General features: G+C 32.6%; 6 protein-coding genes across 7 annotated transcripts; 2 read left to right on the plus strand and 4 right to left on the minus strand.

Moving 5' to 3' along the window:
* The first annotated feature begins 3,533 nt into the window (after positions 1 to 3,533).
* LOC137825488 (gamma-interferon-responsive lysosomal thiol protein) lies at positions 3,534 to 5,822 on the plus strand. Of its 2 annotated transcripts, XM_068631156.2 has the most exons (5): positions 3,534 to 3,897; positions 4,545 to 4,610; positions 4,725 to 4,865; positions 5,115 to 5,195; positions 5,498 to 5,822. In XM_068631156.2, exons 1-5 carry the CDS (start codon positions 3,589 to 3,591, stop codon positions 5,606 to 5,608), a joined length of 708 nt encoding a protein of 235 aa, XP_068487257.1. In that variant the 5' UTR covers positions 3,534 to 3,588; the 3' UTR covers positions 5,609 to 5,822. The 2 variants fall into 2 exon arrangements, with proteins under 2 accessions (XP_068487257.1, XP_090150456.1); XM_090294330.1 differs by lacking the exon at positions 4,545 to 4,610.
* A 2,970-nt stretch (positions 5,823 to 8,792) lies between these two features.
* On the minus strand, positions 8,793 to 10,459 carry LOC137826849 (kinetochore protein SPC24 homolog). The gene is made up of 5 exons (XM_068632997.2): positions 10,156 to 10,459; positions 9,606 to 9,748; positions 9,422 to 9,522; positions 9,177 to 9,250; positions 8,793 to 9,049 (listed from the first exon to the last, which is right to left on the minus strand). Exons 1-5 carry the CDS (start codon positions 10,331 to 10,333, stop codon positions 8,943 to 8,945), a joined length of 603 nt encoding a protein of 200 aa, XP_068489098.2. The 5' UTR covers positions 10,334 to 10,459; the 3' UTR covers positions 8,793 to 8,942.
* A 2,280-nt stretch (positions 10,460 to 12,739) lies between these two features.
* LOC137826753 (protein NODULATION SIGNALING PATHWAY 2) lies at positions 12,740 to 14,666 on the minus strand. Its single transcript, XM_068632891.2, has one exon. The coding sequence runs from the start codon at positions 14,591 to 14,593 to the stop codon at positions 12,881 to 12,883; it is 1,713 nt and encodes a 570-aa protein (XP_068488992.1). The 5' UTR covers positions 14,594 to 14,666; the 3' UTR covers positions 12,740 to 12,880.
* A 26,714-nt stretch (positions 14,667 to 41,380) lies between these two features.
* On the plus strand, positions 41,381 to 43,580 carry LOC137826758 (lectin-domain containing receptor kinase VI.4). The gene has a single exon (XM_068632894.2). It carries the CDS (start codon positions 41,422 to 41,424, stop codon positions 43,441 to 43,443), a length of 2,022 nt encoding a protein of 673 aa, XP_068488995.1. The 5' UTR covers positions 41,381 to 41,421; the 3' UTR covers positions 43,444 to 43,580.
* A 4,368-nt stretch (positions 43,581 to 47,948) lies between these two features.
* LOC150025398 (uncharacterized) lies at positions 47,949 to 49,118 on the minus strand. The gene has a single exon (XM_090293930.1). It carries the CDS (start codon positions 48,970 to 48,972, stop codon positions 48,151 to 48,153), a length of 822 nt encoding a protein of 273 aa, XP_090150056.1. The 5' UTR covers positions 48,973 to 49,118; the 3' UTR covers positions 47,949 to 48,150.
* Positions 49,119 to 49,457: 339 nt separating this feature from the next.
* Positions 49,458 to 60,429, minus strand: LOC137823447 (ethylene-overproduction protein 1). The gene is made up of 4 exons (XM_068628586.1): positions 57,804 to 60,429; positions 55,953 to 56,244; positions 55,551 to 55,860; positions 49,458 to 50,391 (listed from the first exon to the last, which is right to left on the minus strand). The coding sequence occupies exons 1-4, from the start codon at positions 59,840 to 59,842 to the stop codon at positions 50,111 to 50,113; spliced, it is 2,922 nt and encodes a 973-aa protein (XP_068484687.1). The 5' UTR covers positions 59,843 to 60,429; the 3' UTR covers positions 49,458 to 50,110.
* Positions 60,430 to 61,250: the final 821 nt, after the last annotated feature.

The raw sequence follows: 61,250 nt of genomic DNA on the forward strand, positions 1-61,250 counted from the left end.
GCCTGACACTCGTCGGTTGAGTGTCCGATGTTTTGGTGGTACCGACATTGCTTCCTCCGGTCGGCATTATTTGGGTTGACCACCTTCCTTAGGGGAGGGATCAACTTCGGCGTTGAGGGCCTCGTCCAAGATCCTCCCCCGCTTGGTCGTCAGGGGTGTATACCTTGACAACCGGATCGGTCGTTCCTTTGACCCGGCCGCCCCTGACGATTCTTCTCTTCCTTGTTTTTCCCTCCACCGGCCTCGGCACGGACCTGGTTACAGAATTCTCTCAGCTCTTCCAGCTGCATGTACTTAGCAGCTCTCTTTCTTAGCTCGTCCAGGCTGTCGGCCGGCTGCATGCACAGGTTGTCGGCAAAGGGCCCCGGACGCAAGGCCGTCAGCATGTGGTGCATGGCGACGTCCGGACTCAGATTCCGGATGCTCATCGCCACTTTACTGAACCTATCCACGAAGGTTCTCAGCGACTCTCCCTTCTCCTGGCGAATGCCTACCAGAGCGATGGAGGTTAGATGGTGCGGCCGGCTGGTCGCGAACTGCGTTTCAAACTTTGCGACGAGCATGGCAAAGCTGTCGATGGAGTTGGGTGAGAGCTTGGTGAACCAACTAAGGGCTGCACCCTTCAAGGATGTGGGGAACACTCGGCACAAGACGGCGTCGTCCGAGGTGTAGAGACTCATATGGGTTGTGTAGGCGTCCATATGCTCGTCCGGGTCGGTCGACCCGTCGTATCGGTCTCGGTTGAAACACTTCCACTTCTCAGGAAGTGAGACTTCGATGATGTTGTTTGTAAAGGGATGTCGGCGGTTCGGGTCGGTCGTCGGGGTCGTCCGGGTGGACCTGATTAGGCACGACTCGTCGCCCATCTCAGTCTCGCGGGGAGGGGGTCGGCCTCTCGTCCCCTCGGCCACATCCGGGTTGGGGGGAGAGGTGTAGGACTTGCCGACCACGTTCGTCGGTATGACAGAGGGTCCTCCCTCCCCCAGCTTCTTTCTCATATCTTCGTTCTCCCTGCGGAGAACTTGCAGCTCTTGCTCATTTTTCTGAGCGGCCTCCTCGGCCTTTCTTCGCATCTCGGCCATCTCCCTCTGGAGAGACAGCAGCAACATTGTTTGGTCGGCTTCAGTCATTCTTTCCATGCTTCTTGTTGAAACCATCTACTTTTTTCCTTCAGCTAGTTTCCCTCGGCCCCACGGTGGGCGCCAATTGTTCCTGCTAGGGAGATGGGACCTAGAGAACTATTGAAGTCTTCTTCTCCTTCCTTCGGTCGGTCAAGTGACTGGGTAGTGAACTTGGGTTCTCTTCGCCCTCCTTCTTCTCCTTCGGCCCTCGGCCTCAGCTGAACACCGGATGGTGGGGGTACCTGCGAAGGCACTCCGACGCTCAAGTCAGTAAAGCGGGTGGTCAGCTCTCAGAGTGATAAATGACATACCTTACTCCTTGGGATGCGTACTATTTATATTATTCTAGTGGGCCTACCTTGTTGGGCCCATTTACCGAGGTGGACACCTCTTAGGTTTGCATTACCTAATTCTTAATGATAGATTAGCTTCACTGATCTTGGTTTGAGCGTTAACTGTAATAGGGGTCGGCCATCGGCCAAATCATCATGGCATGGGTCGGCCATCGGCCATGTTCCAGTGGTCTCGGTCGTCTCGGCCAAGTCTTCTAAGGTCTCGGCCTCTCAGTCGTCTCGGCCTCTCGGCCAAGTCTTCTAAGGTCTCGGCCCCTCGGGCAAGTCTTCTAAGGTCTCGGCACCTCGGCCTCTCGGCCAAGTCTTCTAAGGTCTCGGCCTCTCGGCCAAGTCTTCTCAGGCCTCGGCATCTCGGCCAAGTCTTCTCAGGCCTCGGCATCTCGGCCATACCGGTACAATTTTATTTTATTCCTTTTTATTTTTTTATATATTTTAGGTGTTACAATCCTTATAAGAGAAATAGAAGTTCAAAGTAATTTGAGCCAAACAATATATTATTTATACATAATAATGCCATTAAAGCCGCGTCTCGTTTTCCATTTACTTAATTCCATGCTTATTTAATAATAGATAAGATATTTAGTAATAAAAGTTGTGTTGAAAAAGTATATTAATGACATTTTAATTCCAATTGTTTTCGTTTGGATAAACTGAATAAAAAACAAATATATCTATGGTAAAGGTAATATTTTAAAATTTTCATTTATTGAGACGAAAATTGTTAAGAAGCAAAACAAGATTTTTGGTATATAATTTAGATAATTTAAGAAGAGAAGACAAAGAAAAAGAAGATGAAGAAGAGTTAGGAGAGAGCGTTGGAAGTAGGCAAAGGAATCATTCACAACACAGCAACTATGCCAACTTTAAATAGCTGTACACTTCTTTTCCTATTTTAGTAAAACTCATCATTCATTTAATTAAAAAAATACAAGTTATTAACTCGTGATAATCAATGTTTTTTCTTTAACCTTGGAATTCTTCTTCTGTATTTGGATTTCATAACTCATTATTTACTTGCAAAATAATCAGGGACATAAATAAAGAGGATTATTAGCCCTAACGAAAAATAAAATTTAAAATTGACTAATCTTGCAACACAAAAATTTCTCATGTTTAGGGTTAGGAATAAGAATGATCAAACTAAACTCAGTTTGATAGAGTAGTTTGAAAAGACAGCAAAATAAAGAGGTATTCTGAAAAAATCAAAATTTTAGAATGAAATTAAAAAATCAAAATCTCATTCTGAAAAACAATCTCAAAATATAAAAAAAAAAAATACATTAGAAAAAAATTCAGAAAAATAAAATCTAGAAATTAGGGAAAAAGGGTATTCTGATAATTGCAGGAAAAAAGGATTCCAGAATTAGAAAAAGTGTTTCGAAAATTCAAATATAAAAACATATTTCAAAATAAAAAATTCAAAAATATATTTTAGAATATCAAATTCCAAATATATTTTGATACATAATCCTTTAAAAAAATTGTCATTTTATATAAGATATCGTATATAAATTTAAAGACATGGCGCAAGAAACAATTGCCTAAACTGAATCTATAAATTGATATGATTAATAAAAATAGCAATTATATTTTAAGAAAATAAAAATAATATTAATGTTAAATATATATTAATTTACATATTAAATCGTTAATATAATTAAAACTAGTTTTATTTTAACCCACTTAAAAGAAGAGAGTCAATGATATCAAAACAAACATAGGCATGGAATGTTAGATTGAGATTTACCTTAAAATGTACTAACCAACCACTAATTCTACCCTAAGTTAATGACTACCTGCTTTTTCTACACACTCTCTCTTGAACGTTTTGAACATTCTTTTGAAAACATATTTTTAATCTTTTATACTATTTTAGAATTTTAGTTTCACCCAACAGATTATATTTCATTAGAAAAATTTAATACGTTTTTATTACTTACTATTTAACAGAAAAATTCATATTCTGACAAAACCCTAAATAGTATTATTTCTTTTAGTGATTAAGATGTGTCTGATACTTTTAGTTGACATCAATCTTGAAGCAAGAAATATATTTATTAGTGAGTCAGAAGCAGAGAAAGTCCTCCTAGTTTTGCAGGCTTTGAAACAAAAAAATGGTTTCTCCAAAACTAGCCATCGTCTCTGCACTAACATTACTCTCTTTCATTTTCATCAATAAATCTGATGCTGCTTCATATTACCCTTCTGGTTTACATGCTGCTAGTGCTGAAGTTACACCCTTTGCTTCTCAGAAAGTTAATCTTTCAGTGTACTATGCAAGCCTGAGCCAACCTTCTGCAACTTTCATTGTTAAGAATCTGGAGGAGATTTTCCACACCGATCTCATCAACATTATCAACCTCCAGCTAGTACCTTGGGCCAATGCTTATGTTAATAAGACCAACCAATCCATAATATGTCAGGTTTTATTCTATTCCTACTATCTTTCTTATGCTTGAAAGAATTATAATTTGATTAGGTAAGATTGTGCTGTAATAAGATTAAGAAAAAAGTTTGCTGATTTGATGCCATGTCATGCAATTGTATTAAAATTTTCTGCAATTAGTATCATTGAAATTTCTCTGTTACTGATATCAATTTGGTTGCTTTAAAGGGTAATAGCAAGCTAAAGGGTCTAAGAAAATTCAAGGAGTTAGCTTATTGCTTCTGATTTTTGTGATTGAAAATGTAAAGTCAAGCATTTCTGATAAATAAATACTAAACAACAATCAAACATTAAAATAGTACAGTATTTGTTCCTCCCAGTTGCTAGGACTCTGGCTTATTTTTTTTCACTCCAATAGCTCAATTGGGGAAAAGGGGTTTAATATTATTCAGTTCCTAACAATATTTTAGCTTAATTTCCCAATCTGAAGAGTTGTGTGATACATGCAAAACCATAACAGTGGGAGAAATCATATTTTAACAACAGGGTGTGCAGTTTTGCTTTAGAATCGTGAGAATGATAAGATGAGAAAAAGAGAGAAATGTTTGTACAATGAGATGACTAATGTGGTAAATTTGATGATTATCTTCCAAATTAAACTTGTACTTCCATTATAAATTCTAGAATGGACCAGATGAATGTGAGCTAAATTCACTGGAAACTTGTGCCCTCAACGTTTGGAATGATGTGGTAAGTGATGTGTCTTTCCCAGTTCTTTATAGAACTAAGCAACCTGACCTCAGAGGGGGTCAGCTTAAATTTTTCATACAAAACCTCTGATATCTACAATCAATTTATGTGCAGAGCAAACATTATGCTCTGATCTACTGCTTTGAGTTTCTGGCAATTGAGGGAAGGCACAAGAATTGGCAAGACTGTTTCAGCCAATTGGACTTGCCTGAGGAACCTGTTCTGAACTGCTATATCGGAGGAAATGCAACAGAGGTTATTTTACTGTAAATTTATATAACTATAATTAGCCAAACCTATAGCAAGGACTTCTCTTACTATGTCAGTGAATTCAATAAACTAAAGATTCATGGTTAATGATATCACTGTGGAACATAATCATAATTATATGAAAAATTATATGTGCTGCTGTATTAGCCTTATAAATACAATCTTGTATGTAAATTGATTTTCTACTTTTTGGACTATGCTTTATGATAACATAGAACTTTAATTGCTATGCAGATTGGACAAAAATATATTAATGAAACTGCACCCCTCGAATTTCTGCCTTTAGTGATAGTAAACAATCAATCAGTTGGAAAGGTTTGTTCTTTCTTTCACTTTTCTCTCAACAAGAAAATACTGTACATATCTATTGTTTTGACTAATGTTTGCATCACCACTGGATTTTTTTAATTATGATAGTGTTAATAAAATTTAGTCATATGTCACATAAAACATAATCATATATATTAGTCCCTCACCAGACAAAAAATTCTTGTCGTTTACATGCATACTTGAACACACTCATACTGACACACATATCAGTTGTACATTTTCCATAATCTTGTGATGATACTCATAAATAAAGAGTAAAAAGACTGTTATTGTTTGTGTTAATTCAGGAATATGAAAATTTTACACGATATGTTTGTGAGGCTTATAGAGGCACTCCTGTTCCAGCAGTATGCAATGCAACCTTCATTAGGAATGGATGGAGTACAAATAAGTTGTGAAGTGGTGTGTGTATTCGCTAAGAATGGTTTTACAAGCAGGAGAAGAAGAACATTTTGGTGAGAGCTCTTCAGAAAAAAAGCACAGAACCTTGTGGAACAACTTACATTTATAGTCATCATGGTAGTGATAAACCACCTTGTCTGCACAACATTCATAAGAGAAAAAAAAATGCAAATACCCAAAAAATATCAATACATATGTTTCATTAGTTTTATGGTATGTGTAATGTGATTGTCTTCTAATGTATCTCTGTATGAGCATGTCAGAATACATGCCAGATAGTTAATCATTGCATACCTCAGGCCTGCCACACAATGAAAGCTGCATATACCTAATACCAGTTAACACTGATTTTTCATCAGTATCTCCAATTTAAAACTGGCATTTAGATCGTTTTTGAAAAGAAAAAAACCTTAATATTTCAACTCTTTTTATAAAAAAGTAAACTGTTCATAAAATAAACTAGATATGCAGTGAAAAAGCTAAATTTTAGTGAATAAATATTTTTTAGAAAAAATGTTTTTATTATTCTAAAAATATACAGTTTATAATATTTTATATTTTTTACATACTTTTACTGTAAATATTTTTTTATCATGTAAACGAAATTAATCATATTAAAGTTTTATAGTAAACACAAAATTTAACTTTGATTATAACAACAAGTAGTTATACATATAATTAATTACTAAAATATCTAATTCGCCTATACGAATTATAGATTATTGGTTTAATTTCACCACTATGCCCCTTTTTTTCTTAAGAAAAACTTCGGAATGGAAAACTAAATAGTATTTGGTTAGTATAAAACAGGAATCTAGTTATAATATATTTATATTTAGGTCTAATTATATTATTGGTCTCTACATTTAGGGTTAATATTTCATTTAATACGGTAGTTTTTACAAAAAATCAATTTGGTCTCTATATTTTTTAAAAAGTATTTAAATTGATCATTTTTGTTAAGTTTCACCTAACCGCGTCAAGTGCTGCTTATGTGATAGAGAGAAGTGAGATTGGGTGTTGTGTGAGGTGGCAAGTGGAGTGGAGTGACAAATTATTGAAAATTCAATTGGGGGTTAGGGTTTTTGAATTGGAATTAGCAAGTGGGTGATTGAGGTTAGGATTTTTTTAATTACAATCAGTGAGGGGGCGATTGGAGTTAGGGTTTTTTTAATTGCAATCAATGTGGCAACCAATGAGTTTGGGCAATTGGGGTTATAGGTTGATTTTCCTTATTTTAGCCAACATGTTCAATTTTCTAACAATTGAATCAACAATAATTAATTTTGGATTCCTTTAACGTTTTTGTGTATGATTTTTCAAGTTCTTGAGTTGGTTGGAAACGCCGCGAGAGACAACAAGAAGACCTAAATTGTGCCTTGTCACATTCAATTGGCGGTGAGGAACGACGAAGAGTTGAGCAAGCTTCGTGGAGATGTCATCATAGCTAACTGAGGTGTTATGTCTAATATTCACAATCTTTTGCTTCCAAAGAATGTCGGTGGCTCATCCAAGGGTGTTGGTGTTGACGATGACTCTTAAGTATTAGGATTTAATTTTTGTGAACTGAGGCTGAATTTAGACTTTCCATTGTCTTACTGTTTTGTAGTTCTTGATCTTAAGACAATAGAAAATCCAAATTCAGCCTCAGTTCATAAAAATTAAATCCCAACACTTAAGAGTCATCGTCAGCACCAACACCCTTGGATGAGTCACCGACCTTCTTTGGAAGCAAAAGATTGTGAATATTAGACATAACACCTCAGTTAGCGATGACGACATCTCCACGAAGCTTGCTCAACTCTTCGTCGTTCCTCACCACCAATTGAATGTGACTAGGCACAATTCAGGTCTTCTTGTTGTCTATCGTGGCGTTTCCAGCCAACTCAAGAACCTGAATAATCAGACACCAAAAACGTTCAATAAAAAAGGAATCAAAAATTAATTATTTTCGATTCAATGGTTAGAAAATTGAACATGTTAGCTAAAATAGGAGAAATCAACCTATAATCCCAATTGCCCAAACTCACTAGTTGTCACTAATTGCAATTAAAACACCCTAATCCCAATCGTCCACTCATTGATTGCAATTAAAAACTCCTAACCCCAATCATCCACTTCCTGATTGTAATTAAAAAAACTCTAACCCCCCAATTGGTTTCTCAATAATCTATCAATCCACTCCACTTGCTACCTTACACAACATCCAATCATACTTCTCTCTACCACATAAGCAACACTTGACGCCATTGGTTGGGACTAATATTGACCCTAAATATAAGGGTCAATAAGGTAATTATACCATATATTTACATGGTTAATTATCAAACATATATATCGTAAAAGTATTTTTTTAATAATTACTTTAAACGTTATATTTGAAACTTTCAAATAGCGGAAACTGTAAATTATTTACATTAACTAAGGATGCAAAATAATAAAAGTTGGTTCTAGACGATCCTTACAAACTTTAAGGCATCCTTGCAGTTGAAGATAAAATCATTTATTTCACAGGTTTAGGTCCTCTCTCCCACCACTGTCTTTAGCCTCTATCTCTTCGGCAATATTTTAGACCACTGGAAGCATATAATAATTTAATAATGAAACTTTAAAACATCATTACCCATTGCATTTTACTAAAAATGGGGGCATTTACTTTTTAAAATTTTCAAAACAGAGTATATATACATATATTTTTAATTTTATAGGTAAATGTTACAAAGTCCAGCAGATAAAAGTGGAAAAATATAATATGAACTAGACCACAAAACCTGCTAATAGAGGCAACTGGAAAAACAGATTCTTCATTTTGGATGAGTAGCGCCTTTGCCTTGTTAGGCATGAGAAAATACTGCACCACCACTAGAATCTCCATACAGGGCCCTCTGCTAGCTTGAAACAGCTGATTTTTTTTTAATATATATGCTTAAGTGTACTGCATACTAGTTGATATGCAAGTAGCAAACTACTTAGCGCGTGTTAATAAATGTAAGGGCCATTTTTTTCCCAATTCATCAGAGTTGTTGCTTCTGAGTTAGGTACATTGTAATGTGCAAACGGCCATTTGATGTCCCTATAACAGGAATCCAAAGACACACTTAAAAGATTCAGACTAGTGTCTGATTATTGAGACGAAAAACCAACGGATGAAGCTAATTGCAAGCTATATCCTCTCAGTAGTTAATATCAACTTTGCATGATTTTCATTCATAATAAATTAAGACATTGAATTCTTACACCAATGAGTGAATTGTAGGATCGCTAAGATGCCACTCAAAACTGAGAAATAATACATCGTTGCAAATATCAACTTATGCGGTTTGACATGCATCACTCACTTATTGTTTTCCAAACACCATTACATATATCAAAAACAGTCGTCATAGAGGTGTCATATTCAAACTTCTCAACTGCGTCTTTATCCTTTTCCACAATATCTGCAAATGAGGATTAAGGAGCAGCCAATTTTTTTTTAAGAAAAGGATCAACAGATAATATCACATACAGAATACCAGAAAAAACAGATAAAGGGGCAGAGAATAGTAAATTCATCAAAAAGGATACAGCCTGAGATTTTGGACTGTTCACCCAAGTTAGGCACAATATTTGTCACAGAAGCATACATTGAAAGTATCATCCTGAAAAGGAAAAGAAGAACACATTTATATTCCACTTTATGTAGAATATGCTAAAATCGAACACCATCATTAGCTCAGAACAAGCAACTGAGAGATTCCAACATGAAACACGTCAATCATATGTATGAGGCAGCTTTACCATCTTAGATTCAAGTTTTGTAATTTACTTACTGTGTCCTTAGCTTAGTCTTCTCAATTTTCTGTAAGGTCTTCTTTTGCTCTTGGACAGAAATCCATTGCTGTTCTAGATCATTAAACTCTTCGCCGATGGCTGTGCTGATGAGAAATAAATGGTAAGACACATCATGCTAGAAAGCTACACAATTGAAAAGACAAAAAATCGACTAGAGACATATCTAAACTCTTCTTTTAACAAACGTTCTTTTTCAAGCTCTTCCTCCAGTTCTCTCTGCAGAAGGTCTAGTTCTGCATCAGCAGCAGTCTCAGATCTAGCTTCCTCTATTTTCTGCTTGCAAGCATCAACTTTTTTCTCATAATCTGACTCATACAAAAACAGTCAAAAGAACAATACAATCAAGAAGATCCACTCATAGCAGACAACATTGATAAGAACTACAATTTCTAGCAAAATTCTAATTTCGGCTGCAAAGTTAAGGTTTTTGCGAGTCCGGGACCACAATTGTGGCCACATTTGTCCACGACTTCTCACAATATCAAGGAATAGAACGAAACCAAACTGCAATTTTTAAACCTTTTGTAATACACATATGACTAGAAACTTTCTATCAAAACCAACAGCTTTTGTGAGAGCGTTTAACAAAGATTCGTTCGTAATCAGAAGTTTAGCTATAAAAAGCTTAACAGTAAATTTGCAACATCTGATATAGAAATGTAAGGAAAAGGGGTATAGAATTGGTGATGAAAAAAAGGGAATTGGAATAAACCTTGGAGTGAGGAGCGAACGTGGTGGAGGTGGGAGTGGGAAGAGGAAGAGAGAGAGAGGTTTTGTTGGAGAGAATAGGAGAGGTTGTTGAGGTCGCGCGGTTCCACCAATACCTTAACGAGGTCGTCGGTGTAGGAGATCAGCTTCTCCACCTCCATGTTTCTTGAAGGTTCCGCCATCACTCTGCAAAACCCTTTCCCCTTTCTCTTCAGATAAAAAATTGAAATTTGAAAATTTGCTGGTTGGGGTTTCTGAACTCTTCTCCGGGAAGAGATTTGAATTTTGCTCTTTCCCTTTTCAAGGAGGGAAACATTTCATTAGCCATGCTTCCTTTAAATAATAATATTATTATTATCTAAATCTATAAAAGGGATTTTTCTCGTAACTTTTATTTTATTTTATTCTTATCCTTATAATTTTATTTTATTATTTTAAAAATATATGAGAGGGAATATTTTTTATTTTTTGATTTTTTTTATTTTAAAAATTAAATTTTAAATTTTAAATTTTAAATTTATCCCTCAATATCTATATATAAAAGGGATTTTTCTCGTAACTGTTATTTTATTTTATTCTTATCCTTATAATTTTATTTTATTATTTTAAAAATATATGAGAGGGAATATTTATTATTTTGTGATTTTTTTATTTTAAAAATTAAATTTTAAATTTTAAATTTTAAATTTATCCCTCAATATTTATATATAAAAGGGATTTTTCTCGTAACTGTTATTTTATTTTATTCTTATCCTTATAATTTTATTTTATTATTTTAAAAATATATGAGAGGAAATATTTATTATTTTTTTATTTTTTTATTTTAAAAATTAAATTTTAAATTTTAAATTTTGAATTTATCCTTCAATATCTATATATAAAAGGGATTTTTCTCGTAACTGTTATTTTATTTTATTCTTATCTTTATAATTTTATTTTATTATTTTAAAAATATATGAGAGGAGATATTTGTCATTTTGTGACTTCTTTATTTTTAAAAACTAAATTTTGAAGTTTAAATTTTGAAATTTTAAATTTTAAATTTAAATTTTGAATTATGAATTATGGAGTAATTGTAAACATAATTCAAAATGCCAGTTAAGAAGTCGTCTTGAACTTAATTTTTGATTCATTGAGTAGTTTTGAAATAGTCATCTTTTTATCATCTCTCTCAACCTCAAAAACGAAGAGAAGGTTACTCCTCTTTTGAGTTATTCAACCGAACATGAGATCATAACCTTCACCTGTGCGCATCTAAGGACCAACAACGCCGTGTGATCTTCATTGTGTTTCTCTCTTGCTTTAGATTTTTTCTCTCTCACTCTCTCTATAAAAAAAATCAGTAAAAGTTCAAAGAGAATGAAAGAGAATATATCAAAAACAAAAAATTACACAAAATATTCAGATGTGTGCTTGCTTGCATAATATTGACATGAAAACACGCCTATGGGGAATGAAGAAGAAAGGGAAAAAATGCACGATGATACGAAAGAACAAATTTGTAAAGAAAATAACAAATTTGTAGAGAAAAAAAAATGAGAAATGAGAGACAAATAAATATAATGATAAATAATATATAATCATAAAAAAATGTGACAAAGAAGTTGAGTAAAGTGAAGAAGAGAATGTGCATACCTAAGAAGAATGAAAGAGTTCTTTTTGTTGAAAGCATGAAACTTTCTTTTTCTTCTTCTTTCCTGCATCATTACACACAATTATTTTAGGAAAAATGGTTCACTTCTTTAGATCCAACGTTAATTGGTTCTTGGATGATGTAAGTGGTTTTCTCAACCATTGAAGAAGAAAGGGAGAAGAATGAGGTTTGAAGGAGAATGTTTGGTTGAATAAGTGAAAGAAGAGTAACTCAAAATATTTTGAATTATATTTACAATTACTCCATAATTCATAATTCATAATTCATAATTCAAAATTCAAAATTCAAAAATTCAAAATTCAAAATTCAAAATTCAAAATTCAAAATTTAGTTTTTAAAATCAAAGAAGTCACAAAATGACAAATATCTCCTCTCATGTATTTTTTAAATAATAAAATAAAATATATTAGTATAAAGATAAAATTGGAATAAAATAAAATGGAAGTTAAGAGGAGAATCTCCTATATAGATATAGATTCTTATTATCACATTTTAAATGAAAAAAAGAGATTTATAAATTGAAGAAAAAATTTAGTTTAGCTCTCTCAGTTTTCATTCAAAATTAATCTTTTTTTTTTATATTTTCAAAACCATAACTTTTCTTCTTGTATTTTTTATAATTGTTAAATTTAATCTCTTTTTTCTAAAGAAAATTTTATAAAGCTAAATGGCTAAATTAAACACCCATCTCTGAATACTCTAAAATACATTTAAGGAATATCTTACCTTTACTTCTTTAGTTGGTCTTCTTATCCGAATTGCAATTTATTATTAATTTCAGCTCTCAAACTGAGTTGGATGATTATGCAGAATTTGTTTTAACTGTTTAACAAAATATCAAAATTTAATCCTGAAGAAAAAACTCTCATCCTATTACTATATTCATTCCCTCTGTCTAATTAAAGTGCAAGTATATAACAGTAAAAGAAAGCTCTTTGAAGAATAAACATGTTCATATAGTTCTCCAGGGTACATATAAACATGAATCTGTACAAATCAAATTATAATAACTAGGATCAGTATAACACAGAAAAGAGGTTTTGTGGTTTACTCCTTAGTCTTTGACATTCTAGCTTTAGTTTTTCCAAGTTGAAAATCTTAGTAGTTGAATTCCTTTGTACTCCAAAACTAGTTCATTGTCATTTTGTCCTTCAATCCTGGCTTCATATGAGCCTTCACTTCCTCTCAAAACTTCTCTGATTTCCATCAAAATATTTTTGCTCAATTGGCAACCCTTCAAGCTAATCTCAGCCTCAACAGGGTCACCCCTCTGCATCTCCTCCCATGTTTGTAACCAATCAAGAGAGGAGATACAAGGTTGCAAAAACAATTGCTCCATGGCAATTCTTGCTTCTGAGAAACGACTTGGGAAATGTGATTCAATTGATTGTAACAAGGCTTGGTAATGCAATAAATGTACTGTAAAGAATGACCTGAAATTCAAGTTGTTTTTCACTTTCTCACAAGCACCTCCATCCCCAAAAGTTATAATTCCCCTACTGCCAGAGGTGTTGATCAAATCCTGAGCCACCTTTAGAAACTGTAGGGCTTGTCTTCTGGTTCTTACTCTTCCCATATGTGGAAGATCAATCATAGAATTGAAGGCCAAAAACTCACCCCTCCCACCCCTTTTGTCCATTTTCTTAATCTCAGCAACAAGTTCCTTCACTCCTTTCTCCTCTACCTTCAACTTCAAACCACAGGATTTGGCATGCTCATAGAGGTGCCTTTTAGTTTCATCAAAACTTGATGGACTGGAACCACATTCAAGACCCTCACCATCCCATTTAATTGATGTCAATTTCAATGTTTTGTTCATGTGTGCAATAGCCTCAATCAGTGAAGCCCATCGAACCCCATTTCCAATACAAAAGTCCACTAAGTGTACACCGGTACAATCTTGTGGCATGGCTTCAAGAATTGCAGAAACAGCTGCAAAGTCAGCAATTTTCCCAATTGGGAGACCTTGATAGAGTGCCCTCGAAGCAGGCTCAAAGTTCTTGAAGGCCTCCCCTTTGAGATAGTCTCCATGATTGGTCATTCCTTGAGACAAGTAGAATACAAGGCGTTCTAGAGACTCACCTAGTGGACTAGCCTTCTGGCTCATGCACCTCAAAATCACTTCTGCTAGTGATTTTTGTCCTTGCTCCAAGGCCTCTCCATATGCCTCCAGCAAGTGTGGAAGACTCACTTGGTTCTCAATTTCCTTGTTTTCGTGAGGTAAATTCAATGGTGATGTTTGATTTGTGGACAACTCTGACCTCACAGATGGGGTAGGACTCCAAGCATTTTCCACCTCACTCGACAAATTCTGTGAAGGGAAGAAGCTCCCTTCACTCTCTCTCAGGTATCCATGACCTTGAAAACTAGCAATTTCAGTATCCAGGATGGAATCAAGATCATCCAATTCCATGAGTGATGGAAGTTGCACAGTTTCTTCATTGATTGGGTATTGGATATGAATATGATCATTGGAGAAAACTAAGGGGGAGGAAGAAAAGGGTATGGAACAAATTTCAGAAGTGGAATCCTGTAGACTGCTCAACAGTGTATTGAGTCCACAGTCACCAACATGGTCATCCACACTGAAGCCATAGGGTACACAATCACCAACATGATCATACACAGTGAAGGCACAGGAATCAACACCTGATTCAAACATAGTGAAGGCACAGGACTCACTAGGATCATACCCAGTGAAGGCACAGGACTCAACACCTGATTCAAAGGTTGAGTTCATGTCTTCAAAGAATGAACAAGGGGATTGCATATCCTCTTGCTGCATCATCTTTTCTATTGGACTTTCTCACTCTGCAAAGAAGAGAAGTCTTGTTTTGGAATGGGTAGGCTTTGGTGAGTGAGAATGTTTGACTATTTATAGAAAAAAACATTAGAGAAAGGTTGTTTCCCCTCACTTTCAACCAAATTCCTATGATTAAAATAACATGAATTATATTGTAATGAGACATTAAAATAGTGTCTTAAATCATGCATGATCAATCAACATATTATTTCAAATTTGTATTCCTCTTACCAAGCCATGGATATCCTTTGAAAGAAAACAGTAATGTTGATTTAGATTATAATAGAAAATAGAAACTGACGAATAATTTTGAGACAGTTTTTGCAGAGTTTTATTCCCACAAGGTTGCCGTGAAAACTGTATTTCCTCTTTTGGCAGCATCGATAGAACCTTGAACACAATGGGTACCACAATTTACCGGTGTTATCACTATTCCATATTACAATTAAATAATTGATTAGTTAATAGTTCATGTCTTTTCAACCTAATTACGCATCAATTCATCACAAATTTCAACTTCAATCAGAAGGAAACTTCACTTCCTATCACGAAATTTCATGTACACGCGTCCACGTGGGAAGGATCCTTCAGTAAGTCACACGTGTTATCCTAATTGCTCCTTAGATGGGTGCTTTCCAAAACAACACAAACAAAATTAGAGTTTAATTAGTCCATGCAAGCTTTATTTTTTTTAAAAATTTATCTTTTAATATTGGTCCATATAAAAATATGTTATAATCATAAATTATAAGTGATGACTTTGACATAATCCCTATATTAGGTATAAGTTCTATTCTTATGTCCTCAAAATTAAGAATGAATAGGTTCTTGACTTATTATAAACTTTCTAACATATGTTTAATTCTTGCCAAAAAAAACACTAAAAAAAAAATATAAAATAGAAATCTAATTTTAAAGAAAAAAAAAATTAGTTCCTATATTAGTTTCTATTATTGTTAAATTGTTTCTAAATTGGTATCTAATTAGCAACCAAGATTTTAACTACCAATAATAATAGAAACTAATTTAGAGACCAAAAATTTTTTAGTCTCTAAAATGTCTTCAATTTAATTACTATAACAAGTAATTATTTTTTATCACTAAAAAATAGTTTTTATTTTATAATTTTTTTTAATGAAACTTCTTAAATGTGTTCAATCAAATTCATCATTGCTTGTTCTAATGAGGGGTATTATAAAAAAATCATTAATAATGATTAAATATAACATTAATTAATAAAAAAAAATAAGAATGGATGAGAAACTATGAAAGTATTTTCAGTTAAAATCATCCTCGCTCATTTTAATAGTGGATATTATAAACAATCCTGATAATGATTAATTAATAAAAAAATTAATTCTGGACTTTGAAAAACCAAAACGTATGTTCTAATGAAAACCATTTATATGACTTGTTGGTTGAAAAATAAAATATTATATTTAACCATTATTTTATATATAATTTTGTTGGTTGGAGCGTATATATAACATTTAATTTTTTTGTCTTCTGTAAAAAAATTAATTATTTAGTGAAAAACAAAAGTAAAAAACAATGGACAAAATTCGTCACATAATTTTGTTTTTATATTGATTGATTATTATAAAAGTTGTCCTAAATTTATTTCTACCACTCAAATGTGATTGGGATTTATAGGAATGTCTTAACAATTACTTAAGACAACAAAATAGGAAAATTGAAACAAAAAGTAACAATTATTATTGTTAATGGTATTTTCTCTTTTGCTCCAAAACACCTCACCCGAAACCTTAATCGCTCTAACTTCAAATAAATTATCAACTACAACATAGAGAAATTATCATCTATACCAAAGAGAAACAAAGGAAGAAAATCATCTCACCATATACAACGAACATTTCTTTCTTCCGCGAGCCATGACAAGATTTCCCTTGACGACTTTCCACTGTTGATTTCCGAACTTCACTTCATGTCCATGTTCGTCCAATTGCCTAACAAAAATCAAACTTTCATCAAGCTTGGAACAACTATGACATCCTTCAAAGTTTAGGAACCAACTGGTGTCTTCAACACTATGTCACTCATGCCCGTAACATCAAGAGTTATGTTTTCCTCTAGTCTTACATTTCCAAAGTCTCCAATAACTAGATTCTGCAATGCTTCAGAATCCATGACCCAGGAATCCACACTACTATCCGCGTAACAGACTAAAAGGTCCTCGTCCGCGAAGTCTTCTGCAATGTTGACTTATTTATCATTTGGGCATTGATTCCTGAAATGCCCCACCTCCTTGTAGTTCCAACATGTTACACTTGAGTAATCCCGAGTCTTTGACTGACTCCTTGTTTTGTTCTTTCTCCCACTATCTCTCTGATATTTTTCTTACCTATGATGACATAGCGATTCACTAGATAATTCCCAAAACTCCTTCTTCGGACATCCTCGCCAAGAATGAGATCACGAATCTTCTCAAAAGTGAATTCATCTGATCTCAAAACTGTTGTAACCGTTCTGGATCAACTGTCACGCAAAGACAATAGCAGTAGTAAAGCTTGAACTTCATCATCGAACTTAATGCCCATTGACATAAGTCTGGCTAAGATTGAATTCATTTTATTGATGTGCTCAGTAACTGAACTACCTTAACTTCGTGTTGCAGCGAAAAACAGTCATACCCCGTGCCTAACACCTAGCACCGCACCGTCACTGCTGCACCAGCAGAAAAATGCACGCGCCACCCTACGTCTTCCGTCGTACTGCACCTCTGTGCCGTCTCGCTCACTGCAAGCACTTGCACCTGTTTGCCGCGAAACCCGATCCGCCACCGCACTAGCGCACTCCGCCGCACCGCCTGGACACGACCCTACTACGAGCAAACCACCTGCACAACGTCGCGAGCCACCACCACTCTTGTCGCGACCCACACCACTGCACGTCGCACCGCCTACTGCGTGCACCTGCCGCGAGTCGCAGGTCTGGGCTGTCGCGAATCCTGGGCCACCATGAAACCTTAACTTTGGGATGCCGTTGCAGTCCCTACAAAACCCTAGCTTTGTAACGTTGTCGCCGCCTCTGCGAAACCCTAACTTCGGGATGTTACTGCAACCCCTGCGAAACTCTAACTTTGGGACGCTATTGTCGCCTATGTGAAACCCTAGCTTTGGGACGCTGTTGTCGCCTATGTGAAATCCTAGCTTTGGGACGCTGTTGTCGCCTATGTGAAACCCTAGCTTTGGGACGCTACTGCAGCCCCTACGAAACCCTAGCTTTGGGATGTTGTTGTCGCCCCTGTGAAACCCTAGCTTTGGGACGCTACTGCAGCCGCAATTTTCATGTATCGTCGATTAATTCTGCTGATCGGATCTCTAGTGTGTAAACGAACCAAACTCTGATGCCACTTGCACGGAAGCAACACACATATGAATCAACTGCAGAAAATAAACAACACAAGATTTAACGTGGTTTGGTCGCCAACTGCAACCTACATCTACACGGACAACTATTAGGTTTTCATTTTGTCCTATTGCACACCAATTACTAGTACAATAATCTCTTTAAATAAAGATTATAAAAGGGACACAATGATTAAGCTCACTCACTAAACATGATGTCTAGTCAGCTCAACCCAATTGGTCTGTGCTTCATACCCAACCCTTAGAATTCTTAAAACTAAAATAATAACTTTACTAAAAAGACAACTAGTCTTATTCTTATCATCCTTCTATTCATCTTTTCCTGATAATTATTGTGTTTTTTATTGGACCTCTTCTAATACATCATGACTCATTCTTGACCAATGCATCATTGGATCAACTTTGTAGAATTTCGTTGGTCGAATTAAAGTCTCAATGAATTATTCACATAATTTGTGAATTATTTTTTAAAATATATTTAAATATAATTTTCTAAATGAATACTTTTCGTAAATAAATTAAATTGAATTTTTTGTAAATAAATTCAATTACATTTTTAATAATTTTTTAGTAGATTAATTAAAAAATATCTAATTTATTATAATCCAAAATAAAATCTATCAAATCCATCCACCGTTTCATTCTTACTAAAACCATAAACCATAACCTCAATGTTGTAAATATGTGGCAAATTCGGTTTCTTGTTATCTCATTACACCTCTTTTTAGAAGAAAGCATTTTATGGTATCAAAATACATTTCTTCTAGTTAATCGGAACCTGATAAAAGATAATTTTAGTTAAAGCTCTGTAATATCCTAGTGTTTCATCACACAGGAAAAACATAAGGACAAATATTATAACTTTTGAACTTAAAGTGTGGTGTAGAATAAGTAAAAGGATTTTCCTAATGTGGTCTCCAATAAAAAGGATCTAATCTGCTAACTTTTTTTAATGTCTGGTTAATAAACCCTTTGAAAGTTTGAAACTCGACGAATAAAACAATTTAACTTCCAAATTATCCTTTCATAATCTGAAATAAATTCCTCAGAATCAATACACTATTGTCCCTTCCTAATTTGCAACATCCAAGACAAATGTTCGGTCCAAATACTATCGAATTCACGATTATAATATTTCAGTATGATAAAAGTCGCGTTTACCCCAATCTGTGATACCTTTTCTTTTGTTCTGTTTTATATATAACTATTATCACCGATTAACCTAATTAACACTGTGCATCACACTTTTATCTTAAATTACTTAATGACTCTTCACATCATACGAACTTAATCCATTCAACAATTAAATTTGAAGTTTGTTTGTTTAAACTCATAAAAATTTATACAGACAAAAAAAAAACTAAATATTGTTTTATCACCATGTTTTATTTTGACCGATGATATGTTAATTAAAATATAAGTTGTTCTTATCATACAAAAGCATAGATCTTCTCAGATGAAGAAAAGTGGTTTGCTTAATAAGTTGAGTTGTGACTCTGATATATGATTGACGATGTTATTGAAGACGGTGAGAGAAAATTTATCAGTAAAAGATTCTTTGAAACAAGTAAAAAAACAAAAGAAATTATGAATGTATAAGTGAGTATGAGAATTTTGTGTATTCCTTGTGGGATTGATATGTATTTATAGGCTTTTTGGATATGGGCTGAGATATTTATAAATATATATAGAATAAATAAGAGATACAATTTATTACTAAATATTTGTCATTCAATCAGTCATTACTATATAGATATCCAAGTTATATGGTTACATATGATTTGATTAGACTACACCCGATTTGATTGAATTTTATATTATTATGCATATTTTTGTATATTTTGAATATGGTTAGGTACATAAGTTCCAAAGCTTGGAATCCATAAATGAGGTGCAAGTGAACCAATTTGATGGATGAATGAGTTTCGGTATTCGGTAATTGTTCATCAAATTATTTTGATCTGATTATAAATTTATTTGTTATGAGTTGAATTACTTTGAGATGGTTGTTTATTCTAAGAATGTTACTCATTAAAATCTTGCTTGGAAAACTCCTCCTTAGAAATAAAAACTAAGCTAAGAAAAAAGAGAGTACATAATTCTTTTCCATGATTCAGCTTTAATACATTTTCAAATGAGTCGTGTTCCAAGTCCTTGACAAGAGTTTTCCTTTTAATTCTTCAAGCTTGTAGGCCACATTCTATAGTGTAGTAACTACTCGATATAGGCCTTTCAAGTTAGGTGTTAGCTTTCCTTAATGTGTGACTCTTTGGACTTGTTCGAGCTTTTACCATACCCAGTCGTCTTTGTGGAAAAATTGTTCTCTGACACGCGTGTTGTAGCGTCGAGGTGTCCCACTCTTTGCAACTTCTTCTCTCATTCATACTTCTTGTCGTATTTCTTGTATGAGATCTAGATTAACTTTGAAGTTGTTTTCGTTATTGGTCTCACCAAAATTCTGCCTCCACCATTGGTCTCCTAGGTCAATTGAGATCATGGCATATGATATATGGCAACCAAAAAGGTCTCTCCCTTGTAGATGATTGAGGGGTGCAATGATACTCACACAATATGTTGGTATCCCTTCATCCGAAAGATCTTTAGCCTCCTCAAGTTTCTTCTTGAATTCTTTTAAGATAGCCTTATTGACTGCTTTTGCCTATCCATTAGTTTAGGGGTGTCCCATGGGTGAGACTCAATGATTTACGTTGAGTTTCCATAAGAATAGCTCAAATTCTTTGTCTATAAATTGTCAACCATTATTTAGATGGAATATAGCAAATCATGTCTACACACCACACTTTTCCAAAAGAACTTTCGTACTTGATAGTTGTTAATGGCTTGACTTTCTATCCACTTAGAGAAATTATCAATTACCATTATTAAGAATTTTACCTACCCGTTAGAAAGAGGGAATGGATCGAGTATGTCCATTCCCCACGTTGTAAATGGTCGTGGGGAGGCTATCGTGTTCGACTCTTCACGAGGTAGTGTATGAAGAGGGTCGTACTTTTAATATTCTTGACAACTTCAATAAAGGCATGAGTGTCCTTCGAAAGTGTTGACCAATAATATCATGTTCTTAAAACTCGTGATGTCATACACTAGACTCCCAAATGCATCCCACATATGCCGTTGTGGAGTTCGATGAAAACATACTTAGCTTGGTTGTCATTCAGGCATTTTAGCAATGGAGAGAAAAAAAACTCTTTGAAAGTGTTCATCTTTATCCATACTGTAAAATGATTCTTGTAAGCGCATTCTTGTAGCTTCTGCTATGTCTTTCTCCTTTTTTAGGACTTTGTTGTCTTTGCAAGCTCAATGAGAAGCTTGATAGTGCCATAAGTTTCCCATTAAGATGTAGTTACTCAGACTTCGCGTAGTTAGGATTGTCTCGCACTTGTCATGAAGTTGAGGAATTTTACTCCTCCAACTTCGAATTAGCTATGTTGTGAACAAGTTGATCTATGTTGTGTCTTTAGGGCATACTTTGTTTGAATTCGTGTAATCGGTAAACATCCTTTACTTGTCATTTGATCTCTTCACCATGATCACATTTTCTAGCCATATGGTATAAATTATTTCCCTTATGAAGCCAATTTTAAGCAATTGACTAACTTCTTAACCAACAACTAGGCATCTTTCTTTGGCGAGCCTCTCTTCCTTTAGGTTAGTGGTTTGACTTAAGAAAGGGTGATGAGTTTATGGCACATGAAGTCTAGGTCAATGCTTGGAAAATCCACTAGACTCCGTGCAAAAAGGTAATCATTTTCTACCAAGACTCACTCTATTTCATTTATCAACAAATCAATAATTATTTTTCCCACCCTTATGCATTTGGTGGGGAGAGAACCAAGTTGTATATTTACCATTAGCTCGTCATAGGTGGGGTGATTTTTCTCAAACTCGACCTGTGGGTTGAGGTCAACATCATCTAGGAAAAAAATTGATGTACTCCCTCAATGTTATAACATTGTTTAACATTGTCAAGGTCTTCTAGAAAGTCAAACACCTAATCTATTTGGGTTGCCCTGTTGTTTTCAATGAATAAGGGGTGACTTTGAGACTGTGCACATAACATTCTTTTGTCGCTTTGGGATTGGCCTTTACCGTGATAATCTTTTCGTCCTCGAAATGGAATTTCATGGCAGTGTGTGGTGTTGAAAAATGGCTTCGGACTGGTTGAGAGTTATCTACCCAATTAAAGCATTATACAAAATGTCGGATTCCAATAAAATATACCGGACTGTGAATGTTTGAAAAGATTATCTCGTGTTGAGCATAATAAGCAGTTTGACATATCCTCAAGTGTGCACACATTCACCTATGAACCTCAATAACAAGTCTAAGTACACTAGATAAAGGAGTTAAGAATGTTAACCTTTAAGAACGTTGACCACTAAAGTATATTTATCTAGCTTCTGCAATTGATGAGGAACTTTTCAACCCATCAATTTGCAAATTTATACTACAAATATGTATTTTCCTTGCAAAACATGCTACCTCCCCCAACAAACTCTCATGATATAGTGTTGATTGTCCCTCTAACGTCATTGAGCCTTTGTCGAGTTTGCTCCATTTGTTCCTGCTTAGGCTCAAGAGTCACTTGGCCTTAGTGATTCCTACCACGGAAACCATCTCAGAATCCCTTACCTCAACCTCCTCTCGTATAATGTGTCAAGGAATTAAACTTTTGTATCTCATATTTTGTTGTACACACACACACACACACACACACACACACACACACACACACACACACACACACACACACACACACACACACACACACACACACACACACACACACACACACACACACACACACACACACACACACACACACACACACACACACACACACACACACACACACACACACACACACACACACACACACACACACACACACACACACACACACACACACACACACACACACACACACACACACACACACACACACACACACACACACACACACACACACACACACACACACACACACACACACACACACACACACACACACACACACACACACACACACACACACACACACACACACACACACACACACACACACACACACACACACACACACACACACACACACACACACACACACACACACACACACACACACACACACACACACACACACACACACACACACACACACACACACACACACACACACACACACACACACACACACACACACACACACACACACACACACACACACACACACACACACACACACACACACACACACACACACACACACACACACACACACACACACACACACACACACACACACACACACACACACACACACACACACACACACACACACACACACACACACACACACACACACACACACACACACACACACACACACACACACACACACACACACACACACACACACACACACACACACACACACACACACACACACACACACACACACACACACACACACACACACACACACACACACACACACACACACACACACACACACACACACACACACACACACACACACACACACACACACACACACACACACACACACACACACACACACACACACACACACACACACACACACACACACACACACACACACACACACACACACACACACACACACACACACACACACACACACACACACACACACACACACACACACACACACACACACACACACACACACACACACACACACACACACACACACACACACACACACACACACACACACACACACACACACACACACACACACACACACACACACACACACACACACACACACACACACACACACACACACACACACACACACACACACACACACACACACACACACACACACACACACACACACACACACACACACACACACACACACACACACACACACACACACACACACACACACACACACACACACACACACACACACACACACACACACACACACACACACACACACACACACACACACACACACACACACACACACACACACACACACACACACACACACACACACACACACACACACACACACACACACACACACACACACACACACACACACACACACACACACACACACACACACACACACACACACACACACACACACACACACACACACACACACACACACACACACACACACACACACACACACACACACACACACACACACACACACACACACACACACACACACACACACACACACACACACACACACACACACACACACACACACACACACACACACACACACACACACACACACACACACACACACACACACACACACACACACACACACACACACACACACACACACACACACACACACACACACACACACACACACACACACACACACACACACACACACACACACACACACACACACACACACACACACACACACACACACACACACACACACACACACACACACACACACACACACACACACACACACACACACACACACACACACACACACACACACACACACACACACACACACACACACACACACACACACACATTTACACACACACACTTACACACACACACTCATTTATATCAATATCGACCATCAAATAGTTGACATATCCTTTCTCTTGAGAAGGATATGTCCTCAGATCTGATGGTCTTAAGCTCTTATATGTCTCTTTTTGTATTTTTAATTTCATCTCTCATATTTCCTCCACATTTTTGTCCCTAAAGCTACCATGCACTCTAGAATTAATCATGAGTATGACAATGATGAATATGAAAATGATGAGTAGTGATCACTCATTTTTATCAAGAAAACATCTTCACAAAGATTTCAAAAAGATTTTCACAAAAAATGAGTGATAAAGGTTTTCACAAAATTTTAAAAGTGTATGTACACCACTAAAGACCAAAGGAATGTCACTAATCATTTTGATAGATAAAAACTAGTTTGTCACGTAAAATAAGGCACCAATGTGAAAAATTTCAAGCAAAGTAAACTTAAAAAATAAACTAGACGAGTTCCTAGGGTGAAAGTCCAAGTGACACTTGGAGTCTCTTGGAACACTTTCACAAGTCTAATGAAGCTATTATAATGTTTTAGCTTAGGGGATGGGATTACACCAAAGACATTTTTACAACACACCTAAAGAAGAAAGAAAATACACAAAAGATACACACACAAAAAAGTACAAGTTACAATACCAAAATTTTGTGACAAGCAAAATAGTAGAACAAGCTCATGTAATCTTGGTTTTGAGTTTCTTTTTGCTTTTAATTGTATGTTTTTGGTATAGATCCTTTATGTGTCTACTCTCAATTTTGGCACTCTCAAGATGCTTTGCCTCTCCTTCCAAAATTTCCTCAAATATAGTCTTCAACTAGTTCTTCCAACAAGACCTATAAGGTTACCTTAGGAAGAGATGAGTTCTTTCAAGATTCAAAGGAAAACTTCAATAAGTTTCCAAGTGCTTAATATTAAAAAGAAAAAAACTAAAAATGAAGAATTTATAATGGACAACACCAATTTCAAAATTAAGATACCAAATTGAAAAACTCCAAGCCTTATAAATGATGCCAAATTAATGGAAGAATCATCAGGATAGTGGAAGACTTAGAAATTATTCAAAATTTTCCTAAGTTTCTTGAGGAGAAAATCGGAACTTGGGTTATTCTTCCAAGGAAGGAGCCTTGGTGAAGAACCTAGGAGAATACTCCCATTTTAAAAACCTTAAAAGAATAAGAAGATTGCAAAATGCTCATCAATTCAAGATCAATTCAAAGGTGCTTTTGCAAGAGGCAAGGGGTTGTATATACAGATGCCTAGCTCCCTTGCACACTTTGCTACTAAAGATGTGGGATAAAAATGAAAACCTAGCTGCACAAAGGAGGATTCTCGGTGCACCAAAGGGGGAGTGTGTAATGCCTGAATTTGGCCTAAATTGGCCATGTTCTCTATGATGTAGGACTTATAGGTGCTCTCCTTTGTGTGTAGTCAATCCTTGACCTAGTTTGACTAGGGTTTAGACATCAAAAAGACCTAAAAGGAGGTGCAATTAGGTCCCAATTGAGACCCACATGTGCCTGTATTATGAAGAAAACTATTTACACCTATTGATTTATCTACAAGTCTATATCTATACAATTTGTTTACAAGACTAAGAAAAAGGGAAAAATCATATTATTTGTAGTCTTGAAGTGTAGAGTCTTTCTCCATAAGGTTTAATCTTCTTCTATCCTCTTGACCAATGGTGTTGTGGTTGGATTGTTTCCATCACATTGCTTAATTGATTGTGAATAAAAGTTGAGAGATGAGTTTTGTGAACTTAGAGGAGATGAATGTGATGAATGTGATGTGTGTGGAGATATTTATATAAAAAAGTGAGAGAGAAATTTTTTGTGTCCTTTGGTTAAAATTAAACTCATACAAATTCCAACAATTTTATCATCTCTAAATTTGTCTCTTCGGATTAAGAATAATTTATGGTTCTTATTCTATGTCACAACGACACACAAATTTACAACATATAAATAAAATTAGTTTCAGCTTAGCCAATACTAACTTAAATAAATATTAAAAATATAATATATTAATGTCAACCTAATAGACACTAACTTAAATAAATAAAATTAACATTGATATCGTTAACGGTAACATAATATAAATATTGAAAATAAATAAGATTAGTGTCTACTAGGCTAACACTAACTTTATTTATTTTTAATATTTATTATGCTAACATTTTTATGTCTTAAAAAAATGTTTAAAAACATAGCATTGATGATGCTAACATTTTTATATCTTAAAAAAATGTTTAAAAGCATAGCATTACTTACATTGAAATTAAATTTTTTTTATATAAAAATAATAATTTCTTTTAAAATAATTTAACATCAATTTCATAAAAATTAATATTTTTACTTATTAAAAAAATAAAAAATGGATAGCATTATTAATTTGACTAATATTTGTATTCATAGTTAATTAAATGGACATTAATGATGTTTAAAATTAAGTGAACGTTATTATTTCACAACTAGTTTATTACATTCTTATATTGTGATAAATGCTTTGAAATTAATTTTCATACATTATTATCACTTTATAAATTTTACGATACAATCAATAGGGATGTCAAATAAACTTGCTCCATAATCAGTGTCGATTTTGGATAGTGTAAATAAGTTCACTAATATTTTTATTTAGAGTTCATTAAACTCATTCTACTAATGTCTAATATTAAGTAGGCATTATTATTTTACAACTAATTTATTACATTCTTGTATTGTGATAAATATTTTGAAATTAATTTTCATACATTAATCTCACTTTATAAATTTTTACACTATAGTTAATATGGATGACGAATAAACTTGTTCCTATCAGTATTATCTAAACTCGTTCCAATTTTTAAGGGAATTCGTACATTGACTAAGGTATGAATATGAATATTGATAAGGATCGTGCTATATGGACAATCGCATAACAGTTGTGCCGGCATACATTGACTAACTACATTAACAGTGACATTAGAGAACTTTACCATCTTGTCCTCCACTGGGGTGACTTTACACACATCTTATGCACTGCACCGCCCCAACCAAGAACAAAACAAAACTCAAAATTTCTAAAATTACTTAATTGTGCATAAAGTTGGTATTTGGTCACCACTTATTCATACATAGGTCACCACTTACTCTGACTAATTGACATTGAGATTAGATAATTGTACCTTGGTGTTTTCCATTTTGGTCATTTTACACACACCTCATTAACCACCTCACACAAGAACAACACAAAGCTTAAAAATTATAAAATTACTTAACTGTGTAGAAACTTGGTAGTAGGTCACCACTTATTCCTACACAGGTCATCACTTAATATGACTGTCTCTAACTACATTAATAATCATATTAGAGAAATTGACATTTTTGTCCTCCACTGGGGTTACTTTACACATACCTCATGCACTGCACCACCCTACACAAAAACAACACAAATCTCAAAAATTTTAAAATTAATTAACTGTGAAGAAAGTTGGTAGCAGGGGTCACCACTTATTCCTACAAAAGTCATCACTTACTCTAATTAACTATATTAACATTGAGATTAGATAATTGTACCTTGGTCTCCTCCATTTAGGTCACGTTACACACACCTCATGCATAACTCTGCCTAAGAACAACACAAAAGCTCACATGTTTACATAAATGGTAGCCCTTGTATAGGGTTTTACCTTCTTAACGAGACCTTTGAAATAAGGAACACCCATATATGATTGCTTAAATTTGCTTGGAGTAGAATTGACTATATATAACTTATATTTAGGTAAGAGGGGTTTGTGGTGGTGCTAAAAATGACAACCTGTAAAAGGGTTGTTAAATACAAATGAATGCACACAAACCATTTTAAATAAATGATTTTGAAATTTGTAATCCATATCATCATTTTATTCTTTTTTTAATACTTCTTTTATTTTTGTGAATTCTGTGATTCTTTGATGATAATATTTTGTTATATTGCATGTAATTATGAGTATGTATTTTATTAATCAAGTTACAAAGTCAAACTTTGTGAATTTCTCATAATAATTTAGGAAAAACTTTTAAAGAATGTCTATTAACATTCTAACAAAAAACAAATAATGATATAAATAATTAATAAAAAATACTCTTAAGTTTTACTATATTAATAATATATAACTATTTTAAAAAAATTTACTTCAAAGTTTTAAATTTTCGAATCATTTTAAAAAGACATTATTATGAAAAAAAATTATGCTTGAAAATTATGAATCTCATAAATTATAAATTTTATAAATAAACCAATTGTTTGGATTAATAAAATATATTATTGATAATAACATATGAATTTTATTATCAAATTTGTATTTTATTTTAAGAAAAAATAGATTTTTATATGTTCTATATAAACGATATTTATAGGAATCATAACATAAATTTGTTTGAAAACGTTAGTTTTTAGAAATGCTACGTATGAGATTTTTTTGAATTTTTATTTTTTTTGGATTTTTTTATCAAATATTTGTCTCGTCTAAATTGAATAAATAGATTTTAATATTTTAAAAAAAAGTAATTACTTAACAATTAATAATATCAAAATTTTAATTATATTTTTTAACTCTAAATAAATATGATATATTTTATTATATTATTAGAAAATAATTATTGAAATGTGAAAGAATAAATTTTTAATTTTATAATTTCTTTTATCACATTAATTTTTTGTTACATCATGGTTTTCAATTATCTTGTTTTCCGTAATATGGTATCCCACGCACGAGCTCTTGTCACTCTCGACGTGAGAGGTGTGTTGGAGATCTTACATCGACTAGAGATTAGAACTCAATCTCATAAAACAGGCTCAATGAGGTGAGGTTTGCACCAACTTATATACAATGAAATGCTCTAATCTCTAGTCGATGTGAGATCTCCAACAAGTATGTCTCTCTACATCATTGGTTGAATCATTTTTCTATGGATAATATCCATTTTTTAAAATTGGATATGAGGACGAGAATAAGTACATACATATTCGCTCATGTTTGCCCCATCTTCTCTATCTTCATTTTAGATTACTACAACACTCAGTTTATTAGGTAATCTAAAAAAATTATATTCAATGTTGTCTTTATTCTTTAGTTTCGTAATCTTTTTTTTTTCTTTCGCTACACAATTCTTTTTATTCTCTCTTAACTATTCAACTTGTTCAAAATTCACAAAGTTCACTGAGATCCCCAAGGTACTTTCCCTCATTCAAAACCTTAATTACTTATTTTTCTTTTGTCTGATTTTATTCAAATGGTGTATTTCATTATAAAAAACACCAAGATCAATTTCATTAAGACAAATAGTTTATACGACACATATCCCTCTTATTCTCGATTAATCAATTTAAATCACCTTAGTCTATATAAAAACTTGTTAAATTGTGGAAAGACAATCATTTTAATCAACCTAAATTTCAATTTCAATTTCTCCTTTTTTTTTCCAATGAGCACATACCTTAAGTATTATAGTTTTTTTGCAAAGCTACAAAGTATACATTCTATAGACGAATTATGTACCAACTAATCACTCTTATTTAATAAAATATCTTTTTTTTTTTTAATTTAACACCTATCCAATTATATATAAACATGTGAAGTTCGTATAATTTCACATAAGTTCATAACACAGAAAGATCAATTCTTAAGTTCATATTCCCACTAAGAAGAAAACAGGAAAAAAAAAGTGGAAAAACACGTTCCTGACTTTTTCTCTCTTAAAATTCTTCTAAACATCAATTTGTTCAGTCTTTTTCTCAAATTTTTTTCTTTTGTCTATTTTATTCCACCGTCTCTCCTTAAATAACATAGACTTTTGCAGTATATAACTGGTCTTCAAGTTTTTCTAACAGGAAAAAGTGCCATGCAATATTTAAAAAAAAAAATTAATCTGTGAAATTAGTGAAAATAAGAGAGAAAATAAAGACATTAACGTTCACCACGTATTAAGAGTTAATTAAGTAATCATCTATCTACAAAGAGTACCAATCAGCAGGAAAGTTAAGAGCCAAAAACTGTTGAACATTTATACCTTAATTAATTCAGGTTCGTTAAAATATAATAATGAAGTTTCTCTAACTAAGCCACTGTTTTCGTACATTTCTTAATTAATTACATTAAATTGACTTTGGAATGAAGTAGAAGTTTTAAAGGAGCATCTCTCATTATCTAATTCCATTCGTATCTTTTAGGTTTTCTATTCGTATCTTTGAAATAGTTGAAAAAATAGATTAATTCAATAATATATATATATATATATATATAATTTTTTATTATAGTTATAACTTATTATAAGTTCAGCCAAAAATATAGTGAGAGAGCTTAAAGCCACAAGCATTTAATTTATGTTCTACATCATACCAATAGGAAGCTAACAGGAAATAAAATTGTTAAAAATATTCATAGACTACAAATTTCAAATTCTTAAATTATTTATTTATTTATTTACAATTAAAATTCTTTGACAGATTTTAGTCGTTGTTTTCAAATATACATTTAAAACTATAATCAATTTTTTTTTCTCTAATAACATTTAAAATGAGAATAAATAATGTTTCCCAAAACATAGTTTTGACTATATTGGATTCCTATATAAAAGATAAGATAGCAAAAGGCCAAAGTATGAATCAACCTAGCTACGTGGTTACGTAACGTTTGTATCAAATGTGAAGTTTTTATGATATCTGCATGACAAAGGAATAGGATTCTATTGAAGTTGGTAATATATATTATAATTAATTAGTTAATTAGTTAATTAACTAATGAGCATGAAAAGAAGTGTGGCATATAGATTCTTTTGACCGAAGGCTAATGAATTTGATTTATTAACAACAAACATAGAAATCCATCTTAATCATCCTAAAGCAAGACTCAAAATTTAAAACACCAATATAATAAAAACATATTCAGACAAAACTATATCCAAAACAATTAATTTGATTGTTGATTTTGGTGATGTTGATTTCCCTACCAAAATCTCACAATTTCTATTTAAAAAAAAGTGACAAATATAAAGATAACACTGAGTGATGAATGAAGGGTCCCAATTCAGCTCGACTTCATATGCACAAATCGTCCCAATTAGACACGACTCTATCATGTCATACTGAAGTTGGCACGACTTCTGCCACATCATAATTTTATTTTTTTTTAATTTTATTGTTTATATATTGGGTAGTAATTTATGTAATGTTAAAAATTAATTTGATACATAATTTTCTAAGAGTATTAGTTTTAAGGAAAAAAAAATTGGATAATCTTATATGAATTATGTTTGACGGTAATGTAATACAATAACTTGATTATTTGATTAATTAAAAAATGAAGAAAAATGTTATTGAATTTGAAAATAAATAGATAAATGAAAATTTATTGTATTTGAAAAATAAATAGCTTGAAAAGTAATGACATGGCAAAAGTCGTGTCAAATTGGCATGACTTCAGTATGACAAGACAGAAGTCGTGTCAAATTAGGACGATTTGTGCATATGAAGTTGTGCCAAATTGGCACGACTTGCCTAAATTTGTAATTTTTTTTAAATGGACCTCATTTTAGTAAAAAAAAAAAAGCCCAAAAACCCGATGAATGAATTATATTTGAAAACTTTTTGTTATATTCACAGTGATAGTAAGCTTTGAGACTATAGCTTTTAAATTGAGCGACGATCTCTAAATTATTTCTAAAAATTTGTTTACAAATCTCTTTTCTTTTGTTAATACAATACAATATTATGGAATAATGATAAAATAGAAAAGGAATTAATTTATGATTATTTATAAATATTTGTCTACAAATCTAGTAATATATAATGAATAAAGCAGTTGTTTTTCAGGTGTAATAAGTCTTGATCCTGATGTTTGTGTTGTGCGAAGAATTTTTGGTGATGAGGTATAATATATATTCTTTTTCTGAATTGTATTTGTTCCCACTATTATGAGTTCTTGGTGAAAGGTGTTATCAAGACTGTGAAGTGAGGAAGGATGACTCAAGAAGATGGATTGAAGATTTTAATTCTTAAGTACAAGTTTTAATTGAATGAAAAAGATGAATCTCGACTAATTTATTATTATATCTTATAAATATTATTAAATAAAAATTAATTTTAGTGATTAAAATAATCAGTTATTATTTTATTAAATTAGAAATCATATAAATTTAATAAATTATTGGTATCTAAAGTAGTTTCTATTATTAATAAAAATTTATAAAATGGTTTAATATCTCTAAATTAATATCTAATTTAGACAAGTGACTAATTATTATTTTTCTCCAAAATTTAGTTATTGTTTAATTTTTTTTTAGTGATAATAATATGTTTGGTTTTTTAATAAGATATTTTTGGAAAAAAAAAAAGGATGACTAATCACCTTGGAGTCATATTTATTTTAATATGTTTTTTTAAATAAAACTCTTTTAGAGGAGCTAACTTGAGTTGTTTACACACTACAAGAAAATCACTAAATAGTAACCAAATTTAGAGACAAAAAAAAAATAGTCATTATATTAACTAAATTAGATACTAATTTAGAGACTAAAAAATTATTTATATCTAAAGTTATTTCTATTATTAATAAAAATTTATAAAATGATTTCTAAATTTGTATCTAAATTAGCTACCTAAGTTTTAGCAACTAATATTTTAGATTTTAAATTGGTCTCTAAAAGAATAATAAAGATTAATTTAAAATATAAAGTAGTAAGTAGCTAAAATCTTGATAGCTAATGGTTAGATACCAATTTAGAAATTATTTTATAATTTTTTATTAATAATATAAACTACTTTAGATACCAATAGTTTTTTTAGTTCATAAAATAATCTCTAATTTAATTAAATAGTAACTAATTATTTTGGTCTCTAAAATTAGTTTCTATTTAATAATTTTTTTGTGTGACATTAATAGATTGAATTAATGTGTTACAAATGAATACATTGGGGTGTATATTTGGTTTGTACAAGTGAAAACATAATGAAAGATAGCTGAAGAGTATATTTAAACCCTTGGAGTTAGGGTTAATTTGATTTTTTTTGTTGATAAATGGTGATTAAATTGATTTTAGAGAATGTTGGTTGATTATTAGTAGGTATAATGTTGGTTTGATTTCAATGACTATTATGAGAAAAGTTTGGAGTTTAATTATTAAACGAATGGTGTAGAATATATTTTTTGATGGATAATATTGTGAATTATTAACATATATTAAATATTTTGTTATTAGAAAAGATTGAGCTTGTAGAAAGTATAACAAAAATATCTATTTTGATATAAGATGTTTCAAGAGTTTAAAATGATAAGTTTTAGTTTAATTTGAGAGAAAAGTTACTTGTTAAAAGTTTGAACTTCACTCAAACAATATTTATTATTCAAATAATATTTAAAATGTGAAATTTAATTAGGGGTGATAATGATTGGTGGACCGACCCGCAATCCGTTAAAAAAATGAGGCAGACTCATTATTTTAGTCCATCAAACACTTAGGTCCGTCCCACATAATTTACAACTCGTGCAGGTGAGGACATGACGAACATAAAAATAAAAAAAAAGTTTTTTTCTTCTAAATTTTCATTTTTTGGAATTAACTTTTATATTATGAAAATTAAATTTTCAAATTGATGAGGTGCGAAAAGAAATTTGATGAGGTGTAGAAAGAAACATCCTAATAAAAAAATACAAATTTTTATTATACGGGTTGGCCCGTAGTCCTACAAACTAGTGCTTAGGCATGATAGGCCAGCAAATTCAGCCCGCGTCACTTTTGCGGGACAGGCTAACCTGATCCACATTTTATGGACCAAATGCAGGGCAAGCTAATACAGAGCGGATCAGCCCGTATTGTCACCCCTACATTTGGTGTCATATTAGAGAATCGTCGCTAAGTATCCAACTAATCATTTACATGAAGATGCTCAATGCTCAAGCGTCCAACTGAGAGTTTAAGTCTCTATTATTGTTTAGACAACATAATATTGCTCGTCTCAACTTCACATTTAAATAAGGAAGAGACTAAAACAATTTTTTTTCCATGAAAGAATTAAATTCAAGCAAGGATACCTAGTTCAAGTTCAATGGAGATGATGAAATATTTATAAATAATTGATATGTATATGGATGTGGATGAAATGAGTTTAGAGAACTTAAAAATAATTAAGTTGAGTGGGAATTATATTATTAATTTTTTAGATTATAATAAGAATATGATATCATTGAAGTGAGTTAGATAAACATGATTGTTTTTATATAAATAATTTAAATATATATATATATATATATTTTGTGTGTGGAAAAAAATTAAGGAATATAAATAAGTGTGATTGATAATATCTAATTGTATTGAGTTATTTTGGTATTTTGAATAAGTTTTAATTTGAGTCAAGTGTGCGTGATTAATGATAAAAGATTGCATTGATTTATTGTTTAGGCTATAATTAAGCTTTGATATAAGTATGATAGTTGTGATTGATGGTATATAATTGCATTAAACTATTGTTAACATTTCCAACCAACTTTGATGTGAGTTAGGTGTGTGTCATTGAAAGTATTTTGATTGCATTAAGTTAAGTTATTGTTGCATTTTGAGTAAATTTTAATATAGGTCAAATGTTAATATCTAATAGATATATTTATAATATATGTATTTTGGAAAAGATTTAAAGATTCTTTTATCCTTTGTTAAGGCTAGTGCTTCTTTGTCAATGGTTAAAGTTAATGAAAAAGAGTTATATACGTTGTGTGTTATTATTAATATTATGTATTTAATATGAGAAAAGAAAATATTATAAGTGTGAATAATTATAAAAAATAAGAGAATGGATCTCAATTTTGTTAAAATTTTGTATACAATGAAATTTTGTTATGTAAAACTCTTTATTTGGATAAAATGACATGTTTTTAATTATAATAGTTATAAAAATTAAGTAAAAAAAAAAGGAAGAAAGTTATTGATGATTTTGTGGAAAAAAGATGTTACCCCACATATATTTGAAGTTGTAAATTCGGACAATAATTTAAATATATATACTAATATACTATATGTATATATACTAATATACTATATGTATATGGTAAATGTATGATTTGTTGGAAAGTTGATGGATGGGTCGAGAATGGACCAAGGAAAGAAGGCCCAGGAACTAGGCTATCTATATACGTTCATAAATGGAAGACTTCTTCATGAAAATATCATTTTGTCTTTCAGTAACAAAATAAATTAAGTTTTAAAATTTTACACACTTTTTTCATCTTCTTTCTTCTTTTATTTTATCTCACCTCCACAGACCTTCATTCTTTATTATATTGGTTTGTGACTTATTTGAGTCTCCTTTATTTTATTTTTTTCTAAAAACATTCTAAATTAATATATTTTTTAATTCGAAATTATTCTTCATATTTATAAAATCAAGAAATAATTTAATAAAAATATATATTTTAAATTACATAATTTAATAAAATCTTAAATATGTAATTCGAATATATTTCGGAAGATAATCTTTATATATATATATATATATAAGACTTATAATAATTTTTTAAGTTAATTTTAAATTTGAATAAAACAAAGCTAATTCTTAATTTAAAAAAAAATTGTAATCCATAATACAAACTATACTACATATCTTAATTTTTTGTTAAAGAAGGATATTTTTTAATAAAAATTTATGTAGGTGGCACAATAATATATATATATATATATATATATATATATATATATATAAATAAGGGGCATACCTTATAATAATGATGTTATCTTGAGGTATACCTTCCATACACACCCTACATATTATTAATATTTTAAGTAAAGAAAAATATCAACAAACTCTGTTTACCATCTTCTTTAATCTAAATTTTACTAAATAATTTCTTTTGAACCCTATTATATAACCTTAACACACTTTTTTTTTATTCATTCACTTAAAAATTCACATACATATATTTTATTGGAAGGAAATAGAAGAGAAATAAGTAGATAAAGTTTTTTTCAAATTTTTCTCATTTAATTCAATTTTTGGGAGTGAAGAGAGAACAAAAGTTCTCCTAGTCCAAAATTTTGGGAGTGATTACAATAAAAAATTAAAACATTATAAGTTATTGAAAAAAAGTTTATTTATATTTTGAAATCTAAAATTATAAAAAATAATTCAAATTTTAAATATATTTTTCTTCCATTAGACCTATTAAAATTGAACTCTCTTTATTTCCTTTCTCCAAAAAAAAAAATCCGTACCTAATCATGAAAATTTAGTGAAATTTTGATCACGAATCAACTTATATAACAAATTATTAGAGAGTGGATTTTAAGTCTAACTCAACCCCATAAAACCGACTCATGAGATTGAGGTTTGCAATCAATATGATATTACAAAATGAACTTTAAACCTAACTCAACTCCATAAAACCGGCTGATAAGGTTGAGGTTTGCACCCACTTATATACAATGAAATGTGATTGATCTCTATAAAAAATTAATGTTATCTGGAATCCAAAATCTTAAAATAATAAATTTTCTATTTTTTTTTCTTATATATAAAAAATTTAAATATTGAATTGAGAGTTTCATGTATTCTACCAACATTCTCTATTCCATGTTCAATATCTTAGAAAAAATCAACGAAGTATCCGAGTCTTCCAAGATAGAAGATCCTGCAGCAAATTATTGAAGAAACTCCCATGTTGGTGGGACACTTTTAATATTTTTTCTGTCCTATTATAATTTGCAAAATTTAAATCCTTCTACTCGTGTTGATTCCACGCAACCACTCAAGAACATCCACGCAAAATATGTAGCAAGAACATGTTTCGAATAGTTATTTTAGCTGTCTAGAAAAATAAAATATTCAGGACATCAACTCATTCTTTTTTTTAAATCTAGAAATCTGACACGTTCATGAATGTAACTTTTCCAACCATTTCTTAAAAAATAAAATAAAATCTCCCCGGTTTCATACATTTTTTAATCAATTTTGAAATAATCAGTTTTTGTTTTTGCCTTCTTAGAACACCTATAATCTTATAAAAAAAAAACTCCCATAAAATCTTATTATATACTTTAAATGGTTTCACCTTATACCTCATAACTTTTAAGAATTTCATATGCCTCATAATTTTTAAGAATTTCTTACAAAAGTTATGTTTTAGGATTAAATTTTTTTTTTATTTATTTACTATAGCATGAAATTGATTTTCGTCCTTCTACTATAACATGACACTACAAGAAAAACATAAAATAGAAATTAATTTTAGAGATAAAAAATAATTAGTTATTATAGTAACTAAATTAGAAACCATTTTAGAAACTATTTTTTTTTTAAAATTAGTTTCTATTATTATTAAATGGTTTCTAAATTAGTATCTAATTAGCTACTAAGGTTTTAACTACCAATTATTATTTTTTAAATTTGATAGCAAAAATCTTGGTTGTTAATTAAATACCAATTTAGAAACCATCTAACGATAATAAAAACTAATTTAGAAACCAAAAGTTTTTTAGTCTCTAAAATGGTATCTAATTTAGTCACTATAGCAACTAATTATTTTTTGTCTTTTAAAATTGGTTTCTCATGATTTCCTTGTAGTGTGAAATTAGTTTACTCTCTAATTCAAATTTTAGATGTGTTTGTAATTTGAAAATGATTAGAATAAATCATTTTGTATGTGGAATTGATTTAATTTGAAGTTTCATTTCACCAACTCATTGGAAGTAGTTATAGTAGACATCAGTCTGTACTCAAAACAACGAGTTTTAACAAAATTATCAGTTTTTAAAAAAAATTAACAATCATTTTATATACAGAACAATTCATTCCAAACATTTTCATATTACAAATATTTATATGATCTAAATTATTCTTTTAAGATTCAATTCTTAAATTTAGGGTTTTATCACCATGTGACATTAGTGTGATCCAAGAGAGTTTCTCTCTTCCCTTACTAACGGTGGCGGTCTTTCTAAAACATGTTCTATTTTCATGCCCTTTTTTTATATTTGGTAACCTTCTCTTCATTTTCTCAGAAATTGGAGTTGTCAATTCAAGCTCTTTTGAAAATTGCCATCAAAATGGAAAATGGTGGTGTGGGAGTGGTGTTTTGGGTCCTACACATCATTTTCTCCAAGTGGTCCAATTAATGTGAAATTGCAAATAATTCAATAGAAGGGTGCACTTGGCTATTTCAGAACCACAACCAAAGCAAGAGAAATAAGATGGCTAAGCTTGCGGTCTTATTCCATTACGCAAAATAAATCAACTTGCCCAAGACTTTGTTCCAACTCCTACGCTTTGGGGTTCTTCATAGCATCTTCTATGTCATGAGCTTCACCATTTTCAAATGGTGGGACACAATAGTTCAGAAATTTCAAACCCATTTCCATCGCAAAAATAAGTATATTAAGGTCCCTTCAAACTAAGAAAATTACACTTCCATCCAAGAACATTGGAATGTGAGCATTCAAGTAATGGAAAAGTGTCTCACGTTAAACTATACTAGTCTTAATTGGCTCATGTTCTAGATAAAATACAATGACTATCGAAAAATACTATGAAACATGTTTTTTAGTATATTATTTTTTATCCTTATTATACTCATCTCTCCCTTACTTGTTTGAAATACAAAAAAAAAAATACACTATACACCTCTTGTAAATGAAAAAAAAAAAGTGTTTGGGTAATGTTGCAATTTTTTTGGATGATTAGTACTATGTACACTACTACGAGAAAATCATGAAATAGAAACAAATTTTTAGAGATCAAAATAATTAGTTGCAATAGTAACTAAATTAGAGATCATTTTAGAAACTAAAACAAAAATTGGTTTCTAAATTAGTCTTTATTATTGTTAAATAGTTTCTAAATTGGTATCTAATTAGCAACTAAGGTTTTAACTATACCAATTATTTAGTTTCTAAATCTGGTCTCTACCAATTTAGAAACTATTTAACAATAATAGAAACTAATTTAGAAACCAATTTTTGTTTTAGTTTATAAAATGGTCTCTAATTTAGTTACTATTCCAACTAATTATTTTAGTCTCTAAAAATTAGTTTCTATTTGATGATATTCTTGTAGTGGTAATCTTCTTGTTCTTGATTGAAATTTATCAAAAAATTACAGAATTTATTATTCTTATTTTTGTTAATGGGTCTTATTTGTGATTTTATAGTTTTTCAATAACTGAAAATGAATGTTAGAAAGAGTATATTAAAGAAAGTTGTTCTAATACTTTTTGGTATTTATATGTTGACATTATGATACGTACCTTTTATGGCAAAAGTGGAAGAGAGAATAATACAATTTGGGTAATCTCTTTTATACTGTTTAGATTAAACACACAATTTAGTTCATATACGTGATGTAATTTTCAATTTGATTCCTATGCATTAAAACTTCTTAAATTTGTATGTATATACGAAGATTATTGATTTGTCATATGACATCATCTCTAGAAATCCTAGTTGATAACTTCATGCATTACCATATTTTTAATTCCATTCCTTTATGCTTAAACTATTCTTAATTTTTATTTTAAACATGTTTAAATCAACCCTTATAGGTACAATCCTTACGTGTTTAGTCTGAGTCATCAAATGAAGTTTGCACTTTTTAACGATTCAATCCAAAACAATTTCCTCCCTCACCATTGACCTTCAATATTGACCCTTTACTAAGTTAATTATATATATATATATATATATATATATATATTTATAAAAGAAATTATAGGCAAAGAAAAAATTAAATAAATAAAAATATTTAAAGAATAATTCAACTCTTATTAAAAAAAGCTATATACACATAATCATTAAAAATCCTATACTAAGCGGTGTATCAATTTTAACATATTAAGTGTTTTCTTTTAGGGTTCAGTGTATTACCAAAAAATATCTACTTAGATAGGTTGATATTTTTATATTCGTATTGATTTGGTTAGTTTTTCCATAATCCTATTTGAAAAGGAAGAAGATAAACGTTATTTAGGGTTAGAGAGGAAAATAAAATACTTGAAGTCCAATGGCGAGAATGAAACTAAATATAATTCATATAGGAGTTATAGAAATTAATTTTAAAAAATGCTTTAAGTATGCGTTAAATTAAGAATAAATTAGCCCTGTACAGAATAAATTAAGAATAAAATACATGTACAAAAACTAAATTAAAAGTACATAAGGGAGTTAACATTTAACTTAACTTAATCATGTGTTTAACTTTGTATTGTAAAAGTAGAGCCTAAAGAAGACTAAGCTTTCTATCAAATGTAAAATAAAAGGGCTTCTATAAAATAAAAAATATAATTTTAAAAAATATGAAAAAATTAAATTGACGCACTAAAAAATATATTAAATAAAAATTAATAATAAAAAATAATTAGTTGATATATTAACTAAATTAAATATTATTTTATATGTTAATAAAATTATTAGTATTTAAATTAATTTTTATCATTAATAAATAGTTTCTAAATTGGTATCTAACTGGCTATTAAGGTTTTAACCACTAACTTTAAAATTTGAATAATAATTATAATTAGTAGTTAAAACATTAATAGCTAATTAGATATGAATTTAAAAATTATTTATTTGTTTCTTAAATAATATCTAATTTAGTTAATTTATTTCTATTTAAATAATTTTGTAGGAGTTTGGAGTAGAGAGAGTTGATTAGTTGCATTAACATTCACATGTAAGAAGATGAGAAAGACGACTTTCCTTGCATGTTCTTGGCTTTGACCAATTCAGTACTTAAATAAAGGCCCCCACAGTTGATTCACTTGTCAACCAATATTGCCAGTATCTCTTAGCATTGGTTTCTTATCTCTTATGGCTTCTCAAACTCTTCTGCTCCTCTTATTTCTCTCTTCCTTACACCAAATTGCCTCCTTGGAGACTTTGATCTATGAAGGATTTGATGAAAACAGTGAAATAAGCCGTGAAGGATCTTCCATCATCAAAACCAGCCATTTACTTAAACTCACCAACAGATCAACCAATATTGTAGGCCGTGCATTCTACAAAACACCCTTCCAAATGCTTAACCAAACAGACCCTCAACCCTATGCTTATTCCTTCAGCACCAACTTTGTTTTCTCAATTGTATCCCCTAATTCTGGTTCTGGAGGCTTTGGCCTTGCCTTCACCATAGCACCATCAACACACTTTCCAGGGGCTGAGGCTGGCCACTATCTTGGTCTTTTTAACTCCACCAATGATGGGGAGGCCTCAAATCACATCTTTGCTGTTGAGTTTGACACTGTAAATGGTCACAAAGGTGACGCAGACTCTGAAGGAAACCATGTTGGGGTCAATACAAATGGCATGGAATCAAAGATTACTGAACCAGCTGCATACATTGAAGAGGGTACTGCTACTGTAAAGGACGATTTTAGAATGGCCAAGGTTGATGCTGTCCAAGCTTGGATAGAGTATGATGGTGAAAAGAAAACTCTGAATGTAACAATAGCTCCTTGGGAATTACCAAGGCCCAGCACACCACTTATCAATAATTATAACCTTGACCTTTCCAACGTTATGAAGGAAAACATGTTTGTTGGTTTCTCAGCATCAACGGGCCAGGAAACAAGCTCTCATTATCTTCTAGGGTGGAGTTTTGCGGTGAACGGTGTTGCCCCTTCACTGAATTCTTCTAATCTTCCAAATCCACCACCCAAGGAGGAAGATCCATCTTCATTTCCTTGGGTCCAGGTTGCAGTTGCCATCTTGTCTGCTTTGATTTTGAGCCTTTTGTGTCTTCTAATTTTTCTGGCATGTTGTAAGAGATACATGGATTTTGAGGTTCTTGAGGACTGGGAGAAGGATTGTCCTCACAGGTTTAGATACAAAGATCTTAAACTTGCCACACAAGGGTTCGAAGAGAGCCAACTAATTGGAGTTGGAGGCTTTGGTGCTGTCTACAAAGGAGTCTTACCAACTACAGGAACTGAAGTAGCTGTTAAGAGGATTGTGAGAAGCCCTTTCCATGGAATGAGGGAATTTGCAGCTGAGATTGAAAGCTTGGGAAGGTTGAGGCACAAGAATCTGGTGAACCTTCAAGGATGGTGCAAGAAAAAGAATGACCTACTCCTAGTCTATGATTTCATTCCAAATGGAAGCCTTGATTTTGTCCTATATAACCCCGATAACAACTTTGTTTTGGACTGGGGGCAAAGATTCAACATTCTGAAAGGCATCAGTGCTGGACTATTGTACTTGCATGAAGAGTGGGAGCAAGTGGTGATCCATAGAGACGTGAAAACTAGCAATATTTTGATAGATGGGAACTTGAGTGCACGTTTAGGTGACTTTGGACTTGCAAGGCTCTATAACCATGGTCAAGCATCACACACAACCAATGTGGTTGGCACCATTGGCTACATTGCACCAGAGCTAACTCGCACAGGAAAGGCTTCTACAAAAACTGATGTGTATGCATTAGGGGTTGTGCTCCTTGAAGTGGTCACAGGTAAAAGGCCTCTTGATTCAGATCAGTTTTTCTTGGTGGAATGGGCGATTGAGAACTACCATTTGGGTCAACTTCTTGAGGTGGTTGATCCTAAGCTGGATTCAGTTTATGATGCGGAAGAAGTTGAGTTGGTTCTCAAGTTGGGTTTACTATGCTCTCAACATAGACCAGATTATAGACCTACCATGAAACAAGTTACAAGGTACCTAAACTTTGATGACCCTCTTCCTGATACTGCTGATTGGGGACATTTTGGTTCTAATAGCAGCAGCAGAATGAACTCAGGTTTCTTAGAAGTCACGTCATCTTTGAGAACTGTTGAAACATCAGGCTATTTGTCCTCCATTAGCATGAGTACCAAGTCCATGGATGCTGGTAGATAGCAAATAATCATGTATAGCATTTTCAACTAGTGTATTTTTCCAATTATATGCATACTTCTTGTGTAATTCTTTCATTTTTTTTGTATTAATAACAAACAAAACTTTATTTTTGGCAATATATGATTTGCTTTGCTTAATCCATTAACATGTTATGTTATAAGGGAAGGAAATGAATTAGGTTCAGTTTTATTTTAAGTTAAATATAACAATCTGTGCATGAACTTGTAAGTTTCACTGGATTATAACTTTGTTTTTAGTCCTTCAATTTCCTTGTTTTCCTCCAATATCTTCTTATTCATTATGTCTTTGTATTTTTTAAACAATGTTTTCTTTATCTGTAAAAAGAAAAATATTCGTTTTAAGGATTAAAGTTTGGGAAGTTTTACAAATATAGAAACAAACTATTAGTTTAAAAATCAGAGACAAAATTTTTTTTTTTAAAAAAAAAGCACTATAAACATTATTATCTCAATGAACAATTCAGAAATTTTAGACTTATTTTAACGGTAACGTGGAGAGAATCAAATATATATAAAATTAAATAATTATTAAGTAATGGATTTTAAGTCTAATTTAGGCCAACGTAGACTTTAAGTTTAACTCAATCTCATAACCAGCTTATAAGGTAAAGTTTGCACTTACTTATATACTATGAAATGTCATAATCTCTAGTCGATGTGGACATTGCGTAAGAAAGCAAATGTGAGTAAATTGTTGTCATTGGGAATACTACTTGGAAAACAAATATTAGTGTCGTCTATGTTGAGGATAAGTGAAGATTCTACTCAACTTTCATGAAGAAGTGTTTGATGAAGATAACATGTTCGAAGGTGAATAAAAAATGTATTTCATGGTCTTAGTTAGGTTAAAGTTGTTTAAGTAACCTTTTGCACTTTGATTCAACCTCATATCTCATAGTCATGGTGATGAACTTAAACACAAAGGTCTCTTAAAAAGAGTTTTAAAAATATGCTCAAAGATTTTCAAAACCATCACTACAAGAAAAATTCAATTTACCTAAGGACAAAATCCGTATGTAATGTTAGCGTCGGTAATTTACATATGGATATTATGTCCGTGGGTAACGAAAACAACATTACCCACCAATGCTATGACAATTATAATTAATGTTAGAACTAAACTAATGTAACCGGTGGGACTCAAAGCCAAATCCCTTGAAATATGTCTATAGAAGCTTTAACCATTACACCAGTCAAGTTTTGTTTACATGTTATGATTATTAATATTATTAAATATTATTAATATTATTAACTATTATTAATATTATGAAATATTATGAATATTATTAAATATTATTATAAATATTTATTAATATTAATAAATATTATAAATGGTGTTAATATTATTAATATTATAAATAATGTTAATTTTATATATATATTTTTATTAATAGTATTTTTATTATTAATGTTATTATTACTGATATTATTAATTTTGTTATATTACTAATATCATTAATACTATTAATATTATTAATATTATTTATATTATTAATATAATACTATTTATATTATTTAAATTATTATATTAATATTAATAATATGTATAAATTAGTTATGATTATTATTATTTATGAATATGAATTATGTTTTTATAATTTTTCATATTATATTAATATTTTTAATATTATGTATATAATTATTATGATAATAGTTGGTAGGTAATAGAGATCAGTGGGTGATAGTTCGTAGGTAATAAAGATTCGTGAGTAATAGTTGGTAGGTAATAGAGATCCGTAGGTAAAAGTTGGTAGGTAATAAGATCTGTAGGTAATAGTTGGTTGGTAATGCTGAATTTACCTACGGATTCAGAATCTGTAGGTAATGTTGTTCGTAGGTAATATCCGTAGGTAATGCTGAATTTACCTACGGACTCAGATCCGTGGGTAAAAATCTGTAGATAATACTGCTTTTTTTTGTAGTGCATTTTATTGTAGTAAAAATTTAATTTTTTGTTTGATAAAACAATTGATTCATTTGCACTGCATCGAAACTGTTTTGATATTTTTAAAATTCTATTTTGTCTCCAAAATCAGTTTTGCTCACACATTCATCAGTTTTCAACTAATCATAGGTTGGTTATGTTACCACCAAGTGTTTTTTCAAAATACAATATGTTCTTTCAAGTTTTAATTTGTTGTTTTATAACAGTTTTCAAAATTGTTTTGATTTGAATCCTATAAAAAGAGAGTTTTATCTCAGTTCAAATCATCCCTTGCAATTACAAAGTGCTTACAGCTTTCAAGCGATTTTCATTGAGGTTTCCATGTGAGCTTAGTTTACGAAATTTTTTCTTAAAAACTGTAAGAGTTCTTATGCTGATTACTTTTGGCTTGGGAATTGAAGTTCTATCAAAGTTCTCCAGCAGTGAGGATACGGGTTTGAGTTCCGTAGTTTGCAAATAAGGTGTTCTTTTTCCTAATTCTTTTTCTTCGTAAAAGTGTTTGTATGTACTTCTTGATAGTGTTTCTAGAAGTAAATGTGTTGCTGAAATAATGTGTTTCAGCTTGTGATCTTTGTTCTTGGAGGGTTCAAGAACTAAGTTGTTTGTAAAGATTGTTTTGTTTTAGTGGAATCCATCTTGGTGTAAGGTGGGTCTGGATGTAGGTCTTATTGAGTGAACTAGAACTAGTATAAATTTGTGTATGTCATTTTTCTTCCTTAAACTGCCTCTTAAAATTAAAATTTAGAAATTTGTGATGAAAAAAACTTGTTATTTCATAATTAAATCGATTGTTTTCTAGTACTATATTGGCGTGAATCACATTCTGTCTTCAAGATTTTGATTTGTCTTTAATCAAACTTAAAACTCAAGGAATCCTTAATTTTTGACAGTTTTATTCTTGAAAAGTAGTCACCTAAAACAATCTTGGTTTAACAAATGTTTTAAGATTCTTCACATCAAATCAAACTTTTAAAGGAAAGTGTTTTTTCTTATTATTAATCAATCTTTTGCATAAAACTGTTTTGAATAAATTTTTTGTGTCTTTCAAAGCTTCCAGTTTTTAAATCTAAAATAAAGATCTTAATCTCATTTCAATTGTTTCTTCAATATCTTGATTTTTAAAACTAAATTGAATCTTTGATAACTAATTGCATTCAAAACTTTTATCTTTGATATTGTCATCAATATTCTCACCATATAAAAATAAGAACTGCATTAGATGGAATTCTTAAGTGAGAAATAAAATTTGTTAATCTAAAAATTAATTTGTTGTATTTCTGAAATTGCAATTTAAATAAGAAAATCAATCTGATTTTCTTTAAATCAATCCATTCTCTCGGAATTTTCTAAAGAGTGTATTTGCGAAAATTTCTCTAAATACATTTCACCCCTCAACAACCTATCATGTTATCATGTTGATAATAAAACAATGTTATTTTACAATAATAATAATACTATTTTATGAGATATGTAAACTCTCAGTAAAATTTAAAAAGTATATATTGATAAAATGTGTAAGAAATAAAGTTGAATAGTAAAATTTACAACATAATAATAAGGGAATGGTAAAATGTAAAATTAAGCCAATGTTTTTATAATTTTATGGAAGTATTTAGTAATATTTTTCCTTTTCTTTTTAAAATTAGTCAAGTGATTGATTTTTTTAATGAACTGAATGTTCATTCTGATTTTTATTTAATTATAATCACTCAATATAGATGAGGAAAGCTATTGTAATATTGTCTTATGTTTGATTTAAAGTTTAAATAATATTCTAAAATGCTTTTTTGTTTTACTTTATTAAGATATAACCTTTGATCTTTTAAAACAAGACAAAATTTAGAAGAAATTGATTGTTCTTTTTATAAGGCATTTTACAATTTATATAAAATATTAAATTTATTTTCTTTATTTTTTCTTATTTGTGTTTTTTATTAAGAAATAACGAGAAGGAAACTTTGAAAGTAATTAATATTAAGGATCAATTTGGTATATTTGTAAAATTGTTTAAAATTAAAAAGAATCGATTAAATTAATTACTTTTATTGATCTGTGTGATGATGTTAGAAGTTTTTTGCGTTAAGAGATCTAGAAACTATATTTGGGTAAGCTGGTTTGTAACATTTGTATCTCATATGCAAACAATTGAATGAGTGTATTAGCAAAGAAAAGATAATTCCAAGTATAGGTGAGATTAACATGGAGTTTGTTTGTCCTCGTAATTTGTTTGAAGTTAGAAGAAAAAAAGTGTCAAATAAATCAAGATTTTCCAGTTTCCAGTGATATGTTATCTGTTTAAGATCATTGAAACTATGAATGATATCAAGTTTGCACACGAATAAACTATAAGGTGAACCTCATAGTGAACTCATTTTACTTGGTTTATGTGACATTCTTCCATTTTGTTGAAGGTTCTTCAACATTATCAATTGAAGTTACGATTAATGTTCTTCTATCAGCACGAAAATTATTTGCAGTCATGGAAGAAAAACATGACATATTGTGTCTAATTCTACATCTTCTCTACAATTCTGAATCACTAGATGAAATGAATTTAACTACCCATTACTGGTTTTCCAGAAAGGAAGTAACTGGCCCAAATGGATTGAGTTTTCGTTACACTCCAATTGAACTGGTTAAGCATTGACATAAAACATGAGCATATTGTTTAAGCTGGTAAGTATTGTGCATAAAAGAAAAATGAACAAAAAAAAATTGGTTACCAAATATTAATACAGCAGATCACTGTATTCCTCGACTATCTTCTTTCACATTTGCGCAGGGCCTGTGAATTGATAAACGATGTTTCTTATGTTTTGAACTGTGTCGATGCTTCTGCACATTTGCAGATGATGGGAGAACAGGACTCTTTATAGCACAAAGCCTATTCTTCATAAGCCAAGAGAAGATAAATTCCAGGCCGCAACCTTTTGGAGAAGAAGCATATGAATGGCTTGTGGAACCTTGGAGATAACCCTCATGACTACAAGTATCACTAATTTTTGAATCGTAGGAAATATGTTCAGATGATGCAGCCAATGCATTGGCATCAGGAAGAAAACGGTTGATCATATAGGTTGGAGATTGACAACCATTAGACTCTGCAAGCTTTAATCTCAACCCATCATTGCTTTCACTGTGAGCTGTCTCTGATTGTTGCATAATGTCTAATGCCTCAGAGAGAGACAAAACATCCATTGCATCTGAGAAAGAATCATTCTTCTTGTCATCATCTTCATTGTCGCCATCACAACCATCGTCTTGATCAAATGCAAGAACACCATTATATACTTCAGATTTGGCTGCTTCTTCTAGTGGATGCCAAAGGCAAGGAGGTGGTCTTAGCCGCGGGGTGTCTATGTCTCCATAGATGCTATCACTCCTCTCCATGGTTTTTGGCTTCCCTGGGGCTTGTTCCCATGAAAATGGAACACTTGTATTTGGTACTATACTGCCAAGGGAGCTTGAGGAGCAAGATGTATCTGCAACACCTGAAAAACCAAAACGCTTTGTTGAAAAAAGAGGTGCATTAAAGTTTAACTCTCTAGGTCGTTTGGAATCCATCGCTTCCAGATTCTTTTTTTCTCCTTCCTCTGTGTAGGGCTGATTTTGTGACCGGAAGGACTATCAAAAGGGTTGGTTAAATCATTAAAATCTTCATTAGAGAGAATATGGGATCCAGTTAGTTGAGTGGAATAAAAATATCAGTTCAAAATATAGATATCTCGTGAAATTCATTATACCAAGTCCTGCTTTAAAATGGTCACGGGCGAGTTGATAACCCCCTTCCATGTGGAAGAGAAACAGGAAGTCAGATATTTAACGTTAAATAATTTGAGAAGGAGGAGGTCCTATGTATGCAGCGCTAAAGGATGAAGAAGGGGAAGAAAAAACTGTCGTGTATACAGCAGCTGAACAGACATGCCTATGTTTAAACTTTTCAATAAACATATCACAAGGTAGATATATGTTTGAGTCAATTTAAATAATCAACAGAAAATTCATTTAGAGTGTGTAGGGGTGGGGGTAAAAAGAAAAATACAGACGAATTGAATAGATGAAAACTTTCATAGCTTGTATGGATATGGTTCTCCAAAGAGAACTCTCTGTCACAGTACACAGTAAAAAGGAGTTGCAAGGGAATTGTGTTTTATACAACAGAGAGGACTGAAAAAACAACACAATGTGAATTGGCGATTGCTCGGCCAAAAAATTTGTGGTAAATATCTAGACCTTTGATTGGAATACCGTTCAGAAATTTAGCAAAAGAATAACATGTGTATCTCTTGCTTCAAAGATAATTTTGGAAGCTCCATGCCGGTAATCCAAACATGTTGATATGACATCTGTTGCATAACAAACTGACTTTCATGTACAAGTTTGTCTAAAACTGTGGTAACTTATAACCATCCCTGCCGGTGTTGTATATTGGAAACAGCAGTGGCATCTGCACCCATAAGCTGGCAAAACCATAATTCATTACATATATTTACAAACTATCTTTCCTTCCTTCCCGTTCAGTTGCAATCCAAAATTATCTTTCTAACTTGCCCTTTCACTTCTGTAATTCAGCATCCAGAAGGTTAGCCTAAAAGATATGTGGACCAGACTATTTCAGTAGACAGAATCCAATAGATAAATAGCACTGATGATAACTGGGTCGTGAGGTGTAAAAAAGTATAGGTTGGCAAGAATAGGCCTGTCACCATAAGGAACACTCCGAGAACACCTGATCATTGGTTTTTGACTCTCTCACTTTTTGTTCATTTATTCGCTCCCGTGCTTTATTACAAAGCTCTAACGTCTCAGCATGGCTAGGATCAAGACAAAGGGCTGCTTCACAATCTCGGACGGTAGAAATATAATCACCCATTGAATCATGAAATGCAGCTCGAAGATGTAACAGTTGCAAATCTGGCTTAAAACCAATGGCCCTTGAAAGCTCTGCTATTGCTTCATCTTCCCTATGATCATCCATTAAAACTAAGAGAAAGGGACCCCATGTTAGAACTTGACAATTTATGTGCATCTCGAGGAATCTAAGATAATTCATAAACAGGTTTCAAGGATTCAAGACAAAAACATGATTGCATTATTCTGTCACAACGTTTATAGCAAACAAAATACATTTGTATGAATTAAGACTAAAATCAAAACAACAAAAAAACGTACAAAAAAGGAACCTCTAATGATTTATTTTAGCTTATCAGACAAGAATAGGCTCAATTTCAATGGTTGCTGGTGTCAAGATAAAATAGCCAAAAATGAGCAAGGCACCTTCCAGAAATGTGAAATTTGATAGGCATGTTTTTCTACACAAAGTCACAAAATATATAAACTACTCCTCCAAGACTTAAGGAAATGCCTAAAGCTTATTTTATACTCAATAAGTGCTAAGATACATGTGTTATTTCCCATAACCTTTCACCATTATGATGTTACGAGGGGTTTTAATGAACTACTATTAATGCAAGTTTATGTTTCGATAAGGAGCATGAATGCAGTATTTAATTTAGATTAGAGGAAAGTTAATCACTAATGCTCTTAACTTAAAAAGGTGAAGATAGGGTACATAAACAAATAAATGAATACAGCTGAAGGGTAGAAAATTATTTTGTTCAAGTAGTTATTACTTGAATTTGGATGTAATGAAAAATCAGTGAGGTACTTACTCAGCAGATGTATATTTTCTATTTATAGAAGTACATTACAAAGAAAAGTTAAATCCTATAACACTCAACCCCTTACGCTAGGTATATACACTCAAAAGTAGCTTTATGGAAGCTGTACAATACAATAGTACTTATAATTTTAACACGCCCCTTCAAACTGGATGTATGCACCAAGCTTGGAATGTATAAACTGAATTCTAAGCCCTCTCAAGGACTTACTGAGAATGTCAGCTAGCTGGTCCTTAGAGCCAATAAATCCAGTAAAGAGTTCCCCAGCTTCACCCTTATAAAATAACAATTGATCTCTATGTATTTGGTCATTTCATGAAACACAAGATTGGAAGCAATATGGAGGGTTGTTTGCTTATCAACTTCTCAAAATTTCACTCTTGAAGGAGTTGTTTAATCCACACAAGTTCACAAGTGCCCAAAGTCATGGATCTATATTCAGCTTTTGCACTAGATTGGACAACAACATTTTATTTCTTACTCTTCTAAGAGACAATATTTCCTTCATTGAATACACAATATCTTGTGATGCATCTTCTATCAATGGGACAGTCAGCCCAATCTGCATCACAGTGCCCGATAATTTGAGTATTTACTTGGTCCCCATACAAATCCTTGTCCAAGAGCCTTTTTGATATACCTAAGAATACAAATTACAGCATTCCGGTGATTAATGTTAGGATTCTGCATGAATTGACTAACAATTCCGACCATATAAGAAATATCAGATCTTGTAATATTGAGATAAATGAGTTTTCCTATTAGCCTCCTATATCTTTCTAGATCTGAAAAAGTTTCACCTTGGTTCAACATAAACTTTTGACTTGGATCTATAGGACTATTAATCAGCTTGCAATTTGTCAATCCTGTCTCCTATATGTTAAGGTGCCACTTCAATACCCACTAAGTATTTCAAATAACAAAGATCTTTAGTCTGAAAATGGATCAACAAGTGCTCCTTTAGTCGAGCAATCCTAGTAGTATCATTCTTTGTAATAACTATATCATTAACATAGACCATTAGATAACACACCACTCGAGAAATATGAAAATAGAAAACTAAATGATCTGCCTCACTTTGTTTGTCCAAAAACCTACACAGTATGATTGAATTTACCAAACCAAGCTCGAGGTGAGTGCTTCAGACCATAGAGAGAGCGATGTTGCTCCCCCTAAATAACACACTAGGCCAAACTCCCCCTAAATAGCAAGTCTAGGAAGTTGCTCCGTGTAAATTTCCTCCTCAATATCACCTTGAAGGAAACCACTTTAAATGCTAGGTTGGTGAAGTGGTCAGTGGCAAATAGTAGCCAATGTAAGAAAAAGTGTAAATGTGTTGATCTTGCCCACGAGATAAAAAGTATCACATTACTCCAGTCCATAAATTTATATGTATTCTTTAGCCGAGCTTTAAGGTAATCAATTTCACTTCTATGCCCAACTTGACTCATCTACAACCAACCGTCTTCTTTCCATAGGGAACAGGAACAACTAGGTTGATGTAAATACCCTATGAGGATAAAGATGAAAACCTCAACAATTAGCATTGTCACTTCAATAGACTTTAATTATTTTTCCAAATTGATTCTTAATCTCATTAAAGGAGAGAAATATGGACAAGAGTTTATATTTGTCTTTCAATAAAAAAAACAACTACAACGGGAGAATCCGTAAGGGTTACAAAATATCTAAACCAAAAGATGTGATAATGCTAGGTCTCCAAATATTTGAGTGAATGCTAGTTCTTCACTCTTTATTTGATTCAAGTATTCATAGACCTTGACCTTCCATAGATTGAGAAATACAAGTTGTTGAAACACTTGGCATTTAAGTCTCAAATATTTTTGCTACTACTCATTAGAGAACTTAGACTTTCCTTCTCAGAACTAGGCACATAGGTTGCCTTTTCTGGAAAACCATGCAAGGAGTAGCAACTCTCTTGGGTATGACTCATTCTTTTGTAGCATGTGCAGTCAAGACATCCACTCCAGCCACCACATCCTCCTCGGTTGCTATGACATCTTCCTCGTGGTGCTTGCATTGTTGATGTTTCAATAACTTCAATTGAACCCTAAACCCTAACCCCGAAAAGGTCCAGTGACTAAGCTAACCATGCAATGAATTTTATCAGCAACTAAAATTTAGTCTTGTACATTATCAAAATCCTAGTGTAGACTTCTCATAATTAGGACCACCATGTATAACTTATAAAATTTTTTGTTGATATCCTTCAATGACTCATCCACAAGAAATCTCCTTTACTACAACCCACACCTTTACTATGTGTGAAATAATATTACGATTAATTTGTGTGAGAGGCTACTGTTTGAGTCACATCAAAGAGAAGTTGAATGTCAATATAAAAAAAAGAGCATGTCTTAAAGGATCTAATTATTTCTAAAACATCATGTTCAGCTGAAAACACAACACATAACTAGAAGTGCAGTTTCTACCACTAAAATTTATCTTTATTCAAAACAGCACTAACTTCCTTTTCCAAATGATCATGGTATCCTTGACCAAGGAGCCATAACTCCTCTGATGTGGACCAAGATAAGTAGTTCTTCCACTTGAGTTTTGTCGTGGTAATAGTAGAAGTAGCAAAACAAGGAGCAAAAATAATAGAAGTCTTTCCAAACAAAAAGCCACAAATAGATTTGAGAAGAGGAGAAAAGGACTAAGTTGGAGGAGAGAAAGTCTTCATATGCTATCTACGTACGTCAGACTAGGAAGACAAGCACAAAAGTGTGCCCAAAAGATGTTAACGAGAAGAACAATGATAATATGGTGTGATTTTGACACCGAGAAGGTGACACATGGAACACATGAAGATCAACACATAATGGGGCGTTGTGAAGATTTTGGTCACACAAGCATTAGGGTTGGATCATGCTTCTCGAGGTGCACCTAATCCTGACTTTACCAATCGAAATGAGAGTAAACAATGGTCAATGGTGATCCAAGACAGGGCTATACCAACTTGAATTTGGATGTGATGAAAACTCAGTGATTCGCTTACTCACCTAATGTATATTTTCTATTTATGAAGGAGAGAAGAGTGCATTACAAGAAAAAGTTTTATGCTACAACACTCAACCCCTTAGGCTAGGTACATACACCCAAATAGCAGCTTTATGAAAGTTGTACAATTCAATAATAATCATAATTTTAACATTGAGTCCTTCCACAAATACGGAAATTACTAATATCTTAAGGATGGCAGAAAAATCTATTGACGAAGTTACAATGATGAGCATTAATAATAGCCTAACATGATAAAGAAGAGCAAAAGAAAGTTTATGGGCAAGATATCATACCACTGATGACGAAAGATTAATAGATTAAGGGCTAGGTTGGAAGAGTTTATTTATAGCTTTTTCGGATTTAATCTTATGACATAAATATTTGAGTAAGAAAAGCTTACGAATGTAGCTTATGATATTGCCATAAGCTGTTTTCAGCTTAGTTCAAAAAGCTCCCCAAGAATAAGTTAAACAGCTTACAGCTTATACGAAAATAGTTTATTTTATCCTATTTCCTTTATGCAAATAACCTATACACAAGTGCTTATAGTGCTTATCTGATGAACACTTGGATCATATTTGCATAAATTTCTATATAAGCATTTATAGGAGTATAAAATAAGAAAGTAAAATAAATTAACTTCGATAAGTTAAAATAAACTTATATTTGGACAGACTTCTCCATAAGGACATTTAAAAGAGAAAAATAAGAATGAATTAAATAAGTTTCTCCTAAAGTTGAAATAGCTTGTGTAAGCTAATATGTAGAAGTTTTCTCATGTTTTATTTTTTATTTTTATTTTTCTTTCCTATAAGTGCTTATGAAGAAGTTTGTCCAAATATGTCCATACTTAATATTGATAGACTTCTCTCACCTAACTTCTCTAAAAGCTTAGATGACGTAGCTACATGAGGGTCAAAGTTTGCATTGAAAGTTCAAAGTTTTTTGAGAGGAAAAGAACCCCGATAGGGATGTCCTAATCATTTAACAAATCCAAACCATAATGTTTCCTCAAAATGAGATTCTCACAATCATATTACATCTTCAATTGATCTTGCGGTAAAGCTATAACTGACAGGGATTTGCATCAGCCATGAAAATGTGAGAAATATATAATGGCTTGCAGTCAAAATAAAGTTCGCATGATGTCTGTGTTGGTAGTTATAAGTTTTGCTATCATGTGGTACTAAAACCCAGCATAAAAGGAAAAGTGCAGGTTAAAACACACACTGAAAGATTACAGTATCTCTAACATCCACTCAGTGCTAAAACCATTATAGCTATAACAGGGAAGGATCCAAATCAGTCAAAACAAATGTTTGACATGCAAATATGGCTAACAATCACTAGCCCCTTCTATAGTCCTATCACACTCCACACCAACAAAAGAAATAAAGACAAGAATAGACAAAATATAATTAGCTGTGAGAAGATTACCTGCTGCCCTATATCTGTAAGGATAAGTCCTTAGGGGATCCAACTGTGTTGCCAAACTAAGATCACTCTTTGCCATATCACGATCACAATATTCTGAACGCTTCTCATACGCAGATGCATTATTCCTGGCCTTTGCTATCAGTTTTGTCATCTCATCATATGCAGCTTTGTGCTGTTCTTTAAGATGATATACACGTGCCAACCCTTGATGTGCTCGTGTATGCTTGATGTTAAGTGCATGCTTGTAGCAGTCAGCAGCAAGGTCCAACTTGCCACAATCTACATATACGCTTCCTAAATTATTCAGCGCCTACAATGTACAAGAATGACTTTAATAAACTCATTGCTTCAGCGCTGACATCCAGTTAACATCTTTAATCTGAAAATAGGTATAATACTCACTTGTCCTTTACGAAGACCATCTGAGGGGCATCTAAGGGCTTCCTCCAAGAGATTGATCACATACTTCGAAGACTCTGAATCAAGACTTGAGTCAGCTAAGGCATAAGCTTTGAGAAAGAAAGCTTCAAATGACCTTTGAATAGAAATGGACTCCTCAGCTTTTGTCAATGCTTCTTCACGATAACCAGTGTCATATAGTATCCAGCCTTCATAGACAAGCCTTTCATGTGCTGAACATGAATTATTTCTGGCTAGTCGCAAACTGCGCATGGCTGCCTTCTGAGAATTTAACCTGCAAGATTAAGAAGCATCAATGCCTGCTATGAACAGGGTCATGCCGAGGCAGTAAAAATAGTAGAGACTGAAGCACTAATCAAATAACCTATGTGATTAACAAGCAAAAATTAGAAATAGTTTAATGCATAGCATGCCTTATTTGCTGTAGATACTGAAATGTAAAAAACTAGTGAAAAAATATACACTTGAATCGTCTGACCATTGAAAAAGAGATCAAGAGATATCAGTTTCCATCTATCTTACGGGTAGAGAGTGCAGTAGGATACAATAACACGACAAAAAGAACATTGCCTGTATCAAAACCTGCTACCATTTAAACAGGGCAAGGAAACATCTCAATTTTGAAACTCAGCCCTGTACATAATTTCCAATAGTAAAGTATAATATGACCTTCTGTTACATATGAATTCTGAAATTTCTGCATATACTGCATTGTTCACGCTGTGGATTAAAGGTTCATAAAGACAGTTAGAGTATGAGGGATGTTGAAGTATTTCCAAAAGGGCTTGCTATTGATTTTAAATCTTTTAACTAGGGAAAGATATCTGGCTTGGGAAAATTGAGATGCCACAACCTAGTATGGAGAAAATGGAATAGGAAATACTCTGACTTATTAAGTGCTCTTGGATTGAGAATTACTCCCAGCTAACCTCTCACTTTTCATAAAAAGAAAACAAATATTGGTTTTCCTTTTTCCTCTTTTTCCTTCTTTATGCAACAAAAACTTCATTCTTAATGCTAGCTTGAACTATAAAGAATCTAGAAGCATGGGACCCAACAACCCACACCAAAAGGATAGTATCTATTGGAGATCTCATATCGACTAAAGATATTACTAAAATATAATATAAGTAGGTACAAAACTAATCTTATAAACTAGTTTGGTGAGATTGAGTTATATTTAAATTTCACTTTCTTTAGGTGATATCACATCACAGTCATTTAGAGTCTATTCTAGTCAAATTTGTTGGACCTACCGTGTCATCTGCTATCGAGTTCCCCTTAGTCTCACGCTCGAGATGTCTAATCCTCAACGTGAGAGAGTGTGTTGAAGATCCACATCAATTAAAGATATTACTAAGTTATGATATATATATATATATAACATTTCAGACTAGTTTTGTGAAGTTGGGTTAGACTTAAATTCCACTTTCTTAAGAGCATCAACCGGATCATTTAAGCTACAAATAAAACTGTTCTACAGTACCTGGTTACCTTTTCTAATTTGGTGGATGAACAATGACGATGCTATAGTTTCCTCTAATTTAAATATTCTACAAGGTCACAAGTCATCATAACTAACTAATCTATTTAGCAGCAAATAGAGCCACAAATTCCGTGCAGAATTATGTTCATGATTGAATTCAGTTTAAACTGAAAAATAATTAACAGAGAAAGATATAGCTATATTTAGAGATGAATCACCCTTGCTAGTAACAGAGAGAACTACAAAACAACCAACAGGAAAATAATTCCATTTAGTGAGAATTTTTTGGAAAACCACTTACAAGGTTAGAGACATTAGACTTGAAGTGATGCAAAGCTCATTCTTACCTTAATAGAAGGAGTGACTGCCGGAAGCGTAAGATACTTTTCCCAGGGTCATTTTCCAACATTTTGTGTACAACAGCCAAAGAACCAATATCATCGACAGATGACCATCTGTCATACAATTGCATCCAGCAATCAGCCTGGCTCCACTGCTGAGCAACAGGGCGGAGGAGTTCTACCAAGTGACCACCATGCATATTCCCATAGAACACCATATAATTTGGATCCAACGTCAAAATTGCCCTGACATCTCTAAGGGCTCCTTCATAATCCTTCATAGCAATCAACAACCAAGCTCTCAACTCAAGGCAGTCCGGAGAAACCTTGAAACCAATTATTTTATCAATTTCAGAAATGGCAGCTCCAATCTTATTCTCCTCCAGCAAAGAAACAGCATTATATTTGTATGGAAAAGAAAGAGTCGGATCCAATTCAGTTGCAGAGAGCAAATCCACCATTTTCTCCTTCCCAGTGCAATACAAAGACCTCTCCTGATACATCCAACCAACTGGTTTGTAATTTTCTATAAGGGAGTTTATCATCTTATATGCTGAAGACATGTGACCAAGCTTATACTTGGCCCTTGCAACACCCACTAAAGAATAAATATGCCCTGCCTCAACAGCAGACTCAAACCAACGTTGTGCATCTTTGTATTCCTTTCTCTCAAACATAACAACTCCCAGTTGGTGATAAGCAAGTTGTTTCTGCCAACCCTCCACCGCACACTCTCCCAATCTTTCCAAGAGCATCACTGTCATGTCCGACCTCATTTCTTCCTCCATCGCAACCTGACTCAAAAAGTAATACAGCACAAACGACACGTGCCCCACAAGGGCCAATCTATCCCTACCCTCCGGACAACAAAACATTTTCATAACACTCCATCGCTCCAAAGAACCAGGAAGCTCCCTCAGAAACGCCTGCATGCAAGCCGCCACAAGCAGATATGCAGTCTCCTCCAGTCCATACTCAATCAGCAACACGGCATCATCCATGTCCAAAACCAGAGAAGCCAAATGCGTGTCACAAGCATGCTTCATCTCCTCACAACAAAACTTGTTCGCAAAAGAAAGCATCTCAAGAATAACATTAGGAGGGAACTGACTCAGCCTCTTGGTTCTACTAAAAACCTCAACAGCCATCATTGCCTCAACAGAAACACAATTCATAGAGAAATTTATCTTCTCCCTCCTACACTCAAGAAATCCACCACACAACATTGTCTCAAACGGCCTTGAAAGTGCAGCCATAGAGTACCTCCTACAACTAATTTCACTATCACCTATGCAGAAAAACACATCATCATCTTCAGCATCACGATCACCACTACCATCAACATATTCACTCGAAGTGGAACATTCTTGTTCGCATTCCTGATTACGAACAACACAATCACTAACTATCTCTCTAAGAAAACACGTACAACGATCAAACACCGATTCATGATCATACCCGGGGACCAAACTAGCCTTGGGACACTCAAGGTTTCTTCCACAGCAATCCATCGAATTCGATCCAACAAGCTCATCCTCTCTCCGCTCATACCTCAGCCACGAAGCCAGTACAACCTTCGCGTGCACATCCGCCGCGTGCCTCCGAGCCTCGCGGAGCCCCCGCCGGAACAGCTTCGGATCCGGCAGGCCACGCAACACCGCGCATTGCTCCAAATACACCTCGGATTTCTCGAGCGCCGCGCAACACTCAGCCCTTCGATGTACGCGGGCGAGGGTTTCCACAAAGTCCAAGGGCTTCAAGGAAGGCTCAATCGAAGGTTCCAGAAGCTCCGAAGCCGGAAGCCCGCACGGGAGAAGAGTCTCCGAAACGGCGTCGTGTCTCGGAGCTGTAGTAGAAACCGGTCTGGTCCGACCGATCGGGCTTTTAGAATGGTCGAGCGAAGTGTGCAGCTGTTTATCAGCTGCACTGACAGAGCTCCGATCGGCAGCGGCGGCGGCTGAGGGTTTGAGCGCGTGGACCTGCGTGCCCTTACAAGCGTCCATGATTTTCATGCTACGAATGGAGTTGAAGATGTTCTGCTGCATCTTCCGTTTTTCAACGGTGGAGCTTTCGGAGTCGAGAACAATTGAAGCTGTCAAGAGAACAAAATCGGGTTCGCGAATATTTATTTATTTAAATTTAAAATTTAAATAAAAATAATAAATGGAGGGTTCTCTCTATTTTTTTGGGTACAGAGATTCCTGGGTTTGTTCCTCTGTCTTTTATTTTTCTCTTTTTTTCTTTATTTTTAGAAAATAAACGGTGGTAAGGGTGGTGCTGGCTGACGTGGAGGTGGCCGTTGAAACGGCCGCTCCCGTTCTCTTCTTTGTGCCAATCTCGTGTTCTTCTCCAATGCCAATCTCTCTCACTTATTATGAGGATGTAATGCTTTTCTTATATCATATCATATACTTTAGGGTAAAATATCATTCCTCTGAAAAAGTAAAGTTTTCATATAAGATATATCATAAAGTTTTAATAAAAATCAAAATATAATAATAAAATGCATATACACAATAATATAATTGGATCTTACCACTTTTTAAATTTCACACTAAAATTATTGAAAATATTTTTATAACTTACCCGTGAATTTATCTCACTTTTATTTGTTTTGACAAGTTTCAGTTTTGAAAACCAGTAACTGCGTTAGTACCGGTATAGGTACTTGCTTGCACTAACAGTTTGGTTAACAAAATGTATGAAAATGAATAGTATTTTAGCTTTTTTATTCTGAAATACTGTTTTAGTTTGAATATTGCACTGAATATATACCTATATTTAAATAATCAAATTCACGTTTTGTTTTAGTTCTATTTTAAGATGATTAAGGTTATAATATTTTAGCATATTATTTCTAGAAATTAAGTGAGTGTATGTTAGTAAATTTTATTGAATATTTTTTGTCTAAATTTAACTATGACCTAAATTTAGTTTTTAATTATGGATAATTTTTTTAATTTGATTTAGAAATATATATATATATATATATATATATATAAGGAAATAATCATCATCTTAGTACATTTTTAGTGGATTTTTATGATATTTTATAAGTTTTAATACGTTAACTCAATTATGAAACTAATTTTTAATTTAAATTTGCAATATTTTTTTAAAACCCAATTTTATAGAATACAAATTATTATATTTCTATGTTTTTATAAAAAAAAATGAAGGATGATATTTATGTTTTAAGTTTACTTCAAAAATTATAAAAAAAATAATGTTATTATTCACTTATTTTAATTTATCATCTCCCTATAACTTTTTTTTAAGTTTTCATTTTGTTCTCTTTTTTCTTAGTTTTCTAAGTAAATTTTTTGTCTAAAGTATGTTTTCTTTTTCTTTAAATATCTCATTTTCTTAAAAATTACATGCAAGTGGGGAAGGTTCCTGTGAGTCTAAGTTTGTAACAATATGTTGTTTGTTAAGTTTGATTTCTTATAATTA

This window comes from Phaseolus vulgaris, chromosome 8 (assembly GCF_051622355.1).
Source record: "Phaseolus vulgaris cultivar YP4 chromosome 8, ASM5162235v1, whole genome shotgun sequence".
Classification (NCBI taxonomy): domain Eukaryota; kingdom Viridiplantae; phylum Streptophyta; class Magnoliopsida; order Fabales; family Fabaceae; genus Phaseolus; species Phaseolus vulgaris.

Bases quoted from the DNA above. Each gene is read 5' to 3' on its own strand.
- LOC137826758 (XM_068632894.2), top strand. From the start codon at position 41,422: ATGGCTTCTCAAACTCTTCTGCTCCTCTTATTTCTCTCTTCCTTACAC.
- LOC137825488 (XM_068631156.2), top strand. From the start codon at position 3,589: ATGGTTTCTCCAAAACTAGCCATCGTCTCTGCACTAACATTACTCTCT. The intron at 4,611-4,724 runs GTAAGTGATGTG...ATTTATGTGCAG, and splicing joins TCAACGTTTGGAATGATGTG to AGCAAACATTATGCTCTGAT. The intron at 5,196-5,497 runs GTTTGTTCTTTC...GTGTTAATTCAG, and splicing joins ACAATCAATCAGTTGGAAAG to GAATATGAAAATTTTACACG.
- LOC137823447 (XM_068628586.1), bottom strand. From the start codon at position 59,842: ATGCAGCAGAACATCTTCAACTCCATTCGTAGCATGAAAATCATGGAC. The intron at 56,245-57,803 runs GTAAGAATGAGC...TTAATCTTGCAG, and splicing joins CAGTCACTCCTTCTATTAAG to GTTAAATTCTCAGAAGGCAG. The intron at 55,861-55,952 runs GTGAGTATTATA...TGTACATTGTAG, and splicing joins ATGGTCTTCGTAAAGGACAA to GCGCTGAATAATTTAGGAAG.
- LOC137826849 (XM_068632997.2), bottom strand. From the start codon at position 10,333: ATGGCGGAACCTTCAAGAAACATGGAGGTGGAGAAGCTGATCTCCTAC. The intron at 9,523-9,605 runs TATGTCTCTAGT...CTCATCAGCACA, and splicing joins TGTTAAAAGAAGAGTTTAGA to GCCATCGGCGAAGAGTTTAA. The intron at 9,251-9,421 runs GTAAGTAAATTA...TTTCCTTTTCAG, and splicing joins AAGACTAAGCTAAGGACACA to GATGATACTTTCAATGTATG.
- LOC137826753 (XM_068632891.2), bottom strand. From the start codon at position 14,593: ATGATGCAGCAAGAGGATATGCAATCCCCTTGTTCATTCTTTGAAGAC.
- LOC150025398 (XM_090293930.1), bottom strand. From the start codon at position 48,972: ATGGATTCCAAACGACCTAGAGAGTTAAACTTTAATGCACCTCTTTTT.